Here is a 66,219-nt window from a genome sequence, read left to right on the forward strand (position 1 = left end):
AAAACAAAGCCTCTTCCTTGCCCGAAACAGCGGGACAACCGTCGCTATTTGCCTCATACCGAGAAAACGTGAAAGAAAATTTACCGAAAATCACTTTCATGGTGTTTGTCTCTGCAAAGACGTATATAGATACGTCATGCGTCTTTGGTCACTGTTAATGGTTCATATTGGACAAAATTTCTCATTGAAAAGAAAATATCAAACAGACCACGATTTATAAAGGAAATGAAATAGAGTCACGTTCTCAGCATGTTTCTCCTTTTACAAGCACATAGCTGTTCGAATATACGTGAGGGTGCTGCGTAAGAATGATATAATCACATCATAAATATATCTATCGGTTTTAGTTGTTTTGTCTATTATATATTTGAATTTTATGATTTTCAAAAAGCGATATAATAATATTCCAGAAAATATTTACTAGTTCCGTTATCATTCAATCTCATGAAAATCATCGGTATCTCTAAACAATGCGGTAGCGAGCACTTGGATTTGATTTTCATGAGATTGTGTTATCATTCAAATATCACGTGTTTATTTGTGAACCTATCCGTTGGTGCCCTCACAAGGGACATAACTCCAACGCTATTAGTCGATCTATGCACTGTTGCTAAGGTAAATATTATGTTTATTTTCCTTGTTTGCCTTAATGTGTTTTTGTGTAGTTGTAGTATATGCATTCCACATAAGTAACACTAACCTTGTCTTTGAAATGCATCCGTACATGTTTGTAACTGTTGGGAGAATTAGGCCTAGTATTGAACATTTGGAGGATTGCATGTTGTCGTTTAGCGCAATAGCATTATTAGCATTTGTTAAATAATGACTGATAAAGATAACATATTTAGCAGACTGCCTAACCTATCAAGTGGCATTGTATGAGATATTGAAGTCTTTCACTGCTCCCTTGACAGAATGTTGTTAGTAACTTTCTACCACTGCCCGATATGTGTGAGGGGCTCAACCGATACATTTGTAGTATTGATTATATTGTAACTAAGAAAAATCCAAATAGAATCTATGTGAATAAATGCCGACAGTCTGTCTCTATCCATGTTTCTTGAAAAGATCATTTATTATAAATGATAATATTTGCAATTTTGGTGTCAAATCGTATATTATATGTGATAAAAAAATTAATTTTGGGGTCAGGTCATCATCTTGATCGAGTATATTTTGTCCACTTAGTCCCCTTTCTCATTCAAGGACCAAATAATGATCAGGAAAACAATAAGACAATCAGCTTGGTCAATGAAAATTTAGATAAAATATATATCTCCTAACTGGAGATCAGCAGTTGACATCCTGTTGTGTATATCTTATATGGAAGTCTTTGAGTGTAAATTGCTGTATCAGTTTCGTATCAAACTCTTTATCTGATAAATCATATTCAGATACTTATGATACTTTTGTAATGATTATTCTTACACGAACAGAATTCTCATTATACTTAACGACCAATTAATTTTGCTATCATATCATAATTATCATGTATATGCGTATAACAAAAGTGATTCATCAGGGCTGAAGAAACAGAGAAAATGCTTCCAATCCAATTTCAATATAATTTGAATAAACATAATAAAGGTGGGTTCTTGCATTAAAAATTAAAATAGATTGGTCAATATTATTTTTAAAAACAATTGCCGGTGTTTCTGTTCCTCAGTGAGACAGAAGATGGAGTCACACAAACCTGAGTCCACATCACCTCCTCCTCCTCCTCCAAACCCTTTCAAAGACTGCTGGCTATTGACTAAGGAGCACTTCAATACTGAGAAGCATGTTCCTGACCGGGCTACTTATGGCCTGGTCAGTGGCGAAGAGGTTACAAAGGAGAGAGTGACCGCTGTCTACTTCTCAGCATCCTGGTGCCCCCCATGTCAGAAGTTTACACCCCTCCTCCGGCAAATGTACCAGGACCTCAGGAACAGGAATGCCCCTCTCCAAGTTATCTTCATCAGCTTTGACCGAACAAAAGAGGCGATGGAAGAATACTACCTAAGCTGTCATGGTGACTGGCTAGCAGTGCCTTATGACGACCCTCTCAGAGAGTAAGGGTTTTTGAAATACTGCTCAACCTTTATTTTTGTTTGTGTTATTTGTTTTTGAATGCTGCACTCAGCAATATTCCAGTGATGTAAGGGAGGTCTTTAAATAATAATGTCTGAACCAGACAATCTAGTGATTGACATCATGAGCATCGATCTACTTAATTGGGATACGATGACATGCATCAACCAAGTCACCGAGTCTGACCACCCAATCCTGTTAGTCACTGTTTACGACTAGAATGAATCGTTGAAGATCAAGTCTAACCCGGATCTTCATGGGAACAACCTCTGAAAGCAATACTGATATATTTTATATTGATTAAATATGTATGGTATAAGTTATCAGTCTGGTGTATAGCGGTCTTGATGTTTATCACCTTGGTAAAACCCATATGTGTGGGTATGGTGCCGACAAATCCAAGAAACATCATAAGGGTGAACAGTAGATTCAAACCAGTGATCATAGGTTTCTGGCTTATGTAAGGGACAGAACTGAATTAAGTGAATTAAGGCGCCTAAGACGACTGAGCCACCCATGTCCCTGTCTTGGATGATATTTCAGTTATATCATGGTGTCGCCAAATGTGTCAAGAGAACTGTAAGTGATACAGTGTGATCAAGGAAATCTGGCCTTCAAACCCCTGATCAGCAAATCCTTGCATGACTAAGGGATGTAACTCTGCACATTGAATTCTGGTGCCTTTGATGGTTCATGCAGAGGGTCCAGAAAAACTATTGAGGAGGATCATGAAACCTAAGATTGTGGGTTTGAATCCCTCTTCGCCATCGATTATGTTTCTAGGTTTGTCAGCACCATACCCATGCTCATGGGTTTCATTAAAGTGGTAAACATGTGAAACCTGCATCACTTTGGGCTATCCCCTCACATCAAGCGATGACTACCCGATCCCGTAAAAGGCGACTAACGGGATCGGGTGGTCAGGCTCGCTGACTTGGTCGATACATGTCATCAATCCCAATTGCGTGGATCGATGCTCATGATATTAATCACTGGATTGCCTGGTCCAGACTCGATTATTTACAAACTGCTGTCATATAGCTGGAATATTGCTGAGTGCGGCGTTAAACAACAAACAAACAAACCAACAACATCAAGCTGACACACCGTGATTTTAACTGGAATACTGTTCAAAGCGGCGTCAAACCCAACTCACTCACTCATTTGTCTCAAATCATGACTCAAACAGCATAATCACAGAGAAATCAAAGAAAAAGGCAATTATTCTTATTTCTTCTAATTAGTCTGTATTAGGCTTTATGTCATTTAATTAATTGCAGGCAGCTTTCCAACAAGTTCAACATCAATGCTATCCCCAAGCTGGTTGTGCTGCGCCCGGATGGGGAGGTGATCACCATGAGAGGACGGAAGGACGTTCAGGACAAGGGGATGATCAGTTTCCGGAGCTGGCAGAATGCAGCGAACTTGGCAGACACTGTTTCTTTAACCAGAACATTCTCTGAAACAAGGGGTGTCTCAGTGACAAGGGACCCAGACGAGTAGTCCATACACGTCATGGAGTAGAGTCGAGAATAGGAACTGTGAGAGCGAGTGACAGGCGGAGAGTTAGGAAGGAGGAGATGGTGAACCAGCTGACGGCAAGAAAGGATCTCTGCTGAAAGTAGTCTGGTTTATGGTGGTCAACACCATACTAATAATATTAATAATACTATTCAAAAGAAGTTAAAGAACACCTGATTATGTTCATGACTAGAGTTCATTTGTCATGGCATATGAAGCTGAACATTCACAAGTGTCACAGGCAAAGAAAATAGACTTGAGAATGCATCACAAAATCTACCCAGACTCTAGTACCGGATTTCAATATGTTGCGCTATCAACATCTTTTCTTTTTTTCTTTGCATCATTTCAGTGAAACTGTGTCCAGACACTGCACCAGACACTTCCTGTAACACATGTCAGAGAAGGGTAGGTGAGTTATCTCCCCTGGAAGGTACTCGAGTCCCTGTAACTGGCGACCATCTGAACCTGACCTCTGCTTGAGTATGCAAGTACCTGTCACAGTTCTAGCCAACACATCCATATCAAATGCTATTTGTGTGACAACATATCCAAGAAAGGACGCAAGACATCAGTAATACACAGTCTGTCTTATAAAAAGTGAGCAGTGTACTAAAAGTGGAGATGAAAGGCAGAAATGGATGACGAGAGTGAAGCTTTACCAAAAGCTGGCTCCGTGTACAACAAATCTCCCCCTTGGGGATTGGTAATCACACAACCATAGTAAGTGTGATGATGACTCAACTGATAGACCGTGGTCATCCTGGTCACCTAAATTTGAAGCTGTACATGAAACAATTATCAAGGTCTTCATCCTCGTAGGATAACACTTCATGGATAAGAACTTCTTTGATACTGTAAAGGCAACATTTCGGTATAGATCCTTATACCGTTTTCAAGCAAGATTCGTAGGATACATGGGATAAAAATATTGATATTTTATGTATGACAAATTCCTGTGGTCTGGTAGAGTGGGGGGAAAGGAGGTCAAAAGGTCGTAATGTTCAATCTACGTATTGAAGAGAGGGGGAAAGGAGGTCAAAAGGTCGTAATGTTCAATCAACGTATTGAAGAGGGGGGAAAGGAGGTCAAAAGGTCATAATGTTCAATCAATGTATTGAAGAGAGGGGAAAGTAGGTCAAAAGGTTGTAATGTTCAATCTATGTATTGAGTCACTGAGAATCATGTTCCATGAATATCAACCAAACACATCTTCATGAGGCAAGTGAGTTAACTGACGTAAAATGTCATGCAGATTTTTGTCGATTGCAGGATTTGCAAAGCATTTGCACCGCCAGCTCGTTGTCAACAGATTTTTTCCAAGTCTTTTCATGTTTTAATCAAGGTGCTCATGTGATTTGATGCACTTCGCTATGTAAGACCCGTTTTATCACAATATAGATCTTGATTGTCGATCAGATCGTTTTGACTGGGCGCTGCCATTTGGTTTGAAGCAAATGCAAGTGATACGAGAGGTGGAATCTGATTGGTCCATATGAGATGCTTAGAAGGGACATAACTTGTAATAACCATTGGTGGCGCTACGGTCGAGCACAGGAATTCCAGCCAAGTTCGGCAGGGATGGAAACTGGACTTTTAAAGTCAGTTAACTCCCTTGCCTCGGGAAGATGACCAAACAAGGCCAACACATTTTCTCAAAGAGTGAATGTGCTGGGTGAATTTCAGCAGTATCACGGCAGAGACACCAGAAATGGGTTTCACACATTGTACCCATGTACTCTTGCTATTTTGCAGAAGGAATTATTTCTGCAATGACTTGTGACAATGCAGTATTGACAATAAGGGGTAGTAACTCCAGCCACATCCAGGATTGCCTTGTTACGTCAACTTTTTTTATCCTTTTTCCCTTACAGAACTGAATTATTTTGGAAAAATCACTAAACCAACTTTTTTTAAAAAGGCCTCATCACTGTAAAATTGCTGTCTGGAAGAAGCGATAGTTCATAAGAATGGAGGTCAGTAAGGATTAACAGGCATGTTGGAGGTGGTCCATGTACAGATCTGAGATCATCTCTGAAACTGTACTTGTGCTTCCATTCTCTACAATGCCCAGAAATCACAGACAATGACATCTCTCTTAAATAAACATTTTCAAATCACAATCATGTTGTTTTTAATAATTCCACTTCTATCAGACTAACTAGTTACAGATTGTTATGTTTTTCATTGAGCATAACTGATAGTCAGAGTGCTCTTTTTAAAAAACACCTCAATCCTCCCCTTCTCCCCTAAGGTGACATATTTTCAAGTTGAGTGACCAAGCCGAATTATGTTCAAAGTATGTACTGATTTAAGTTAAAATCATACAGAAATTGTAGGTTCTGGTGACTTTTTTAAGAGACCCTCTGAGTAGCCTAAGATGTGTGACCCAAATCACCAAATTCAATTCCCTAATAGCTTCGGACTTATTAACGTTCCATTTCCAACCGCCTCTGAAAATTTAATTTTTTTCATATATCTATAGATGAAGAAATCTTGTGTTCTGTACTTCATGAAATACTGGTACACCCTATCCATAGTACTACTTGTAGCAAACATTGCTGATTCATGTACACCATCATGTACACGCCTTGAATAGCTTTGTTTATTTTAAAATTTATAATATATAGAATAAAATGCATTCTGTGTCACATTTTTTAACCACTTGAATGAAACTGAATAATTAACTTATTGTGGCCTTAAATCCAAAGGACTAGGCTTTGAGTGAGTGAGTGAGTATGGTTTTACGCTGCTTTTAGCAATATTCCAGCAACATTATGACTGGGGACACCAGAAATGGGCTTCACACATTGTACCCATGTGGAGAATCACACCCGGGTCTTCGGCTTGACAAGTGAACACTTTAACCACTTGGCTACCCTGCCCCCATATGCTTGGAAAACATTTTGACTAGATAAAGATAATGGACCCCTTGCTCCACATGGGTGGACAAGGCAATAGTCTTTACCAAATAAAAAACATTTTCAAAAATTAACAATTAACAATTTATTTCAGCTGATTGAATAAAATTGGCAGAAATGAAAAACAAGACAGTCAAAAAATTAAACTGATTATTGTTGAGACAATACACAGAGTGCACCAAACATTACGTCCACTGTTTAGATAAGAGATCATTGTTATTTCTGTATAGATTTCCAACAATCTGATTAATGACGTGACTCACATCATGAGACACAAAAGGTTTCCTAGCCTCTGTTGGTTCAAACAGGAAACATGGAACATCTGATCTTGGCCTCCTGATGTGGCTTGCATACAAGAAAAGCGTTTTCCCCAAAACAACATGTTGGAAACAATGGTTTGGTAGTTCAAACACAGACCTATATACTCTATATTATATAAGTCTGTCGTTCAAATCAATACAACAATATAATAATCATAAACTATTTCAATAGAGTTATCCTTTACCCTTATGTTTTGAGTGAAATGATATTACCGGTAATAACATTAAACAAATTTGTATGAAAATGACAAATCATAAGATATCTTAACTTTCCTTCATCCGTTTTTTCTGATATCTAAATTTGTTAATATGATCCTAGATTTATGAAATCTGGGATCAAAGGACGCATTATAAAGTTTGACAACATGCGGTAACAGATAAAATGCCAGAAAACCTTTTCCATGTGGAAACGTGATGAATCAGGATCAAAAACAGGATTGTGTTAATGATTAACAATCAATCAACAGGCTGTGCGACAATAAGTAAAATGATTGTCTGATATTAAATTGACACAGAGGTTGCCCTTCACCATCTTGGACAGGGCAAATAGGAACATCACCAAATAGAAGCAAATAGATGGACAGAGCAAATAGAGTGAGCGTTTCTGTTTCATAGGTACATTGAAAAAAACAAAATCTAAATGAAACCTCCTGTTGATGACACTACAAATTGATTACTTGTTCAGTGGAACTGCCCCTGCTTTCTTAATGTGTTTTTTTCCGAACAATCACTGAAATCATTTACTTACATAATAACCTTAAAATGGCTGACAAAGTTACAATGAGACCAAGCTCCATCAGAGGAACACATCTTTATATAATCGAATAGCTAATCACTGATATTTCCTAAGATGAAATATCAACAACATGATAAATATCCACAAAGCAACCAAAAAATTCCATAGCAACACATTAATTCTTTAATTTAATTAAAACATTGATTTCTTAATTTGAGAGAGGTGTATGAACAGAAATTAATTTGATGTAGCCTATCTGAAAAAATATAGATATGTCTGAAAATGCCATTTTCCAGTTCAATTCTTTTACTTTTCCATAATACATGTGCAATCATTCATCTTTAAAAACATCAAAAACAACTTCACAGTTCAACAACCACCTTGGACGCAACCAACAACACAGCTCTACATGTATTCAAAGGAAATATCTTGTGCAAGTACTCCACTCAGTGATTTGCATAGCAGGTAATGTATGGTAATTGATATGGACTGCTGGAATGAAATCAATTATCTTAGTTGCTGATGAACACTGCAGATCTTCACTATGATGACCTTTGAAAATCTTCAACTGTTTCTATGAAGTACATTTCTCATGGAATGGAATGTAATTTACAACAGTTAACAAGAGGGGGATCCAATATTTTGAAAGAGGGAGTGTCCAATATACCCCAGTCAGGAAGTAAACCGAAACAGAGTGGGTTGACAAGTGAGGTTTCAGGAAAATCAAGATGGGTGGAGAGGTTACCGTTCTTTGTACATCAGATATACCTGGTATACCAAAGCAAGTGCTTGATGCCCCCATTTAACATGGAAATAAACCATATTCTACATAATCATGATAACTGGAGTTAATAAAATCATCTTATAACTAAATGTTTGTTTGTTGTTGTTTAACGCTGCACTCAGCATCTTCCAGCTATATGACAGCAGTCTGTAAATAATCGAGTCTGGACCAGACAATCCAGTGACTGACATCATGAGAATCAATCCACAATGACATGCATCAACCAAGTCAGCGAGCCTGACCACCCAATCCCGTTAGTTGAGCGAATAGGGTGTTAAGAAATATTCCAGGAATATGATATCAAGGAACACCAAGAATGGGCTTTGGGCCTATGTAGGAAACTCTGTCTTCAGCATCATTTTTTGGCAAACTAAGCATGGCACCAGTGAAATATGTGTGTTGCCCATATTTGGTGCATGCAGATGTCCATGGAAATCCTGATTCACGACCTATAGATAATCAATTCACAGTACATGAACAGGCATCCAGATAATGAGCACAAAACATCATCACAGTGAATATTAAAACTTGCATGAATTTAATATAGATATTATTAAATCATAATTATATTCATAAAAAGACAGGATAAAGGGAAACAACTGCATTTTAATTCAATTGCTCATGTTATAGTGCAGGCCATTTGAATACCAGCACCAACTACTGATGCTCTTTGGACAGAATGGGACGAGTGTAAGATGTTGGCCTTGCAGTAAGGTGGAGAAGGTTAGGTTGAGACAGTGCAGCAATGGGACTGTATAAGAGTTAAGAACACAAAACATACAACACTAAAAAGAATTAGAGGGGGTTAAAAAGCCTTGAAAAACTTCAAAAACAACATTTGCATAAGCATACCGAAAATCTGTATAGCATAACTTGGAACACAACACAGCATATCCATAATAAACAAACATAAATGTAAACTAAACATTCAAACAAAACCTTCAGAATTATTGCATTTTTTTAAGTAAGGATACAAACACAAATGTTGTTTACCGGTAATAAAGAACTTGAGTATCTCAAACATGTACTCTCACAAAGAACTGGATCATTGTCCATTGATTATATCTAAGTAAATGATTAAAATTAATCTCGAGAAGATCTACCATACCTAATGTTTTGTTAATGAGTTGCAAAATATATTTTGTGTTTCACATAGCTTTCAAGCTTAAAAATAATGTCTAAATAAAAAAATATATTTTTGAATCATACTTTAACCAATGATTTTCGAAAAGTCTTCAAATTATACAGGTATGTAACGACCAGAACTTCAGGTTTCCAATCTTGACAAAGAAATGGGTAGGTTAGAATTAGCAGGAAAAAACAGAACTGTTTTAACAAGGTCAATGCAAATTAACAAATACAGCACCCATACGACCAGGCACTGAATATTGAACAGAATCAACCAAACTCTCAACTGCCAATAGTTCCTGAAACTTGTCTTACAACCTTTCTTTAAAATAACCTCATGCACACTCATAAAACGGTAATATACACATCTGACATATAAATAGACTTGTAGGTACATATTGGATACTATTACACATACAACTAGTCACTATCCATCGTTATGTCCAGCTAGGTCCAGCACTGCCCAGTGTCCAATCAGAGTGGTTTGTACGCCAGCAAACCGTCTCCAGTCAATCCCCTTCAAAGTTTAGGGATCAACCTTCATAAATTCTGACTGACACTGAAGCTGGGTCTAGACCGACACAAGATCTGGACGATGACTTGAAGACCCCATGTTTGCTGAAGCTTTACATGGCAGTCGTGGAAGGAGACAATCAAGGGAGGTTACTTGTTGAAGAAGGGTTCAAGATCTTTCAACATGGACTGAAAATATACAACATCAAAACATTCAAACAAATGAAAACAGTTTGGTTTGAAGGAGCAGACGGAACGACATCTAAACATGCTAAATATTAAACATCAATGCCAGAGAATAACCAGTCTTGATTATCGGATGAAACAGGTTCCATTGGGAATAAAAGGCAAAACTGGTGAAAATTATATAAAAGGATCACTGAAAATCAGTGATGACACCAGGTGTTCACAAAAAGGGTAAGCATGTCCTACCCTACCAGGAGCACCTGCCAATCACACATTTGCACAGTGTTTTCACAAATCAGACTGGTTGGTCTATGAATTGCAACCTTCAGTGGAGAGGGGTGTCCACTTGACAAGGATGTTGACAAGTATTCCAGTGATACATTGTTGGGGTTTACAGGCCATTGTAATCCCTGTTATTTTCAAATTTGGGGACAGACCCCATTACCCCATCCACCCCAAAGACCTGTAACCTTTGAGTGAGGTCAGGACTTTCAGCTAGAAAAGTCACTACCCAGATAAACTTGGTAATCTGCTGATAGAGCTTATTGGCATGTCTCTAAACACGACTCCTGTCATATTTAAATCTGGAATGAACCTTGACTTGTCACTGGACAAGTTGTGATGCTAGTGGTGCAGCTGCCTGATCCTGTGACACCATGTCCATTCCGTTCCTAAAAAATTGTCATTTATGGTGAGGTGCGGTGATATGGGGTTTAAGGTCGCGTCCAAGATTATTGCACTTATATAGCGACATGCATGCACATGTATCTGTGTGTGTGGCTGCTTGTACCAGTCTGGACAGATGCCGATTTATAGTGCTAGCTCACTGAGATACCATGCCACAGTTAACATGAATACCCCACTCAGACACAGTATACTGATTCCAAGCCGACCAGTCCTTGTTTTAGCCCCTTAAAGCTGAGCGCAAGACAGGGTAACAACAAGTACCATCTTTTTGGTATGACAAGGCCGGGGATCGAACCCTGGACCTTCCACTCTCTGGGTGGACGCTCCACCACTAGACCACGGGGGCGGTCCATTTCCCATTTATAGCATGTATAGCAGTCATCATGATGCCAAACACATGGTGACAATTATTTTATCAGGCAGCCTTCAAGCAATGGTCGATGATCTCACTCAGTGTTCACATCATCGCTTTGCCTCTGTAAATTCCATAACCTTGAAATCACACACTATTTATTTGTTTGTTTGTTTGTTTGTTTGTTGTTAGCCTGCTGAATTGTTTTTAGACTTCTTGGCCCTGCCTGCTGGATTAATTTTAGCATAAGGCGATGTAAAGAGGGTGGGTGATTTCAAACAGCTGGTGCTTCATTATACAAGGGCCAATTGAAGAAATATTTTGCACATTTATTCCTGACAGAAAAATACACATTACTATGTAAAAAAATCCTGATGTTTTCAATCATACCAAGGTTAAGACCAAAACGAACACAAAATTTGTAAATTTTCGTAATCTTGCCTGAATTACGATATTGAAGGTGGTTTACGTTTCATGTTAAGAACCTTTCTAAATCGTTAAATTTGTGCTAAATGATTTCAATAATCAGATCACCGATATCTTAATTTTAACTGAGTATAAATTCGATGTTTTTTATTGGTAAGTAACAGCGCGGTGGTAAATTATGAACCATTTCTGTAAATTTATTATCAAAACGTTAAACAGAAAAAAAACTAAATTTTCGAGGTCACCATGTCAGTTGCAGAAATACGAACATTCGAGTTAATCTAACATGTCACGTTATCAAATTTGCAGGAAACAATAAATGACTCATGAATATTCACCAATCCTTATTTCAAGTGTTTTGGTTGAATATTTACGATATACGAAAATACAAATACCGTGTCATGATGCTAGCAGACGTTCGAACATCAAACATGGCGCGCTTCGCCCGACCTCGTCGTAACTTTTTGCTATTTTAATATCAACAAAGTTTACACTGTCTTCATGTTTATAACTTGGCGAAAGTTGACGATCTTCTCAATCGAAGATTCTATCATTTGTCATTTTCCGTTTAATATGACGAGAGAAAAATGAAAATAAAGATCGTAAATTCTGACAGCAATATTTCAGTTTGCGCAAAGGTCACCGGATGTGATGTCACAGACAGGGGTAGTCTGCTGATAATCTTTCGAAACAAAACAATTACAGTCAATTTTGAAATATTTCGCCTGTATTATAAAGAATAAACACAAATCACTACATACTATCAGTAATCGCCACTAACATGAAATTACAAAGTGATTTTCACGATATAATTGACGTATTTTTTAATCCGTTGGACCTTGCATGCTCCCGTGACCCGGAAACACGCCACATGCAAGTTTCTCGGTATCTTTTATTTGAACTTTTGTTGATACATAAGGATCACCATTCCATGTTACGTGGAATATAAAGTGATATGATTCATGTATCTGCGATGTACATGTTGATGACTTTGTTTTCACTATAATAATTATGTGTTTGAAGCAATAAGTCCATATAATTCGTCGATCGGCAACGATCACACCCCACAACAGGTGCGCGATAATAGGCGTCACAAAACGTGTTTCAAAATAGCATTCATGCGATGCCGAATATGGTAGGATATACGCAGGTGGGTGATGTAAATATATATATTAAAAAATACGATATACATATTTTCAGTGTTAGTTTCTAATTAAATGTGGGATATTTAAATATTTTTTCCTTTTATAATTTAATACATTTATCGATTCTAGATCTAGCATGATTTTACAACAATTCATGGATCATCTTAAAATTTATTCCATCAATATAGAGACCGCCATGATTGCGTATTGATGATAGATTTGTTAATGTTTAATTATATACATCTGTTCACAGCTTCTAAAATATTAAGTTATATTTAGAATCTATTTTTTTCCACAATGATTATGTGTATGGATACTAAATATTGGTCAACAGGTCAATGCATCAGCACAGTGTAACTGATCAGACTTTAATTACATATTTTATTCAACAATTGTCTTCTTTCACCTGAACATAAATTATGTGAATAAGTAACTATTTGATGTCATTATTTAAGTTTAGTATTTCATAAAATAATATAGAAATAGATAAGATCCTTATATGAACCTATACATACACAACTCATATGGACATTAATCTTGTGTATGAATTTGTTTGTTTCCAAAAAAATAATTCTTAAATATAATTGTAATATGAATACGATACATTAATTTCTTGTAACAGAACATGATATTTTTGTTTGTTTAATCACAAGAACCAGGGTGGCACCTAGCTGGTGAGTTAGCCATATATTTATAAGAGAATGTTATCTTTTGAAAAAGGAATAGGGCACATATACATACATTGACAATTCTTGCAGTTCTGTTCGGTTGGAGAAATGTACATGGAAATATCCTACCTTATGTATTTTTTCAGGGTTCTCACCAATGAAATAATGTGTAATTAGTGTGGCAGGACTTTCCAGGTTTGTTGCAGTATGCTCTCGTGTGCTTGACAGTGACACTCATGCATGTCCCCTGAAGGAACATGAACCATTGTGAAATGTGATCAACAGGTTTTCGTCTTCAGTCAATATAATGTACAAAAATTCTAAATTAATGCAGATCATCACCAGCTTTGGATCTGACATCCTTAATCATTTTGATGGGTTTCTGAATATACAGTCAGTATAGGTCCTTATGTTCTTTGTGTCTCTCAGCCTTCTGGGTGGAATGAAAAGAAATGTCGCTGTATACATGATTACCTTTGTCAGATGTATTTTGTCCTGTCAGCCACACCCCCTGACTTTATTTCACCTTATGTGGTTAATTTTCGCATATATGTACTGCTGCAAACCAGTTTTTCCCTTGTATATGCAATCACAGTATCAAACTTAATCAGCTGGTGTGTCACTAGTTCCTCAGTTGGTGTGTATAAAAGTGCCCTTGCCATCATGAAACAAGAAATGCCAAAAACAAAAGCATTTGCAATAACAAAAAACCCACATTAGTCCTTTCTTGAATAATCTTAGGATTAGTGCTTCAAATTTTTTGTGTCATAAATTAATTATTAAATTTCCTAAGGATTTTTCTTTGATGGACCAATATCAAACCATCTGACAAGTTAGACTGAATTATTACTTTAAAAGCTCTCATTTCTGAGGTGTCCATATTTTTTTTCTACTTTTAGGACAAAACATGAGCCGTCTACTTGAGCTTGGTTACGTAAACAAATACTTGTTTAAAATGTGAAATGGAATTCCACTGATTACATATCTTTTTTTTTATCCCATTGTTCTATGAAATCCATTTGAAATGTGCTTTTTTGTACGTAAAATGTCTTGAGAGCTTGTACCCAAACAGGTATGTGCTTTTGTGCCCAGAATATTTTTTTATTACAGTTTTGTAGTTTCAAACTTACACATTGCTTTTTATATGAAAAAAGTTAATTTATTATCACTTTTCTGTCAAAACGCTAGATCTACAATTACCTTACGGTTTACCAATTTACTGGCCTCTTCTCTAGTGACAAGAATTTATTACTTTCCTATCACAATCAGTCAATTTGAGTTGTGCCAATGTGGACTGACTACACTCAAGGACCACGTACATTTAGGTTAGTCATATTATTGATGAAATGTTTTACCATAATGTTCAGCTCATTGTTTGCAATAAACATGAAAAAATAAATATGATCAAAAAGATTTAGTTTAGTTTTTGGGTACAAAATCATCAAGTGCTTTGGGTACAATTTTGTTTTGGGTACAAAATCACATAGGCCCTACATTTATCCAGTCGACGTGAATACCTACTTCCATCCGTTCTGAAGATTGCGGAGGGGGAGCAAACGTTCTAAAAACAATCCTTAATATTCTAAATTATCCTTCTTGCAATGACAGACCAATAACAATCTTCTGTTGTTATTATTATGGCATATTAATATGTTAAATCGCTCTCCGCTGTCGTCGTTTTCAGAAAATAATTTTAAAATCATCGAGCGCGGAATCCTTTACGGTTTCGGATTTAGACATACAAATTTGATGTTACGCATCGGCGGCAATCACGTATAAATATGAAACAAATAGGAGTGAAGACTGCTATCCAGATCAATAAATAGTAAACAAATGTCGAAAAAAAGTAAACTATGTATTTTCTTTTGAATTTGAATCTATTTCGGAATTTGTTTTATGATCGCTTACCAACTTTTGCATATTTTGCTTCGATGTGTCATGCGGTACGTGCTTCCGGTTTCAGAAACGACAGGTAAAATTGCAAGTATTTCGATTATTTTCCGTAAACTGCATTATATTGCTATTGCATGATTTACCTAGAATGTATAACAGTTCAGATTTTGCGTATCATCCAATATTTGTCATTATTTGCAGTGTTTGTTGATTTTATTCAACTACACAAATCGCGAGTTAGGCCACGCCCAAACGTATCACCGACGTTTGTCGGCTTGTTGATGTGTCCGAAAGTTTATCAAACGAAATCATTTGAAAACTCTATAAAAATGATATTTTTTTACACAGATTTATACATTCGTGTCAATAATTCTAGAAAATGAAGTTAGATGTAACAAAATTATTATAATAGTCTTACGGGATCATTATGCATGTGGAGTTGTTTGTTTACCGCCGTTGCCATGATCGCACAAGTTTCATCCAATCGATGATGTTACGATTCAGATTGTTTTTGTTTATAATTAATTACTTCGAAAATTGCTAATTTTTAGAAATTAAGGAACTTGAGTGTGTTCCTTTCGTCGGCAAACAATAAATTATGATCGATTGTGAAAAATCATAACATTATAAAGAAAATATCGGACTGCATGCCGATCAGCGTGAAGTGCCAAAAGTCACAATGGCCGTTTGTGGTAGTTGTGTGCCGCGAAGTTTGGCTGAAACTTTTTAAACTCGCGATATTTTCTTTTTGAGGTAAATACACTACTGAAAGCTTTGATATTGAGCAAGCTGAGCATTTATGCATGCCATACGTAATTTAAATGTAACGCAAAGCCTTCTTGGTAAATAGATATGGCGAGTTTTGTTTGTGGGTGTCCTTATGCTATTCGCCTGTCGAACTGGTTCGACAGTAGCAACACTGGTAGTGACAAACTCTGTCGAACTGGTTCGACAGTAGCATTGAGAGCTTAATACCCCACTCAGCAATATTGCAGCTATAAATAATCGAGTCTGGACCAGACAATCCAGTGGCTGACATCATGAGCATCGATCCACACAATTGGGATACAATGACAAGCATCAACCAAGTCAGCAAGCCTGACCGCCCGATCCTGTTAGTCGCCTCTTACAGCAAGCATGGGTTTCTGAAGACCAATTCTACCCCGGACCTTCTCAGGAGAAAACACACATTTAGTTGTTCAGATTATTGCGTCCTGTCAAAATGAGTTCATGACCTATTCATGCCTACTGTTTGCTTTTTGTGTGCATCATGTATTTTCTCGCCATGATGACTATGATAATACCATCAATACTGGGCAAACCATTCTTATCATTTTCTTATGTTACATGGCGATGCATGAACAAAATCATATATATGTAAACATGCATATGCCTAAACACATTGCATTTTGTTTTGTGTTTGTTTGTTGTGTAATGTCATACTCAGCAATATTCAAGCTATATGATGGCAATCTGTTAATAAGAGTCTGGACAAGACAATCCAGTGATTGACCTCATGAGCATCGATCAATTGTTTCAGGATATGATAACCTGAATCCAGTCAGCGAGCCTGGCCCCTTGATCCCATTAGATGCCTCTTACGACAAGTATGAGTTTCTGGACACCTTACCCAGATCTTCACAGGGTACTTTAAACATTACACTTAGGGCCAGTCAAGCAGGGATCTTGCAGTCATCTAAAATTATTATCGTTAAAGCTATCAGCAATCAAAAGTGAAATGCTGAAAGTTCAAGAGCTTTTATATCATTTATAAAAATATGTAACAGTCAATATTTCTTATGAATACATGTACTGCCATTGCCTAAATCACCCACCAATGGTTCTGTGTTGGGGGCAAATCTCTTAACAGGTTTTCCTTCACGATCAATGATGAATTTAGTAAAGTTCCACTTGATAAAACTGAAAAGAAATATATGGGAGTAAGCATTTTCAAGTCATGCTTTGAACCTGTACAAATAGAAGTGACAACAGTCTGACTGAAACTTCCACCAATACTGACGGACACACTTGAACATGAGAACATGAATGCAACCATCACTGGGACCGATGGGACTCAGATTTGCATCATAAAAAGATGAACTTGAATATTTGTCATAATGGTCACTAACTCTCATAAACACCATAAACACAAATGTGCTACAAATTGCAGTACTTTAATCAACACAAATGTGCTACAAATTGCAGTACTTCTATCAACACAAAAGTGCTACAAATTGCAGTACTTCAATCAACACAAATGTGCTACAAATTGCAGTACTTCTATCAACACAAAAGTGCTACAAATTGCTTTACTTAAATCAACACAAATGTGCTACAAATTGCTTTACTTCATTCAACACAAATGTGTCACAAATGGCAGTACTTCTATCAACACAAAAGTGCTACAAATTGCAGTACTTCAATCAACACAAATGTGCTACAAATTGCTTTACTTCATTCAACACAAATGTGTCACCAATGGCAGTACTTCTATCAACACAAATGTGCTACAAATTGCACTACTTCAATCAACACAGGTGCTACAAATTGAAGTACTTCAATCAACATAAATGTGCGTGAAATTACAGTACTTCAATCAACACACGTGCTACAAATTGCAGTACTTCAATCAACATAAATGTGTCACAAATGGCAGTACTTCTATCAACACACATGTGCTACAAATTGCAGTACTTCAATCAACATAGATGTGCGTGAAATTACAGTACTTCAATCAACACAAATGTGCTACAAATTGCAGTACTTCAATCAACATAAATGTGCGTGAAATTACAGTACTTCAATCAACACAAATGTGCTACAAATTGCAGTACTTCAATCAACATAAATGTGTGTGAAATTACAGTACTTCAATCAACACAAATGTGCTACAAATTGCAGTACTTTAATCAACACAAATGTGTCACAAATGGCAGTACTTCTATCAACACACATGTGCTACAAATTGCAGTTCTTCAATTAACACAAATGTGCTACAAATTGCAGTCCTTCAATCAACACAAATGTGCCACAAATTGCACTACTTCAATCAACACACATGTGCTACAAATTTCAGTACTTCAATCAACATAAATGTGCTTGAAATTGCAGTACTTCAATCAACACAAATGCATCACAAATGGTACTATTTCAATCAACACAAATGTGCAGTCCTCTATCTACTGTATAGTTATATGAATCTTATCACTCATACAAACAGGGCTTAAGACATTCACAATGGCAGTACTTACTTTCCAAATAGGCCTTTTTGTTTCTCCTTAAGGAACTTAAATAGTGGATGTGCATTGTTTCCATTGACTTCAATCTTGCTGAACATGTCAAACCCAACTTGAAACTCCTTCTTCACAAACCTTTGGATTTGATCATTCGGCCATGGCTCCTACAACATGACAACATTGCAACTCTCCTTCAGACAGATTTCCCTTTGTCAACATGGTGAAAGTATTTCTATGTGTTATGAATATCTTGTTTTTTTGTTTAATGCTGCATTCAGCAATATTCTAGCTATATGACAGCTGTCTGTAAATAATTGAATCTGGACAAGACAATCAAGTGATTGACATGAGCATTGATCTATGCAATTGGGAGACGATGTCATGCATAAACCAAGTCAGCAAGCCTGACCACCCAATCCCGTTATTCGCAACAATCATGGGTTGCTGAAGACCAATTTGAACCCAGATCTTCACAATTTGTCAAAAATATGATAAATGACATGTAAAAGAGTTGGGTTTGTCTATATCAAGTATGTCTAGCTCAAAGGTTTCTCATTCTCATTCCGAAACCAGAGAATCTCATCCGCGGTTCTTTTATGTCAAATATATCAACATGAGTTGATAAAGGTCTAAAACCTGACTTAGAAAATATCAAATTTTCCTTGACATTTGTCAAAGGTTTAGTTAGTGCATGTCCTACATTAAGACCCAGTGTATCCATCCTTAGCATTGGCACCATCGACACCCCTTGGAAGCAGTCTTAACATGCTGAACACACTCATGTGTAAGTTGTACACAGGAAATCATTGTTTTGGGTAAACATGACAACAATTACAGCAATTAATTGCTAACAACTGGTAAATTTTCACGTTTAAACCACAAACAATTAATGTACACAATTTTTAAAAAATATATTTTTAAGAGATTAATTAAAAAAACACACTCAAGAGTGAATTGCTTGTTTTCCATTCACATAACACTTGTATGTTAACGCATGGTCATAAATCACATTAACAAATACAGTTTCCCGTACAACTGTTTCCACCCCACATTGTGAAGGCAGTACCTTTGTTGCTGTTTCATCATACAGGCGACATGAGCATCATAAAGTCATAATGAACTTTTTTAAAGATTAACATTATATGCCAGGGGGATAAAAATGTTGCTGTTTCTCCCTATTCAGAATGTTTCAAGTATCATTCCGTGATGAATGACTCACACTCCCTCATACTGACCTGCCCCCCGAACTGGTTGCACGGGAAACCAAGGATTCTCAAGCCCTGCGACTCAGCATAATCGGCGTACAATTTTTGTAGCTGAGTGTAGTGCTTCTGGGTGAATCCTCATTTACACGCCACATTCACTATGATGACGAGGTTGCCCCTGGAAAACAGGCAAACATTTGTCACCATGAGGATAAAACACAAAATACATTCTTAAGATATTTATATCACAACCATGACAAGAAATTGTTCATAATTGCTCGCAATATGCTCATACAATACCCTGTGCTTAAATCACATGTAATTAAAATCTAATTCCATATATCCAAGTGCTGTCATTTGGAATATTTCTCAATTCAAACCTTCCATTAGAGGTAAGTTAGACACGGCAACTATCATTAACAGATAAATTAAAAGTCCTGCTCTTGAAGTCATTTGGAATATAAAAATGCTAACATTAATCATGTTAATTATCTGAATTAGTGCTAATCTGCTGATATAGTAATAATTTTCACCGTGATTTTGATTCCTCAATTAGTCAAGATAACGTATGTTCCTCCTTGTAACCATCATCACCATGGCTACCCGAATGCTTCATAGCAATTTACTGACTAAATGTGATTCTCGTCTAGTAATATAAATAAATCGCCAATAAAATCACATTGCAACAATCAAAGTTGTTCAGGTTTACACTAGTTGCTGCAACTGCTATTGTTTGTTTGTTTTGTTTGTTGTTTAACGTGGCACTCACAATATTCCAGCTATATGACCGCGATCTGTAAAATAATCGAGTCTGGACCAGACAATCCAATGATTGACCTCATGAGCATCGATCAATGGTTTCGGGCTATGATAACCTGAATCAACCAAGTCAGCGAGCATGACCACCCAATCCCGTTAGTCGCCTTTTACAACAAGCATAGTCACCTTTTACAGCAAGTATGGGTTGCTGAAGACCTATTCTACCCCAGAATTATCACGGGCAGCAACTGCTATTTTTTGAGTGAAGAACATCCTGGCAATTTCCACGTAGATGTGTGTTTACATTTTGCGATGTATTCCAATATGATATCATACCAGGGGCTTTAGAATAACATATAAGACGTGTATTAAATGTATTGACCTGCAAGTGGGTGCCACTTAGAGACAATTGTATACAATATAAATGATATTGATAGTAGTTTTAGCCTAGAGCACTGGAGGCAGTATGAGAAGGAGAGAAGAGGTAGATGACGAGAAAAGAATAAAAAAGGAAGAAGAAGAGAAGAGGAAGACGGGAAAAAGGGGAAGAAGAGGGGGAAGAAAAGAAGAAGAAGGGGTAGCAAAGGGGAAGATGAAGAAGAGAAGGAAAAGAAAAGAAGATGAGGAAGAGAAGATTAAGGAAGGAAGAGAGGAAAAAGACAAGTGGGGAGAAGTTGAAGAGGAGATGATGAGGAAAAAGAGAAGTAGAAGTTAAGAGGAAGAAAAGGGGAAGAAGAGGGGAGACGATGGGAAAAAGAGTAGATGGAGAAGAGAAGGTGTGAAGAAGGGAAGAATAGTAGATGAAAAGAGAAGATGGAGAAGAAGAGAAGAAGTAGAAGAGATGATGGAGAAGAAGGGGAGAAGAGAAGTAGAAGAGATGATGGAGAAAAAGGGAAGAAGAGAAGATGTAGAAGAGATGATGGAGAAGAAGGGAAGAAGAGAAGAAGTAGAAGAGATGATTGAGAAGAAGGGAAGAGAAGAAGTAGAAGAGATGATGAGAAGAAGTAGAAGAGATGATGAGAAGAAGTCACAGAGAAGATGGAGAAGAAGTAGAAGAGAAGAAGTAGAAGAGATGATGGAGAAGAAGTAGAAGAGAAGATGGAGAAGAAGAGAAGAATTAGAAGAGATGATGGAGAAGAAGGGAAGAAGAAGTAGAAGAGAAGATGGGGAAGAAGAGAAGAGGTAGAAGAGATGATTGAGAAAAGTAGATTGAAAAGAAGGGAAAAAGAGAAGATGGAGAAGAGAAGATGGAGAAGAAGAAGAAGAGAAAATGGAGAAGTAGCAGAGAAGATGGAGAAGAAGTAGAAGAAAAGATGGAGAAGAGAAGATGAAGAAGAAGGGGAGAAGAGAAGAAGGGGAGAAGAGTAGATGGAGAAGAGAAGATTGAGAAAAAGAGAGAGGAAAAAGAAAAGTGGAAGAGAAGAAGAAGAAGAAATCTATTTGAACAAGGATCTCAGGCCATAAATAAATACAAAATGTATTGGATACAAACACATAAGGACTATGTCAGTTCACAGCAACCAGTATTCTTCTTTCAAAGGCATATCATGAGTATTGTGGTTCATATCTCTCACTTGCATAAACCCCATAAGTATCATATATTTCTGAAGAACAGCAATCGTAATTGGGGCTAATCTTGGAACATACCCACAACCAACAGATCCTATTTTCATGTAATAATGTGAAACAGAAGTTAAACCATGCTCTGCATATACATGTAACATATATTGTCACAATTCAGCATGATGGAGTGTTTAGACATTTATTCCTGCACACAAACATTTAATAATGACCATCTGTTTCAAACATGTGGCAGGTTGCAATGCAACCATAGCAACAGCTCATGTGTTTCACTTTCTGTAGTTGATGTGACATTCCTAACACCCATACGCTCACACAGAAAACGGGAAACAAGATATGTAAGTCCACTTGACCAAAAGCACATTAATCACACCATGTGCACACTTAACTTGAAGCTGTGTGGGACAGGGACTTGAAATTTTGCATCCTGAGCACATAAAAACTGTAAATTGAGGAAAAATGAAATACTGTGACTTGAACTAAAACATGAACGACTCTATGAATATAACATAACTATTTCTTAATTATCAATACATCATGGGTGCAATGTGTGAAGCCCATTTCTGGTGTCCCCCATCATGATATTGCTGGAATAGTGCTTAATGCAGCGTAAAACAATACTACTACCTCAAAACATCATGTTCTTTCATGATTAGCACAAGATCGTATTTTTCATCTTTTTCTGTTAGATACAAAGAAATATGTTTTATGTTCAAACAGCATGTTCATCTTTTTAATCATATACATGACATTAGAGGTATAACGATATGGTGGGGTCGCAATACAATATGTATCCTGATACTGTCTGTGCAATATGATTCGTACTCTGATACAGTACTTTTTTTTTCTCAAGTTGATATTCATTTAGCAGGTGGTTGACAACCCTGAATCATTTGTTATTAAATTTCAAAAATCAAATATGGGATATTCTAGGGCAGACACATATTGGTAAAGGGCGCTGTGAATGTTATGCTATTTATGTCCAACCATGAAATACCAGAGAATCTGCATGAGCTGGTTGTTGAACAGTTTCCGTTATTATTCATACCAAAATAACTTGTACTGACATGTATCATACGTATATCGCGATACAGGGATCGCAAATCGATATATTCAATCGTGGGCGTCATGTCATGACACAACACTAAATCACTTTGTTACTTACGAGGGCTAATATATCAGGGTTCATAAAAATCTTATGTGCCCTATATTACATCACGTGACAACAGAGTATGACATGTATGACGAATCATATTGTGACATGATGTCGGAATGACGTCACACTAGAAACGATGTCAAAGCTGAAGACTGTTAACGTCATTTGACAAATCCGCTGCTGTTGTGACTTGCTGTCCTTATAGGTAAACACTAAAATTTGTCTTTGTATGTAGACATCTTCTTCGGTAATAAACTGAACATTATATTCGTGTTTATGTCAAACTATGTATAACACTCGTGCCTAAATTCCAGTTTAACCGGACACTCAGACAAACCAAGTTTTACCAGACACTCAGACAAACCAAGTTTTACCAGACAAATATAGTATAACATGAATTCTTATATAATATCCTCTATGTATCGTTACACCACTACATGACATGACCTGTTACCTGGATTGTGTCAAATACATGTTACCTGGATTGTGTCGTATACATGTTAGTTGGATTGTGTCATATACATGTTACCTGGATTGTGTCATGTACCTGTTACCTGGATTGTGTCATATACCTGTTACCTGGATTGTGTCATATACCGGTTACCTGGATTGTGTCATCAACCTGTTACCTGGATTGTGTCATATACCTGTTACCTGGATTGTGTCATATACCTGTTACCTGGATTGTGTCATCTACCTGTTACCTGGATTGTGTCATATACCGGTTACCTGGATTGTGTCATATACCTGTTACCTGGATTGTGTCATATACCTGTTACCTGGATTGTGTCATATACATGTTACCTGGATTGTGTCATATACCTGTTACCTGGATTGTGTCATATACATGTTACCTGGATTGTGTCATTTACTTGTTACCTGGATTGTGTCATATACCTGTTACCTGGATTGTGTCATATACCTGTATTTGTCCAGGGAAACATCATTGCCATCAATGTCCTTGGCAGTAAACTCATAGATGGAGGTGGCCTTCTTCCAGGCGTTGGGGTCCTCTGCTGCCTGTCAACATTCAGTGATAACACAAAATGACATGCTATGCCACTGCCATACATAAACATCTCATATCAACCCTCCCACCCCTCTGTTTATAGAAGCTAGCTGCAAGAGACAGATAGTACTTAAAACAAAGCTGTTAGCATATGACAAGCAATGACACCTCATGCTAGGTTGGAGGACAGGTTTCCTATCAGTGTTTTTTCATTACATCACTCCTCTGTTTGTTGAGGAACACTCAGCCTCTTTCTACTAGTGCTGCTGGTACTCCAGGTGCCCCATGGATAATGATGGAACATGGCATCCCGAGGGGAATGGAGCAGGGGCTGACTTAGGTCATGATTCTGCGATATTCTTGCATAGTTGTCATGGATATCGCATCAACATTCAATCAGCGCGATTGAAAATCGGGTACAACTTTCAATAGTTTTATCTACACTGACACTCTCATTTTCACCTACAAAAATCGAAAATGTTGTATTGCTTGAATAAAATCATCTACCGTACCTAGAAATGTCAACAAAAAAACTTACACAGTAGTTTATTCAATCGTCAAAAGTTGTCAATCGAAACAGATTTGCATACTCGCAACACTGCATGCTATCTCTTACTGTGCAAAACCGATTCCTATATCACTGCATGGAACTTTGCATCAGCTGACAATGGTAGAGCTCGCAACATTTTTTTATCCATGATTATCAAAACGAGTGTTTGTTTTTTTACAATAAATACACTTTGGTAGCCCACGAAAATCCTATTTCAAGATCTACAACACCAAGTCATTGAAAGTATTTTTTAAAAACTTAAATCCTTGCAGAAATCAAAGACGTACATGTATGTGCGTCCGTGCAGAAATCAAGAGACAAAAAGGCAATTACAGGTAAAGTTTTAAAACACAACCAAATTTCGATTTTGGAATGACAACAAAACAAAAACTAAATGAATATACCTACAACTCTTTCTCCATAATAAACTACAAATTTCAGATCACAAACGATCGTATTTTAGATGAGATTCGTCAAACCTTTAGATAATAGTTTTCATGAACATACCCTCGTTGTCAATAAAACTTGAAAACTGTGACTTAATATTTCAAATGTAATTCATAAACATCGTGAATGTCAACAGTCTTTTCAACTTCCAGTGACATTACTGGCTGCTGCACATGGCAAACACTCAGCCTTCTGCGGGAAATAAATAACATAATTGTTGCTAATTACACAAAAGGGTGAACCTGGAGCAATAGTCGTTGTATACTGAACTGTCACTTCTAATTAACTGAAATGTCCATATTGATCAGATTTAATTTGATATGATATGGCCAGAGACCCGGGCTCTGATACAATACACACCACAGACAGAAATAAGACAGCAAAATTGACAAAAGAACTGGAATGTAAGAAATGTATTTCTTGCCAACAAACTGTCGCTATTTCATTTCATCATTTTGAATACATTAAGTTACGATATAAACACACATTGTCGAAATTTGATAACTGCAGATTGTTGTCTCCTGCATGCCAATGAAATGAACAGCTGACGGGGGTAAACATGCCTCCTAAACGGTCTATAATTGTCCTTGACAATGAAAAGAAATACATAAATATCAGTCGAATATCTCCTAAAGTAGACAATCAACAGAAAAATAAATAGTGAAGAAATGTTTTCTTAATACTAATGCTAATATTTTTAAATATGCGCAGTGGAATATTAATTGCGACATTATGCAGTACCGAAAATCAAATACAGTTTCCACTGTGTGAAGACGAAATATCTATGAAAATTAGCAAAATCTCATCACACGCCAAAAAATCACAATGCTTTTGGACCAGGAGAGATTTTCTCTCAAGGTAAAAAATTCCAGGATAATCCCTGTAGAGGAATATGGTACCCTGTGGGGAAAGGAGGAATATGGAACCCCAGGGAGAATGGAGAAATATGGTACCCCCGTGGGGAACCCTATGGAGAATGGAAGAATATGGAACCCCGTGGAGAATGGAGGAATATGGTACCCTGTGGGGAACCCTATCGAGAATGGAAGAATATGGAACCCTTGTAGGAATAGAGGAATATGGAACCTCAGGGAGAATGGAGGAATATGGTAGCTCACGGAGAATGGAGGAATATGGAACCCTATGGAGAATGGAGGAATTTGGAACCCCGTGGAGAATGGAGGAATATGGATCCCTATGAAGAATGGAGGAATTTGGAACCCTGTGGAGAATGCAGGAATATGGAACCCTTGCAGGAATGGAGGAATATGGTATCTCACGGAGAATGGAGGAATATGGCACCTCACGGAGAATGGAGGAATATGGAACCCCAGGGAGAATGGAGGAATAAGGACCCCAGGGAGAATTGAGGAATAAGGAACCCCAGGGAGAATGGAGGTATATGGTACCTCATGGAGAATGGAGGAATTTGGAACCCCGTGGAGAATGGAGGAATATGGATCCCTATGGAGAATGGAGGAATATGGAACCCTATGGAGAATGGAGGAATTTGGATCCCTATGGAGAATGGAGGAATATGGATCCATATGAAGAATGGAGGAATTTGAAACCCCATGGAGAATGGAGGTATATGGAACCCTTGTAGAAATGGAGGAATATGGAATCCTATGAAGAATGGAGGAATATGGAACCCTATGAAGAATGGAAGAATTTGGAACCCTGTGGTGAATGGAGGTATATGGAACCCTTGTAGGAAATGGAGGAATATGGTACCTCACGGAGAATGGAGGAATATGGAACCCCAGGGAGAATGGAGGAATAAGGAACCCTATGGAGAATGGAGGAATATTGAGCCCTATGGAGAATGGAGGAATATGGAACCCTGTGAAGAATGGAGGAATTTGGATCCCTATGGAGAATGGAGGAATATGGATCCATATGAAGAATGGAGGAATTTGAAACCCCATGGAGAATGGAGGTATATGGAACCCTTGTAGGAATGGAGGAATATGGAACCCTATGAAGAATGGAGGAATTTGGAACCCCGTGGAGAATGGAGGAATATGGAACCCTATGAAGAATGGAAGAATTTGGAACCCTGTGGAGAATGGAGGTATATTGAACCCTTGTAGGAATGGAGGAATATGGTACCTCACGGAGAATGGAGGAATATGGAACCCCAGGGAGAATGGAGGAATAAGGAAGCATATGGAGAATGGAGGAATATGGAGCCCTATGGAGAATGGAGGAATATGGAACCCTGTGAAGAATGGAGGAATTTGGAACCCTATGGAGAATGGAGGAATATGGATCCCTATGGAGAATGGAGGAATATGGAACCCCGTGGAGAATTGAGGAATATGGTACCCTGTGGGGAAAGTAGGAACATGGAACCCCTGGGGGAATGGATGAATATGGAAGCCTGTCGGGAATGGAGGGATATGAACCCCATGGAGAATGGAGGAATATGGAACCCCATGGAGAATGGAGGAATATGGTACCTCATGGAGAAAGGTGGAATATGGTACCTCATGGGGATCAGACCCTAGTGACATTATGGTCACACATGTTCCAATGGGGTGATATGATCACTGTATCATATGTATTGTGACACACATATTTCTGTCATATCACATGGCAACTTCTTGACTCTAAATATTTCAGAGCAAGTTCAAAAGGAATAGCTAGCTGTAGACACATGTTCATAGCGGCTTCTTTTAGTTTGGAACTTGGAAGACTAATCTCAAGTCAATTTGCAATATGTGACTGACAAAATTGCTGGGGGTGTCATTATACGAATCATAAGCAATGTATTTTAGCAAGTGTATTGTCTTGTATCGATACAGAAAAAACATATCCTGTATCGTATCTGTGTCACCCCTAATGTTCCAGTCGGAGATACATGTAGGACTCACACATTATTTAGTTTGAGTTGCTCAAAATCAACAGCTGTTCTGAATCATTGTCCAAGGTTTGTTTTGGGTCTCACTGAGGGCATCTGTTACGTCATACATGTCTCACAGACAGGTCATTACATACATTTTATGCCAGACAACATCTGTTTCACACCTGGATACTGTTCACAGGGGCTCCACAAATCTAGTGCAGGTCACCTGTGTGAAGCAATCCCAAACACTGGATCCATTTATCTTGTGTTGATATCAATCATAGAATTGTCTGGTCTGGTTTATTATTGATAGGCTGACATCATTTAGCTGGAATATTGCTGAGTGTTGCGTTAAACAACAAACAAATTAAAAAATTGGTATTCAGTAATGGGTTTGTCTCATTGTCTCACACAAATACCCCCATGTCATACTGCAACACTTAGATAAGGCTGCACTCGTTTTAATGATAAAGAATACTAACAACAGCCTCTCTCTCTCTCACACACACACACAAGGTGTAAAGGTAAAACCATGGAGTGTGAATGAGTTAACATTTAACGTTACATCAGCATTATTTCAGCCATATAGCGACCTTACATACCATGGAGAATCAGCACTGAACCAATCATTGTATTTGTAAAGTATCTGATTCACAAATGATGGCTTTGAAGGTGTCCTATTCATTATTGATATTTCACACATGAACTAAATGAAACGTTATAGTATAATTAATTACTGATAATTAATCCGAGATAATTAATTATCAATCCTAGAATAATCTTAACAGGCTATTGCTTGGCTCCTGGCTTGGTTGATCACCCAACCTGAAGTACATACCAATCACAGCACACAGTAATGAGGACAGTATGGTGCCAACAAACACCTGAGCACCATCAGAGAATCCGGGATTCAAACCCACTAAAGGACTGTTATAAGGGGACACAACACTGCACTGAGAGACATCAAATTCTTGTTGATCACAATTTTCACAGTGCAATATGCTTCAAACATGTCTGGTAATGAGACATGGTCTCTGGCCACAGAAAAATTGAATAACCATCAACTTTAATAACTATAATTATTGTACCCAGATAACACAAATATGTTTTATAATCAGTCAAAGTGGGTTTATATCCACAGGAAAATCAAATTCCAAATCTTAGCTCAAACAGAATGCACAAGCATGCAAGAGCACTGATCATGCTGATGCATCATCTATATTTAGAAGAATAGAGACTATCCTCTGACTGACATACAATATGGCCTATTGTCAGTGACAGTCAGTTACCACATTTAAGGACCGGCCTGAACCTGATTAAATAAACACCCACCATACATTTATGTGTTTAGAAACAAACTAGCACATTGTGTGTGCTGACTCATAATTGATAATAATCATGAGTGACAGGGTCAGTTAAGGATGGGCTGCAGTGAAGTTGTAAATTACAAAATGACGTAGATCTAAGTCTTTATAGGGACTGGTCATTTATTAATGGTGGGTGGATAGGGAGTAAGGACAGCCTCATATTTTGCTGACCCCCTACCCCTCTTTTGTGTAACTGTTTCAATTGAACGAGATATTTTCACAAGTCACGTAAAGCTGTCATTATTTTGCCGAGTCAATGTGTAACTATCATAAAATTCAAAAGGCGGTCAACAGTTTGTGTATGGACTAGACACTTACGGTAAAGGGAGACAATTTGAGGGGAGGTAACTCATGTATGATAATAGTTCCGTCAACGTGTTATGTTCACTGCAGAGAAATATCAAATGTTATGTTCACTGCAAGAAAATATCACTTTTCTCAACTTCTGAAAACTCAGTCTTTTACACTGAAGTATATAGAATCTAATAAATAACTTTTTTCTGACCACCATCACACACGTAATTAAACTCAATTCCCTCACACTCCGAGCCTTATGTCACTAATGACAATAATTTCATATCACCTATACTTCTTATCTGACATTAAACTTTGTGACCGGTCATTTATCAAAGTCAATCTATTCTGGTCAAACACCTGTTTGAACATGATGCTTGCACGCACTCTTTGGCCATGTTTGATCTGGGTCAGCACTGTGAACTCTTAGGCTTATATAACAGTCTCTTACAGTAACTGTTTGATTGGCATTTTCATAGAAGTTGGGGAGTAAATTAGAAACCATACATCTTTATTGATAACAACTTCTAGGTTACTGCATGTACAGCGATTGTTTTCATGTTGATTCTACATCGAACGTCGCTACAGGCAATGAACTCAAGGCTAGCGCTCAGTATCAAAATCAGACTGATAGTGAAAACGAAGGTATCTCATTCATAAACCTGCAGAATCGAAAGAAAAAAAACATACACGTATAATGTGATTCTACTTCATTTAGAATAGAATAGTTACTAAGAAGTTTGTAAAGTATAATTGTGGTATACATTACCATTTCAGCTCCTTATCGACAATGGACCTTGAAGCATGTAAACAAATATTGGAATAGCTGACGTGCTCCTTACAGGGATGACGCCGGTCGTGGGAGTGACGCATGCGCTGTTTGGAGTTTAGCTGAAGCGACACCTAGTAGTTTCGTATATCAATTTACATTTACTACTGTATATTAGCAGCACAATAGTGTAAACTTTCAGTATCAATACTTGTATTACACAGATTGCAAAATAGAGCCGTTATCTATATTCTTTTTAATTCGTAGAATATGATGACAAATCAATATCGTATATATATTCACTACAAAGAAATACGAGGGGTGGCTGAAAAGTTCTGAGCCTAACTGTACTACACTCTCAAGCTTCAGTTTGCATGCATAAACGTCTGGTGCCGCTTTTCCATGGTTTACAGGCTGAATTTGAACCAAATACAAAATCAGACAGCATATTTCTGCAGGGAGCAAGGTCACTAGGTATTCTCTGTTTAAGTGTGACCTGAGTTCTGTGTTGATTAAAATGGACAAAATGGGCAACCGAGCTGTCATCAAATATCTCCATCTGAAAGGGCTAACTCCAACAGCCATACATGCGGACATGGTGTCAACTTTAGGGAGCGATGCTCCTTCTTTTGCCACTGTTAAGAGGTGGGCAGCAGAGTTCAGGAGGGGAAGAGAGAGCCTCCAAGACGATCCAAGATCAGGAAGACCTTCAACTGTCACCACAAAGGAAAACGTAGATAAAATATGTGGTATGATTTTGAATGATCCAGGGATCAGTGCACGCCGCATAGCCAACAAAGTAGGTATCTCTCAAGAGAGAGTTTCAAACATTCTCAGCAATAAACTGGGCTTGACAGAGAGTTCCCCAGCTTCCGATTCTTGATCAGAAACGCTCCAGGTTCATCATCCCTCGTAAGAATTAACTGTATGAGTCTTGGTTTCACGACCAGAACAACCGTCTGTACAAATAGGCAACAGTCAGAGCAGTACAAACATATGATGTCTCCTCCCACGAAGTAGATGACAAAGACTGTTTCATCAGCTGGCAAGGTGACATGGCTTCGGTTTTCTGGGGTTCCACTTCCAGAGGAATCCTACTGGTGGACTACTTTGTGAAAGCCGATGGGTCAGACTAGTAATAGCAAATATCATGTTAGTCTGCAGAGCTAACTACGAGGGAATATCAAGGCTAAACGTTGGTGGAATAAAACTAAAGGCTTGTTGCTTCACCAGGACAATGCATATGTGCACAAGTCTCTCTCCATGGCTGCCATGCACCTGTGGCTAAACACATTGATCTTCGTCCACATTCACCAGATTTGGCACCCTTAGATTTCCGAACATGAAGAAAGGACTGTCTGGCAAGCATTATGCAAATCATGACGTCATTTCTGTTGTGAAGGACTTCTTCACCACCAGCAGGAAGCCTTCTCCACCAGTGGGATTCAGGCACTCCAGCATTGATGGTAGAAGTGTGGAGACCTCATAGAGGATTATGTTGAAAAATGGTTATCGACCAACTCCCTTCAACACAGTCCATCATAAGTAACCTCGGAACTTTTCACCCACCACTTGTAGAAAAGTCAACCATTGACTTTGGAGTTATCAACAAACTTTGGACCCCTTTCCCTTGGATCTGTTAACTTATGAAAGAAAATTGGCTTTCCTCACCAAGAACGTGGCTGTTGTCATCCCCTCAAAATGATAATCATGTTTTCCCAATAATATGAATTACTGCTACCTGGAGTTATGTGCTTTTCAATCTCTGAACACCTGGAACTGATTGTCACTACAAAATGATGACAAATGTATTGATAACTACAGGTTTGTTACTAATGGCAAACAATGTTGCTTAATGCCTCACTTGGCAATATTCCAGTGATATTTGACGTACAGCGATATGCCCAATTTTGCTTCCACATCACTGTGAGGAACACCTAGGTTGGTGTAGACAGTATCTGAGTACTCTGTCCAGGGTCTACAGGCGTCCTGGAGAATGTTTTAGCGACGATTGCATTTCTCCACATTGTCAGTTTTGGGGTGGAAGTGTAATGGTATGGGATGAACAACTCATGGGAGAGCAAAACTCATTACTGTTTATGGCAATTTTAATGGCGTATGAATGCTACAGGAACGAAAATTTGTGCAAATGCAGGGATTAACGTCACGTTGCGCATGTTATTGAGGCAGGATAACATTGCTGTATTGCCATGCATTTATCCATGTCTGGGATGAGAAGGAACAACCTCTATGACAGGATCAGAATCAATTGGTAACGCTAGTTCTGTTGGACCAATCTTGACATTTGAAACGACATCCCCCAGGCTGTTTTTTTATCAACTTGTGTGTCTTCAATGCACTGTCACTGCCTGGCCTGTATCAACATAAATGGTGGTCACACCCAATGATGACATATTTACTTGAGTTGTTACACCACCCCTCTTTTAGGGTGTGTCACTCTATCTCCTGTTGTGAGGGATGGGCTTTGTCAAGGAGTTTGTTATGCTAAAACATTGATCAGATGAAGGACCAAATATTATGTTGTTATTTTAAGTAGCATAACATTTACACCACTATACAAGCCAGGGGGTTATCATGTTCACGGTTATTATAAACTTGTATTAATTAGAATTATTGAATATTATTGTTTCAGGGTCTGAGAACAGTGTTCATGTTTACCTGTAATTACCAGTTTTTAACGAGTAAAATTAGGCTTGGACCGGTGATTCTTGTGACTGCCAGAGCCTGTGGATCAGCAAATAAGGTGTCTTGTAAATCTTTGTTGTTGGACTAAACATTGTCAATAGTCTTAAAAGTCAGAAAACGTCTCCAGGCGTCAGACGTTGAACTCGCGAGTACACATGAATGTGATGGTATTTAATAAATCGTCGGGTGGATTTTGTGACAGGAAAGTGTGGTAGGGAACACTGTAAGGATGATGTGGATAATAGTAAGGAACGAGGGAGGCATGAGCATGGCTAGTGACGACACAACGGTGAGTTCGCTTTTGAATCAGTACTGAAAAAATGTAGACAGTGAAAGTGGCTTGTGTGAATGTTCCAGGACAGTTTCCAGCAGCCAAAGTATTCGACACAAAACCATTTCATCCTTTTTACTCGACGTTTTTGTGTGAAGAATATAAGGACCCGCTGTAGAATTTATAATAGCCACTAAACGGGTAGATCTACCTAACCCTAATGATCGTAAAGGGGATCCAAGGGCTAAGGATAGAGAGTTAGGGATAGACTACCCTAACACTGGCGACATATGGATGTGTTCAGCGCCAACATAATATCCCTAATAAACTGCATTCTTGTGCATAATAATGAAAATTAATGAACCGAATAAATAACATATGTATATTAGTTCCCATTTATAACCATTTTAGCCACTTGAATCATGAGAAAAAACGAAATAAAAAAATATATAAAAAAATAAAAGTGCTTTTGTAAACTAGCGCTTGCTATAAAATACGCCGTCGCAGGCTATATTTAGTAAACAAATATTCAAAACTCTCCACAGCTGTAGAATTTATAATAGCCACTAAACGGGTAGATCTACCTAACCCTAATGATCGTAAAGGGGATCCAAGGGCTAAGGATAGAGAGTTAGGGATAGACTACCCTAACACTGGCGACATATGGATGTGTTCAGCGCCAACATAATATCCCTAATAAACTGCATTCTTGTGCATAATAATGAAAATTAATGAACCGAATAAATAACATATGTATATTAGTTCCCATTTATAACCATTTTAGCCACTTGAATCACGAGAAAAAACGAAATAAAAAAATATATAAAAAAATAAAAGTGCTTTTGTAAACTAGCGCTTGCTATAAAATATGCCGTCGCAGGCTATATTTAGTAAACAAATATTCAAAACTCTCCACAGCGCTGGGCGTATTCAAAGACATTGCGTGTAGAGATGATAGATCACTGGGAGGGGCTTATGCACACTCAATGACCCCTGATGTCACAGGGCATTGTTTCGCCGGTGTGACTTGCAACAAAATACTACAAATTACGTCATAGGGTATTGTCACCTGTTTGAAATGTTTGTGGTACTGTATTCTAAAGGTAGGCCTTTATTGTTGGCAGTCCACTGGGACTGGCAGTTTGAAAAGCCAGCGTGAACAGTGGAGAAACATTATTTAATTTATTATGTTGACAGTCTTTCAATCATGTCCAACTACAGAACCTCACATCAACAACAGCATTTCCATGTCATTTATTATGAACTTGTTGTAGAACCTCAAATCAATGATATATTATTGCTCATATTTATAAAATTCATTACATATGAATGAGTCTTCCTGATCATGCTGATAGGGAAATAATACACATACCAACATGTCCTGACAGGCTATATATTGACCGGTTATAAATGTCATAACAGCATTATGTACCATACATGATTCATTGTCTGATGACACATGCATCCTGCCTTGGCTACATCTATGGTTTCTGTTCAGTAGTCATGAATGCATGTGTGACAGCTGAAAACTGTCCGGAAATTATACACAGATAATGTATGTTTTACATATGGCTCTATAGGATGCAGTTTCAGTATAGTTTGGGGGCACGGGTGGCCCAGTCGACTAAGGCGCCACGATTCGCTGTGCACGCCAGAAACCTATGATTGTGGGTTCGAATCCCGGTTCGCCCTGATTATGTTTCTAGGTTTGTAAGCACCATACCCTTGCTCGTGGGTTTCACCGAAGTGGTAAACGTCTGAGACCTGCATCTCTTTGGGCTTTCCTCCCACATTAAACTGACACACCGCGATATAACTGGAATACTGTTATTGCGGCGTTAAACACAACTCACTCACTCACTCACAGTATAGTTTGAGAAAATCATGTAACAAAGACTTTGAACTGTAAAAGGTGGACTTCAATGGCCTCCTGTTCAGTTCAAGCCTAGATGTAATGAATGCCATGTGAAACATACACAGTTAGGGTCATATGTATACAAACGACCAGTTGCATGTGATGAGCCAATTGACACATATTTGAAACCGAAAAAGCGTGTAGGAAGTAGCAGACTACAATCAGCACTCATGGTGTCGCACCCCTCCTGGATATACAGCTTATATTCACAGCACTCTATTGTATGTGGTAAGATGTGATCATGCCTGGTGACTTTGTGTGTTGTTGTACCCGATGGTAGAGGACATTGGCACGTTGCTCATAATATCAACCACTGCATGGGCGTGGGATGTAGCTGGAATATTGCCGACTCTGGTTTAAAACCACAAACAGTGCATATGATGTCTCATTTTATTTGAGGCATAAGCATGATAAGTGGTTGAACAGGTTGTAGAGGATCATTAAATATTTTCTATACACCCTACACATTTAAGTCTTAATTTAAGTCTCAGTCCTAAGTACAAAAAAATATCCCTAAAATATTCATGATCCTAAACTTTGTTTTGTTCAGTATATAATCAGGGCCCCGTTCCACAAAGCGATCTTAGTGCTACGTTGATCGTAGACCTATGATGAAGTATGGGAGTTATGACCAACTTAGCACTAAGATCGCTTTGTGGAACGGATTCCAAGCCACTGGTCTGTAAGTCTGAGACTAGTTACCATATAGATGTACAAGCTGTTTTATCCCCATATCTAGTTATTTTGCAAAATGAGATGTGGATATGATGGATATGACCAGTGGTGTCAACCATTAGGTATTGAACTAATGTTACATGGAATATTAGCATGTAAAACACATTGTGTTTTATGTTACAGTATCTGTTGATGCAGCCACCTATGCTTTGAATATCCCTTCCCGAGTGGTGTATGCATTAATGAGATGTATGATACCGTATTCGACGTAATAAGCGCCCAGGGAGCTCCGAAAATTAGAACTAGGGGGCTCTTATTAGAATATAATTTTGGTGAGATAAAAAACAGAGTTGAAAGATTGTAAATTTTGTGGTTTATGCTGACAGCCTGAAATGATATAAAAGAAGAATCTGTGCGTATTATACATGATAGATATATTTGAGAATTTAATTGCCCATAATTAAGAGTGCGTATAAATAAGTCTTGTTTACATTGATCAATTGGAAGGGGTGCTAATTGGGATTGTTCACTAGCCAATATATTAGTAATATCGCCGTGGGCGCTTATTACGTCGAATACGGTATGTGAATACTATACCTGTATAAACCATATAATTGATTGAGCATATTGTAGCATGTGTGAAGCCCAAGTAAGCTCTATTTCTTTGGCCGCAAATCTGCTTACTTCTGATTTTGTAAAAGTAGTGGAAAATTGAAACAAGTATATTTTGTATTTCCTTCCTTTGACCATGTTAGCCATATCATGCATACAGACAGATCTTTCAAGGGCCATGAGTAGCAACTTTGCCCTTTCAGTATACAGTGTACAGACTGGGTATATGGGGTCTGAAATGTTGAAGAATATATTGCTTGTTTGGTGTTTCCATCGTGTCTTGAGTAAAACGTAAGTACATTTGTTAATTGTGTTTCTCGTGCCTGTTTTTGGATCAGCAGAGTTCTAAAAAATTTGATAGTGATCTAGCTTGATGTGGCACTTTCTACAGTTGTTGGATAACCACGCCCAATTGCCACACTCACACTTGGAATATTGAATATCACAAATGAGTAATGAGAGAAGTACAAATTACGAGGAAATATGGATTATCTGTCGCCAAGGCTCCGGGGTTACAAATTTATTGCTGAGGGATACTGGCAGTAGTTGAAAGTGACTTGACACATTGTAGTCCCTTTGGGGTAATGAACATCATACACAATAAAACCCACAAATTTGAATGCAAAACTGGCTTCACTGAGGTCATGTATGTGTATCTGATAGTGAGTCACTTATTATACATACAGAAATACAAACACAAAGTTCGTGGGCGAGAACCCCATTTCACCTCACCTTGGCATTGAAAGGATTAAACTGAGTAAGATATCTATGATAAATGCGATGTCAAACCCCATGACACCTCACCTAACCATATTCTACCAGCACACACTCCCATTCGTTTTACTTGTGTTTATGATGAAATACTGTATCTGAAAAATAAAAACATTATTTCTCACTCAAGTGACATATCACTACTACCAGACCAAATTCTGGTGCTAGACTTTCATGGTCTTGTGGTTGAGGAACTGCCCGGAAATGATAAAAATTGTTAAGTGATTCATCATCAAAGGCTTTTAGGGAGAAATTTTCACTAAGGTGACTGTGAAAGACAATAGCAGTGTGTTGACTAAAATCTGCAACACATGGGTGGGTAATAAAACCTACCGGTATTTGTCTTCAGAAGCATAATCATTTAACAAAGGAAATACTAGAGCAGTAACCGCTTGTCAAGCAGGATATGTGTAGGTGGTTTACCCTTTGAAATAAAAACAAGCATCTATCTCCCTGCACCAAGCACAGCCATCCTGTCTCCCATCTCTATCAACTACTGCTGAGTCAGGGTTTCTTTTCATGCATTAACAACCATAATATCAGACAACATTGTATGCAGGAAAAGTTGAACTGAAGATCCGGGTAAGAATAGGTCTTAAGCAACCCATGATGACAGTAAGAGGTGACTGACAGGATTGGGTGGTCAGGCTCACTGACTTTGTTCATGCATGTCATCGCATCACAATTGCTCAGTGTGGCATTAATAACAAACAACAAAAAAGTCAAACTAACATAATGTGTTTTATTTTAACAATAAAATAAATTTTAGGGTATAAAATAGTCCTAGCTTCGAGGTTTTGCCCCAAAAGTAAATATCAAAGTTTGATAACTTAATTTCTGCTAAAGATTAAAAAAAACCTGATACCTGGGCAGTACACATTCTCCCATAACAATAAGAAACTTTTACCAGTTTGTAAATTATTACCATATGTTTAGAATGTGCACAATGCACACTTTTTTTCACAATACAGCTGGATTGGGGAGTGCAGTATGCATGAACACAATGCATTACAAACAATACCAACACAAAGATATTGCCGCCAGCATGTAGTACCGTATTCGACGTAATTAGCGCCCAGGGCGCTCTCAAAATTAGAAATAGGGGGCTCTTATTAGAATATTATTTTGGAAAAAAAAACGAGTTGAAAGATAAATTTCGTGGTTCATGCGGACAGCCTGAAATGTTTATATAGGAGAGATATATTTTTCCAGAATTTAATTGAACATTAGTAAGGGTGCATATAACACACGAGTGCGTATTATTCGCGAATAAATAAATCTTGTCTACATTGATCAAAGGGGTGCTAATTGGGATTGTTCTCTAGCCAATATATTAGCAAATATCGGCGTGGGCGCTTATTAGAGCGGGGCGCTTATTACGTCGAATGCGGTACCTGAAATAGCATGTTTCAATCTGTACGGAAGTAGTCGGACTCGCCAAGAGCCAACAACCCCCTGAGATTCGATACCATCTCTTCGATCTCTGAAGTAGCCAGTCAGATCTGTTGAGACACTCTGATCATAAGTGAGTGAGTGAGTGAGTGTATGGTTATAAGCCGTTTTTAGCAATATTCCAGCAATATCACAGCAAAGGACACCAGAAATGGGCTTCACACATTGTACCCATGTCGTCGGGAATCGAACCCGAGTCTTCGACATGAAGAGCAAACGCTATAACCACAAGGCTACCCGACCGCCCCTCTCTGTAAAGTGTTCAGAATATTTCTGGCTTTACGTTTTCATACAATTCTATTAGTTTTATCTCAATATTGTTTTCCACTTTTCGCGCCAACAGAAGTTTATTATCTCCTGTTCCTTCAGCTGAAGTGATATGATGTGGTGTTTGACTGTGCATTACATAAGATAATATTTCCCAAGACTTGACATCATACACCAGTGTGCATTGTATACACAAAGAAATGCAGTAATGTCCTGGTTACCATTATGTTCACAGTCGAAAAGCCTCCCATTTTCACAGGAACAAGTGTAGACAATAAGAACAGAAGTATCTCTAATGAGAAATCAACAGCTGACCCCGGTACTCTTTAGATGAACATACAGCTGACCCAGGTACCCTTTAGTTGAACCTACAGCTGACCCAGGTACCCTTTAGTTGAATCTACAGCTGTCCCAGGTACCCTTTAGTGCAATCTACAGCTGACCCCGGTACCTTTTAGTTGAACCTACAGCTGACCTGGTACACTTTAGTTCAATCTACAGCTGACCCCGGTACCCTTGAGTTGAACCTACAGCTGACCCAGGTACCCTTTAGTTGAACCTACAGCTGACCCAGGTACCCGTTAGTTGAACCTACAGCTGACCCAGGTACCCTTTAGTTGAACCTACAGCTGACCCAGGTACCCGTTAGTTGAATCTACAGCTGACCCAGGTACCCTTTAGTTGAACCTACACTGACCCTGGTACCCTTTAGTTGAACCTACAGCTGACCCAGGTACCCTTTAGTTGAATCTACAGCTGACCCAGGTACCCTTTAGTTGAATCTACAGCTGACCCAGGTACCCTTTAGTTGAACCTACAGCTGACCCAGGTACCCTTTAGTTGAATCTACAGCTGACCCAGGTACCCTTTAGTTGAACCTACAGCTGACCCAGGTACCCTTTAGTTGAATCTACAGCTGACCCAGGTACCCTTTAGTTGAACCTACAGCTGACCCAGGTACACTTTAGTTGAATCTACAGCTGACCCAGGTACCCTTTAGTTGAACCTACAGCTGACCCAGGTACACTTTAGTTGAACCTACAGCTGACCCAGGTACCCTTTAGTTGAACCTACAGCTGACCCAGGTACCCGTTAGTTGAATCTACAGCTGACCCAGGTACCCTTTAGTTGAACCTACAGCTGACCCAGGTACCCGTTAGTTGAACCTACAGCTGACCCAGGTACCCTTTAGTTGAATCTACAGCTGACCCAGGTACACTTTAGTTGAATCTACAGCTGACCCAGGTACCCTTTAGTTGAACCTACAGCTGACCCAGGTACACTTTAGTTGAATCTACAGCTGACCCAGGTACCCTTTAGTTGAACCTACAGCTGACCCAGGTACCCTTTAGTTGAACCTACACCTGACCCAGGTACCCTTTAGTTGAACCTACAGCTGACCCAGGTACCCTTTAGTTCAATCTACAGCTGACCCAGGTACCCTTTAGTTGAATCTACAGCTGACCCAGGTACACGTTACTTGAACCTACAGCTGACCCAGGTACCCTTTAGTTGAATCTACAGCTGACCCAGGTACCCTTTAGTTGAATCTACAGCTGACCCCGGTACCCTTGAGTTGAACCTACAGCTGACCCGGTACCCTTTAGTTCAATCTACAGCTGACCCAGGTACCCTTTAGTTGAATCTACAGCTGACCCAGGTACCCGTTAGTTGAATCTACAGCTGACCCAGGTACACGTTACTTGAACATACAGCTGACCCAGGTACCCTTTAGTTGAACCTACAGCTGACCCAGGTACCCGTTAGTTGAATCTACAGCTGACCCAGGTACCCTTTAGTGCAATCTACAGCTGACCCAGGTACCCTTTAGTGCAATCTACAGCTGACCCAGGTACCCTTTAGTTGAACCTACAGCTGACCCAGGTACACTTTAGTTGAATCTACAGCTGACCCAGGTACCCGTTAGTTGAATCTACAGCTGACCCAGGTACCCTTTAGTTGAACCTACAGCTGACCCAGGTACCCTTTAGTTGAATCTACAGCTGACCCAGGTACCCTTTAGTTGAATCTACAGCTGACCCAGGTACCCTTTAGTTGAACCTACACTGACCCTGGTACCCTTTAGTTGAACCTACAGCTGACCCAGGTACACTTTAGTTGAATCTACAGCTGACCCAGGTACCCTTTAGTTGAATCTACAGCTGACCCAGGTACCCTTTAGTTGAACCTACACTGACCCTGGTACCCTTTAGTTGAATCTACAGCTGACCCCGGTACCCTTTAATCAGCTGAATATTCTCCTGAAATAATAAAGGAGACATCACACTCAATTTAGCTTGATCCACATGCTGCAAATAATCAAATATTAAAGCCTCAATTTTAGACATATTCAAAAATCAAAGTCAAAATATCAGTTCTTGTCTCTTTCTATGTTCTCAATTTTGTACTTTAAATATGATTCAATGAATTAAGCAAGAGTCAGATTATGATAATTATGCAGCTGTTAATGCTAATTCTGAGCTTTCCCTTGCACTAGTGCATAAAACCTTAAACATTCCAGAACCCACCACCTTGGAGGGCCGTCATGAATTAGTGCTTAGTGTTGTTGTGGGAGATGACGCCTTCTAACTTAAGCCCCACTTGATCAAGCCTTATGCCTTGTGGGATTTATCTTACTTGAAAAGAATCTTTAATTAAGGCTATCAAGGGCAAGTAGAGTATCTGAAAATGCATTTGGTTTTCTGGTCAGCAGAATCTGGACATTTCATAAATCTGTACCAGTATCACCAGGAGTTGCCAGTTCAGTTGTCTTGGCAAGGATTGCTTCACATTACTTTCTTACTCAGATCTATTCTACACTCGGAATGATGCAGCTATTGATCAAGGTGTTGTCCGAGGTCTGCTGCAGCAAGGCGGGGACAGAAATGCAAGCAATGCAAGGGAAGTATGAGATGAGCTGGCTGATTATGTTATGACAGAAGATCAAGTTGACTGGCAGTGGGATATGGCTATATAAACATGTGATGGATGAAGTAACTCATGTGAAATGTAAATGGGATGTAAGCCAAGTGATCTTCGAAGGGCATGTCAATAATCATATGATGTCAGTGAAGCGAGAATCCAGATTTTCCAGCCACTTCATAGGCTTCTGACTCCTACTACGAATGTAAAGAAACCATTGGATTACCATCGCATTGCACACTTTGTCTTTAATTAATCTCATCAAAATCAGACCTTAGTTCTCGCTACCGCTAAACAAAGATCTGAAGACATCCCATTAGGGGTCACGTCAGAACGACCTTTCATCCGACCAATCAGAGCGTCGCTTACCAGATTATGAAAGTGACAGTCAGAATGTGATTTCTAATCATGCAACCTCGAAAACTTTAACATGGGGTATTCCGAACGATAGTTACGGGTTTGACGACTAAATCCTTACAATCTAGACCATCCATTAGCCATTCCAGAACGGGTTTTTTTGTTCAGGTTTCAAATTTGTAATCGAGAATTTGTCAAAATATGTTTCGAAGCGTAGTCGCCAATTTGAAATTAGTGCCGTAAAGCACAAGAAAGCTGCCTTCTGATTGGTCATTCCATTGGTTGGTCAAAGTTTGCGAAAGGTCGCTCTGACATGACCCGTACTGGGTTGTCCTCAGATTTTTGTTTAGCGGTAGCGAGAACTAAGATATGATTTTAATGAGATTGGTCTTTAATTTTTCTGTATTTCATTTGCTGCTCTCAAATATGTCCCTGAATAGATGTCAAGGTAGATCAGGATAATTGTGCACTACTTCTTCTTGGTGGTCCTTCAATAGTTGCTGAAATTCTGAGTCACTCGAAACACTTAGCGTAAGACCTTTCTGTGAAATTGTCTGGCTTATTGTTTTCTTCAAACGCTCCATTTCAGACAGAATGGAATTACGACTGCTTTTCATCAGTTCATATTTCTGGATGACTTCCATCTTTGACATGTTCTTGTGGGTAGTATGAGTAAATGAAGTTAGGTTAGGAGTTTTCGGGGAGAGGCTCTCTCTTCTGGCATTAGCTCGGAGTGTGGCTCTGTATCGGCAACAAGGACCACATCTCTCTCTCCGTGAAATCAGAAACTGACACCTCAATGAACGGATTGTAGAACTATACGCGATTCCATCTATGTTGGCACCAAAGTCTCCTTCTCTGTATGCAGATATAGTTGAAGTAGATCCTTTACACATGCCTGCACTGAATGGAATCAAGTGAGCAAACCTGTCCTCGTAATTCCCCAAACAAACATGGTATGTAGACAGTTTTGACAAAAGTTGCTTAACATCTCTTACAGTTGAGAAGTATTTTGGCAAACCAATCCACAATTCATGATCATGACCAATATCATGTCGATGAGCATAAACTGTTGCTTCATAAGATGGCTTAATGACCACTGAAAGTTGAACCGCTGCAACATCACCATCATAACACTGCACCAAGTTCACTTCCTCTCGCTTGTTTCTCAAAATGGTAAATTCGCCAAGCTCATCAGCATGCTTGAATAGTTCCCTTTTCAATGATAAGTACAGTTGATACTTTCGGTACTGCAGTATGGCATCAACAAAATTATCCAAGTCATTATCAGGATGATACTTGTGTACTCTGTCAAGAATGACAAAGAATTCATTGGCCGAGCAACCATCCGAATCCATCGCTTCTCCCATGTAGGGTATGTCAATGGCTTCATCACAGATGTCAATGAAGAAGGATTTCCATGCTTTATCCCACAGCACATCTCTTGAACTGAAAAAAGAAATAGACATTAGTATTCTCCCATGTAGGGTATGTCAATGGCTTCATCACAGATGTCAATGAAGAAGGATTTCCATGCTTTATCCCACAGCACATCTCTTGAACTGAAAAAAGAAATAGACATTAGTATTTTTTTTAAAAACAGAGTGAAGGTTGCCCCAAAAAATTAATAGTTGGTTATTATAAAGGCTCTTTCATACAGAATTGACCCGTGAAGATCAGGAGTAGAATAGGTCTTCAGCAACCCATGCTTGCCATAAAAGGCAACTATGCTTGTCGTAAGAGGCGACTAACGGGATCGGATGTCAGACTCGCTGACTTGGTTGATGCATGTCATTGATCCCAATTGCACGGAATGATGCTCATGATATTAGTCACCGGATTGTCTGGTCCAGACTCGATTATTTACAGAACGCTGTCATATAGCTGAGTTAAACAACAAACTAACCAAACAAAATCATACAAAAGTCCACCTGCTAAAACTCACGATGGAATTGTACTGAATAGTATCACATAAAACATTCTTTAGATAAGGAAAGTTACAATTTTCATTCTTGTCAATAATTCATGTGCTTTGATATTTATCAATTATTTATTTTAGGTACTCAGTGTCTGCTCTGGCTTAAATTTACTTGGGGTCACTTGGACCCCTTCATTTTAAAATTAGGGGTCCCAAACAATGGAGGGGTCCAATTTGTAGCATTATAATATATCATAAACAACAGAACACAGTGGTTGTGAAAAATCAGAAACCTTTTCGCAACTGCAAAATATCAACAAACAGGCAAAGTGAGAGAAAGGTTCACATCAGGGCACATCCTGCTCTCATGACCAAGAGGTTTACATTAACATGATTAAGGGACAAACAATTTCCTAAAATGGAAATTTGATATTAATGAATATCAAAATTAATTAATACAAAATTATCCATGTTAATGTCTAATTTAGTAAATGAAAAGGCAGTACATGGTTTATCAGCCGTTGGTAAGAGGTCATTGGGACAGACATTTGTGAAGGTTTTTATCTGGATCTACCAATGATTTGAAGTTTGTCGATTCAGTCCAGTTCAATGGCTGTTCTGATGCTACTCTACTGAGTAGTGAGTTCATGTCGTAACTGTGACAATTACAATGAGTCATGACATAATTGGCATATCAAACATTTGTTTGTAAGAGTGTGTTCAGGATCCAGCATTTCCTTGATAAATCTAGTCAACATATTTCAGGGGCTTTAAATGTTTTAACATGTCAGTTACACTGATAACTGTTCTGACAAAATGTGTTTTGCATTTCTTAATGTAACTCACCAAAGATTGAGTTATAAACAGCTGGATAAGTCTGTTGTAGAATAACTAAATATTCAAAGATAAAAACAACGCTAACATTCAAGTGTTCACATTATACTTTATCATATACAGTATCGTGGTATCGGTAAATCTCATGATTCACACACCCTGTCGACTGTTTACTTATGCAAATCTTAGCACAATAGATTTCATCGCATGATCGAACACAGGACTCGTTGCGCTATGTCATGGTTACTTGAAAGTATAAACATGTTAACTTTTTTATGATAGTTTCTGGGACGTTTTTAAAGTGAAATTATCCCCACCTCCATTCCAAATTGATTAGAAAAGAACCCATTTGTTCAGACGAAGTCCCTTGACCCAACCTCGGTTTTATGCATACAGATTGTGCAAAATACAAAACAGGAAGTGATGTAAACCATATAATTCACACAGCCTTGGTGCAGTAAGAATCGCTAATGACAGGTACTGTGTTTACCGAACTAGGCAAAGAAAAGGAGCTTCGGTCAATCCTAATTTTATTTAAGAGTTAAGCAAAGAACAACACAAATTTTAGCATATGCCATATTTAATAACTTTGTAAGCATGCGCCATTACGATCTGTTATAAATTAACTACTGCGATAATATAGCGTACCACCCAACACGGTCACTTGATCACACGGATCACTGTTACCACGTTCTGAAGTATACCCTTGATGTGCCTGGCTATTTTTAGTTGGACACGAGGTCGTGGTGCTTTCGGCCAATCAACAAGCTAAACGAATTACGAACGTATCCGAGCGGCTTAATATGCTGCACCTGATTGGCTGAAGCAAACCTACGGACCAAAGCGAACATTAAAAAATGCAAAACCGAAAAGATATCGGTCAAGAGTACTACTGACCGGTTTGGGCATTTGTCGTAAGAAGGGAGAGGATAATGTAACTGGTTTGATTTAGCAAACGGAAGTGTTAATCAACATGTTTCGTCGTCTTGTTTGGCAATAAATACCTTTACGCAAAGATGTACGCCTTTGATTTAAAATAACAGTGGCCATTTGATATGAAATTCCGAAATTAATAATGATCCAGTCACTGCGTCCAGTAGACTCACACGTTATGCAGGTGCATTCGAACTCATATTTGTGCGTCCAAGACGCAAAAACATGCTCTTCAGCCAACACTGGGTACTTTGATATATAAAAATCTGTATTGATACATAACCAACATACCATTACTCCCGACATATCATTAATCGTGATACTCAGTGATATCCCTACTTTGGTGTGCAACATTAGTTGAAAGAACTGTATGACTTACCTGTAATCGTCAAGCACGGTTGATTGAACTGATGAATAGCTGTGGTCAAGTAGAAAGGATGAGCTAACAACACCTTGTTGTCTCGGACCTCTCTTGGAGTAGCCTTTCCGACGACTACCAATACAAGTCTTCTTTTTTCTTGGCATCTACAAAACAAATGATAATTTCAAACTCAACTATATCTTAGATACAAAGAAAACAAATGAAACTATATACATGATATATGGAATATTTTTGAATATTGTAATAAAATACAAATTAAATAAAGACTATATCTAAATAAAAATATAATTGCTGTCCAAATATTTAAAGTTTTCTTCAGCTGATTTGGTTAAAGAGACTCATTAAAGTGAAAAAAGTAACCATATTCGACATAATAAGCGCCCTGTTCTAATAAGCGCCCACAGTGATATTTGCTAATATAATGGCTAGTGAACATTCCCAATTGGCACCCATTCCGATTGATCAATGTACACTAAGACTTTGTTTTCGCGTATAATAATAATGGGAAATTAAATTCTGGAAAAATATATCTGTCGTACATAAACATTTCAGCCTGTCAGCATACACCACGAAATTTATCTTTCAACTGTTTTTTTTTTCACCAAAATAATTTTCCATAAATATCCACCTATTTCTGATTTTGAGAGCGCCCTGGGTGCTTATTACGTTGAATACGGTAATAGTTTTAAAGGGGCACTGATCTAACGCAATTCCCCGGGACTGGTTGTTGCCTTTGTTATTGTGTTTTCCCAGTGAGTACCCGGATGTATAGCAGAAATCTAGACTAGTTCGCGACCTCTGCTGCGCCATTCGTAAGCGCATTAGTCACTTTTATGGGTAGTAATAAGGGCGTATGGTCACATTGATCAACAAAATGAAATACAGTTTTCGAGATAATAAGGAAATGTTGGTATCTTTGTGGGTAGCATCGGTAATCGTGACGAAGTTTTGATAATTCGCTGGCTTGGTAATTTTGCGATTTTCGTTTACACTATTTTCACTTGCAACACAAAGTAAATATTTCACCCGAGCATTGCTTTTTTTATAGTGTGTATATTTTTTTACTGTCAATTGTGTAACAAATTTATTAAACGTCTAAATATTCAGTTATTTTACAAAGTGACTGAAAAACATTTCCATCTGTAATATTATGATAACGAATTCCAAACATTTTGATGTTTAATGTCATCACCAAGAGACTGAAAATGTTACGTTGAAAAGTACATTTCTATGTTGTTTGGCTTCTAATCCTACATAATAATCTGTTGTGATGTTTGTAGGCCCTTTTGATCGTCTTTATCAATCTGGACAGATTTTTTAGTCAAAATGATTGAAATATTTACACATTTTATAAATTGCCTGAGGGAATCACATTTTACAAATTGACGGTAATATATACACGCTTACAAAGGAAAAGACCTGTGAAAACTACGCCTATCGCGCATTGAAGAATTTCCCAACCAAGACGAATCGGTTCAAATGAAGGAAAACAAAATGCAAATATCATAATTACAACCTACCAAATTTATGTGTATAAATTTTAGGCAGCTTCCTTGTTCGAAGAATGTATCCGTGAATATCCACACAAAGGAACAATATCCCACTCGTCTGCAGCTGTACAAAGAAACTTATTCGATGTCACGTGTCTCAGTAACAATCAAATATTTTAAAATATATGTACTTGGATTGTTTCAGGTGTTTTAAGTAGGTGTCAAGTCTCAATGGTCGGCTGAGAAAGCCCACGTGACAACTATTTTCATAACGTCCACGGTTCCTAGTGATAGATAACAATGATCAATCAATCAACGTATTATCAGTTAACCCTTTGAACAAAGTATGTTGTTTTTACATCGGCACTTCACGCCATGATATGAGTGTATTCCCTTTGTTTTAGTAAACCTAGACATGTAAACACTCACTCTTGACATATCCACTGTGCAAGATAACAGGGATTAATCAATCAACGTATTTTCGGTTAATCCTTTGATGACTAGGATCGATCCGTTGATTTACCAAAAAAAGTAAATCAACTGATCATTCATCTCTTGCTGGGCTGCCACGTGCATATTACATAACACACATTTCACCTCACTTCAAACCTGGATTTAGACTGAATAATTACCCCAGACACAATAAATGCCAAATGGGCACCTACGTCAGGTAATCTAAGTGGTGCTACCACTAATTGTACCTGTAATAAATTCATTAACTGAGCATCAAGTGAATGACGACAAATACACAAGTGTAGGGTTATACGAGAAAAAGTGGATGACAACAAGGGAGTAGTAATCGTATTATCGACGCAAGCCGAAATCCGAAAATGCTTTAACTGCATTGATACTTTTTTTAGTATTAAACTATAACCATCTGGGGTATTTCCAAATGACGACATCCTATGAGCTCCGCTGTTCTTTTTTGTCTGTTTGTTTAGGCTGAAGAAATTAATTAACATGCGCCCTTTGTCGAAATCTTTATAGATCACAGTTAACCAATCAGTGTTTATGCAAAAATGCGTAAAACAAATATTGCCTCCAGCCTCCAAGTTTATTTAGCTGTCCTTGCAGACGGTAGCCCAGTCTCTGGTCACGCTCAGTTGCGTTGCGTATCATCCGGGTACTCACGGGGGAAAAAACAATAACAAAGGCAACAACCAGTCCGGGGAATTGCGTTAGATCAGTGCCCCTTTAAATGTTAGACTTACAATGAAATGGCTGAACAAATCGTCAAAAAGTTAATGTGGATCTTAAAAAAATATTCTGATATTATACAAAATAGAGAAATGGAATGTAGAATGTTTTAAAAAATACATTCGGACCAAAATCACAGACAAAAGGCATGTCATATCGTCTACTTCAGGGTACACTAAACTGTGAATATACATGATCTATGACAAAAATATGGGTTAGTGCCGAAAGTCATAAAAAAATATATTACCGATCGTAGCAAAATATGTGTGGTACCATGCAAAAGAGGAAATCGTGACGAGTTTAAACATAAATATTTCAGTACCGCTTATAGGAAAACATTAGTCTGAAAGCATGCGAAAATAAAGTGTTGTGGTGTAATTATTTCGGGAAAAGTCAGATTTAGTACCATTTCTGTAGTCAAAATCAGAAATAACGCGACTGCCACAGATTTATTAATACCACCAAACCATTTTCTGGTTTATCTGCTTTGCGCACAACTTGGTAAACAAGGACTTTTATTGGTATTTAGTGGCCGTTAATGAAAATCAAAATCTGCACTTTTCCCGATTATTACATGTTCGCCATTTTGCTCACACGAACAACAAGAAGGCGCGACCATTTCATCGAATGAAATAACAACGATATGCTTGAGTGCATCAACAAATCACAGTCATAATGTTGACAATGTAACGAAAAGCGTGAGCATAAAAATATATTTTGAAATCCTACCTTTGTATTGGAAATAAGGCGACTGCGATGACAGCAGTGAACACACGTTTTCGCTCGCTTCCGGACAGGCTGCGCGGTACAAGCCGTGGCGCTGATGATTTCGCGCATTCGCGGGAAGGCCGTAGTGTCAAAAGGTCTCTGCCCTTGAATGACAAATTATCACAGGAACTCGTTATTGGTCAGTAAATAACAATATATACCCCCTATATATTAGGGGTATATATTTTTATATACTGACCAATAACGAGTACACATATAGGGGGTATATTTTTCAGTTATCGGTCAGTAAATAACAATATATACTCCCTATATATAGGGGGTATATATTGTTATTTACTGACCTATCGGTTATCGGTCAGTAAATAACAATATATACCCCCTATTTAGGGGGTATATATTGTTATTTACTGACCTATAACGAGTACACATATAGGGGGTATATATTTTTATTTACTGACCAATAACGAGTTCCTGTGCAAATTATTCATTGCGATAATGCATTTAGAAATTATGTACGAGTATACAGTCTGAGAATATAAGTCTTTCCACAAGTTCATTTTGCCATGCGAATCCATATTATTGTTATGTAACACAACTAATTTTTACAGCGCAGTTTTTCATTCTATTTTCACCGAAATTGACAAGTTTATATATACATTATCTATGGAAGAATTACATAATTTCTATATTTTGACCTTTGAAAATGTTCACAAATAAAATATTTATGTAACTTTTAACTAATCAATTAGACTGAAGCTTGATCTCTGAATTATTTTGCATTCATGTTTATTTTCATGAAAAGTAGTAAATCATTTAGTATGAAAGGAGCATTGAAGAACTTTCGGATTGATATTGAATCTAGACTTGCCAAACTTAAAGATGTGTGAATCGGGCCGCGAGACAGACTGCTAATAAATGAAAAGACAAAATTACTTACTGAACATGCAAGGTAAGTATTTGACAATAAAATTGCTTAGCCTCATTCTCAAAATGATACTCATTATTAGAGTTTGAATTGATTTGAGTTCTTGTCTTCTTCTCAGGTTTTCTACTCTCGTTATTCCCAAACCAACTTGCTGTCTAAACAGTAAATCAGGATCACTTCAAAGGTTAATATTTTTCCTGTTTTTGTTGTTGTTTTTTTTATCAATTAAGCTCAAGGTTTTGTACATAAGACTTTCGTCTCTTCAATATGTTTCCTGCACTCTCAAGATGGCAAGAGGTCTGCAAACACAGAAAATGCAGTCTGTATTGTAGATCACAGTCTGTATTGTACATCAAAGAAAATCAAACTCAATCAATTTTGATCTATTTGTTAAACCGGCATTGTAAAAAATATAAGTTTGGCTTAAATACTCTGGCCCATATTTCAGGTCAGAGTTTTGTTTTGTCCAGGCAAAATTATAATTTTCTACTTGACATGCATCATTTGAATATCCACTAATATTATACGTAGATATACAAATGAATAAGTATTTACAAATTAGTCACTCGGAAAACACTAACTTCTTGACTGCAATCACTGTCAATGGAGTCTGTGGTGCACTCAGTGTCAGTGTCAGCATTAGTGATGGGTGCTGCTCTGCAGGAAACATCTTCCCGAGGCAAGGGAGTTTACTGACTGTAATTACAAAAGTCCAGTTTCCACCCTTGCCGAACTAGGCTGGAATTTCTGGGCTCGATCGTAGCAGTAGTAAGCACCTGTAGTTAGTACGAGTTATGTCCCTTCTATGTCCCTCCTATTAACCAATCAGATTCCACCTCTCATATCACTTGCATTTGTTTCAAACAAAATGGCGGCACCCAGTCAAGACGATCTGACCGATAATCAAGATCTGTATTGTAATAAACGGGTCTTACTTCGCGAAGTGCTTCAAATCACACGAGCACCTTGATTAAAAACATGAAATGGTTATGAAAATATCTGATGAGGGTATACATGCATTGCAAATTCTGCAATCGACCGAAATCTTCACGGCAGTTTACGAAACGGATGTTGATTTCGTTACGCGATTTTGATTGAACTATGCATAGACTTGTTAGTCCAGCAAAAGTAAAACTCCTTAATTCCAGTCTCGTTCGTCAAGGGTGGAACTGGTCTTTCACTTAAGCTCCTGGCCAGGCAATTGGAGAGTTCCAGGATTAGATCTTGTCGTTCAAGCCTTGCGGGTGGATAGTTTTCCAATAAAAAATCCATTTAACATGTTAAAGTATAGTGGATCGGCGTCAAGCCGTGCTCTGGTCTGACTCAGTGTCCGTCTTTAGCTGTAGTTATGATTGGATAGTGTAGGTCTCTGGTTGAGTGTCCCATAAAATTTAAGTGTTTGGTGACAGGTTTTTCCCTTTGGTGGTTGATATCGGCAAAGTGTTCTTGAGTCTTATGCAGAAGTGTCGTTTCGTTTCGTTTCTCCTACGTATTGTTTCACACATTTGGAGCAGTTTAGTAAATAGATTATGTTTCTACTTTTACAGGTGAAATGCATTTGGCATTTGTATATTTTGCCTGTTATATGGCTACTGTATGTGTTAACGGACTTTATATTCATGCAGATTTTACGTGATTGTGAAATTTGTAATCTAGGATGGGAACAGTTCGGTCACTGATTTGTGGTTTGAGTGGTGGGTATGTAATTGTTCCTTTCACGAGGATGTCTCTAAGTGTGTGGTTCTTTGTATATGCTGTGATGTGTGGGACTCGGAACGTGTCTGTGCAGGTATCTGACCGCTTCAGTAGGTGCCAAGAGTTTTTTTCTTAGGGCATCCTCTTCTAAGATAATACTTGACTAGATTGTTACTGTGGAGTTTTTCTTCTAGTTCTCCCATGGATATGTTCTCCCATGGATATCCCATGGATATGCTATCTATTTGTTAAACCGGCATTGTAAAAAATATAAGTTTGGCTTAAATACTCTGGCCCATATTTCAGGTCAGAGTTTTGTTTTGTCCAGGCAAAATTATAATTTTCTACTTGACATGCATCATTTGAATATCCACTAATATTATACGTAGATATACAAATGAATAAGTATTTACAAATTAGTCACTCGGAAAACACTAACTTCTTGACTGCAATCACTGTCAATGGAGTCTGTGGTGCACTCAGTGTCAGTGTCAGCATTAGTGATGGGTGCTGCTCTGCAGGAAACATCTTCCCGAGGCAAGGGAGTTTACTGACTGTAATTACAAAAGTCCAGTTTCCACCCTTGCCGAACTAGGCTGGAATTTCTGGGCTCGATCGTAGCAGTAGTAAGCACCTGTAGTTAGTACGAGTTATGTCCCTTCTATGTCCCTCCTATTAACCAATCAGATTCCACCTCTCATATCACTTGCATTTGTTTCAAACAAAATGGCGGCACCCAGTCAAGACGATCTGACCGATAATCAAGATCTGTATTGTAATAAAAAAGTCTTACTTCGCGAAGTGCTTCAAATCACACGAGCACCTTGATTAAAAACATGAAATGGTTATGAAAATATCTGATGAGGGTATACATGCATTGCAAATTCTGCAATCGACCGAAATCTTCACGGCAGTTTACGAAACGGATGTTGATTTCGTTACGCGATTTTGATTGAACTATGCATAGACTTGTTAGTCCAGCAAAAGTAAAACTCCTTAATTCCAGTCTCGTTCGTCAAGGGTGGAACTGGTCTTTCACTTAAGCTCCTGGCCAGGCAATTGGAGAGTTCCAGGATTAGATCTTGTCGTTCAAGCCTTGCGGGTGGATAGTTTTCCAATAAAAAATCCATTTAACATGTTAAAGTATAGTGGATCGGCGTCAAGCCGTGCTCTGGTCTGACTCAGTGTCCGTCTTTAGCTGTAGTTATGATTGGATAGTGTAGGTCTCTGGTTGAGTGTCCCATAAAATTTAAGTGTTTGGTGACAGGTTTTTCCCTTTGGTGGTTGATATCGGCAAAGTGTTCTTGAGTCTTATGCAGAAGTGTCGTTTCGTTTCGTTTCTCCTACGTATTGTTTCACACATTTGGAGCAGTTTAGTAAATAGATTATGTTTCTACTTTTACAGGTGAAATGCATTTGGCATTTGTATATTTTGCCTGTTATATGGCTACTGTATGTGTTAACGGACTTTATATTCATGCAGATTTTACGTGATTGTGAAATTTGTAATCTAGGATGGGAACAGTTCGGTCACTGATTTGTGGTTTGAGTGGTGGGTATGTAATTGTTCCTTTCACGAGGATGTCTCTAAGTGTGTGGTTCTTTGTATATGCTGTGATGTGTGGGACTCGGAACGTGTCTGTGCAGGTATCTGACCGCTTCAGTAGGTGCCAAGAGTTTTTTTCTTAGGGCATCCTCTTCTAAGATAATACTTGACTAGATTGTTACTGTGGAGTTTTTCTTCTAGTTCTCCCATGGATATGTTAGCGTAGGATGGGGCTAGTTTAGTTCCATTGACTGTGCCTCCTATTTGTACAAAGTGTTCATTGTTAGAAATGAAGTTGTGTTTTACGTAGGACGTCGTAGTAAAGATAGTAAACTAGTGGGGCTGATAGACCAGTTTGGTTTGAATCGTCTAATAGCCTGGGCTACCGAACGATGGCCTTCTCTTCTTGGTTTATTGGTGTAAAGGAATGTGACGTCCATTGTGACAAGGATGATGTAGCTTTTTGATGGGAGGTTGAAGTAGCCTAGGGTCTTGATAAAGTGGGTGATGTCCCTGATGTGGCTGTGATAACTTTTAACGAACTCTTTTATGTGTTCATCAATGAAGCTGCTAATCAGTTCAGTGGTGGTGCCATTTCCGCTTATGATGGGGCGGCTTGGCACTTTCCCAGGTGTTAGGCTTTTATGGATTTTGGGCAGGAGGTAGAACCGACCTGGTTTGGGTTCTTGCGTAACAGTCCATTGAATATTTTATATGTGATTTCTTCTTTGGTGATTTTGGTTTTGGTTTGTTGTTTAACGCCGCACTCAGCAATATTCCAGCTATATGACGGCGGTCTGTAAATAATCGAGTCTGGACCAGACAATTCAGTGATTGACAACATGAGCATCGATCCACGCAAGTGGGACCGATGACATGCATCAAACCAAGTCACCGAGCCTGACCACCCGATCCCGTCTCCTTTTGTGAAGATCTTGGTGAGAAGTTGTGTGATTTTATCTTCTTTGGTGAAGATCTTGGTGAGAAGTTGTGTGATTTTGTTATCAAAATCCATGGTTGGATCATAGTTTGTTTGTTTCTTAAATTAGCGTCACTGAGTTGACGTGTAGCCTCTGTTATGTAATCAGTGGTGTTGACAATAACAACTGCTGATCCTTTTTCAGCTTTCTTGATCACAATTTCAGAGTTATTTTGAGATTATTGATGGCTGTTCTTTGTGCACGAGAAAGGTTATTGCCATCTTCTCGGGGCAAGAGAGTTAACTGACTATAAAAGTCCAGTTTCCACTCTTGCTTAACCAGGCTGGTATTATAGAGTTACATTTGGGCTGGACTAACGAGCCTGTGCATAGTCCAATCAAAATCGCGCAACGAAATCAAAATCCTGTTCATAAACAATGATGCAGATTTTGGTCGATTACAGGATTTGCAAAGCATCGCCTAATCGTTGTCAACGCATATATTTCAAATCTTTTCATGTTTTTAATCAAGGTGCTCACGTGATTTGATGCACTTCGTGAAGTGAGACCCGTTTTATCACCATATAGATCTTGATTATCAATCAGATTGTCTTGACTGGGCGCCGCAATTTTGTTTGAAGCCAATGCAACTGATACGAGATGTGGAATCTGATTGGTCCATAAGAGAGGCACAGAAGGGACATAACTCATAATAGCCACTGGTGGCGCTATGATCGAGCCGAGGAACTCCAGCCTAGTTCGTTAACTCACTTGCCTCCTGATGTATACTATATCATTATTATATAAATAAAGGAACTACACAACCCTCCAAACTTCATCAAAACACCAGCCTTTGTATGGTTACCTTCACTATTTATTCAAATAAATCAAAGCTCAGAAACAGAAAACCATATGCACCATAAATATATCATAATTTGTAGCCTTGGTGCAAAATTTCAAGGCATATAATAATACCGGTAGCATAACTTTCACCAGATGAAATCGATGACGTTTTGCTGAGGTGCTGGTTTTAGCCTGCATACAGGCAATACTGCCTTGTGAAAATGGCATTAATTTTTTTCAATGAAATAACTGAAATGAAACTCACATGGTCACTTCCAAACACAAATAATTATGAAATGTTAAAACAAGTTTTCATTAGAAATTAGCCTCTACTTCAATTTACTCACCAACTATGATTGGGAGGTGCAACTAAACTTACAGTGAAAACATCATATGCTTTGAACTTATAAGTACCTTTACTCAAATTAACTCAATGTCAAGCTGAAACTGTATTTAAGAGGCTTTAAAATCAGATCACAACTATTCACAATGGCCTTTCAATTTGTTGCATGCGAGAAGAATGTCAGAAAAATCAACATGCTGTATCATATGACAACTATGTGTGACCAGTGGAGCCATCGTGTTTGTGGTACCAGACTTTCTGTCGCCCGTTAAAGAGAAATTTGCCTGACTGAAGAAGACTTCCCTTTCTCCTTTTTAAGATGCGTAGATTCCATCACAGAAGAGATGATTGGTAAAATGAACTTTGATGTCAGTTTCCAATCAGAAGATGCAGAAGAAAGGAGGATAAAAGACCAGCAGACCCTGCATAGTTATCTACAGACTTACCCCGTATCATATATACGACAACATAACATAATAAAGCATGTTTATAAAGCATCTATACTACTGACTAAAGTTTTATTACTGCTTTTACAAATAGAGGTGCCATTTTGGCCGTTTTCGCCAAATGAGGTGCCATTTCACCAGTGAAATCTGTGACGTTTTAGCCTGCACCCTGAAATGATAACTTAGGGAGACAACCACATCACTGACTATTACCAGATTGTTAGCAGAAGGTCTCTGCTGCACATGCCATCTCTACGTGGGGTCCAGGACTAAGAAGATCTCCCATAATGAATGGTAAACATCAACTCCAGCTCCACTCCGACAGTGATCTCACGTAGCTCACGGTCATACGTAAATCCGTAGACTGGCAGGTTTTGCAGCAACTTGTTCCACTGAAACACAAAATAGTCCGAGATTAAGAGGGAAAAGGAATTATTTCCGGTTGTAAATTACTGTCAAAAAGTATTCATTGTTATTTCATTACTCGTGGAGAAAACCTACAACCTGCATGTAAATACAACGCACATGTCGTCTGCTAGGTCAGTGTGACCGAACTCGACTGTCATTTCTCTCCCGTGGCAGGACATCTGCTGCGCCGCTAGTAATTGTCCCGTTTGGAAAAGGTGACATTTCGGTCATTCTTTAGGCATTCCTGGGATAAATAAAAGCTTATGAACCGTTCAGTTTCTTCTCTGGAAAGATAAAGTCTCTTCAGTCGTGGCTCTGACATGGTCACAATCAAAGGGACGTCACTCTGCATGGCATTGTCGATATTTGATTTGACAAACAAGCAAAATAAAACTCGTATGAAAACTAGTTACATTATCCTGTGTGTAAACAAATGTTGGAACGAACTCCTTGCCAGAGTGACACCTTCATTACACTCTTGGTAATATACCTGTATCAGAACCCGTTAGAGAGCTCCGCGAACGGGTTATCGCTGTGAGGAGCCTTGACGTACTCTTTATAGAGATGACTGAGTGATGCATGCGCTGTTTGGAGTTTAGCTGAAGCGACACCGAGTAGTTTCGTATTGTAGATTTACATTTACTACGGTGCAGTCACATAATAGTGTAAACTTATATATACATTCATGTATTGCAAAGATTGTGAAAATATATTCGTTCTCTCTATTCTTTTTATATTCTCAGAGTATGATGACAAATCAATATCGTATATATATTCACAACAAAGAATACGAGGGGTGGCTAAAAAGTTCTGAGCCTAATTGTCGTACGCTCTCAAGTCTGGTGCCGCTTTTCCATGGTTTAAGGCTAAATTTGAAATACAAAACCAGGAAGTATATTTTTGCAGGAATCAAAGTGACTAGGTATTCTCTGCTGATGAAAATGGACAAATTGGGCAACCGAGCTGTCATCAAATATCTCCATCTGAAAGGGCTAACTCCAACAGCCATACATGCGGACATGGTGTCAACTTTAGGGAGCGATGCTCCTTCCTTTGCCACTGTTAAGAGGTGGGCAGCGGAGTTCAGGAGGGGAAGAGAGAGCCTCCAAGACGATCCTAGATCAGGCAGACCTTCAACTGCCACCAGAAAAGAAAATGTAGATAAAATATGTGGTATGATTTTGAATGATCCGGGAATCAGTGCACGTCGCATAGCCAACAAAGTAGGTATCTCTAAAGGGAGTGTTTCAAACATTCTTAGCAATAAACTGGGTGTGACAGAGAGTTCCAAGGCTTCCGACTCCTGATCAGAAACACTCCAGGTTCATCATCTCTCGTAAGAATTGACGTCGTTTCAAAGGAGACTCAGCTGAAGTTGAGCAATTTGTAACTGTATGAGTCTTGGTTCAACGACCAGAACAACCATCTGAACAAATAGGCAACAGTCAGAGCAGTACAAACATATGATGTCTCCTCCCACGAAGTAGATGACAAAGACTGTTTCATCAGCTGGCAAGGTGACATGGCTTCGGTTTTCTGGGGTTCCACTTCCAGAGGAATCCTACTGGTGGACTACTTTGCGAAAGCCGATGGGTCAGACTTGTAATGGCAATTATCATGCTCATCTGCAGAGCCTAGGAAGGAATATCAAGGCTAAACGATGGGGAAAACAAAACTAGAGGCTTGTTGCTTCACAAGGACAATGCATATGTGCACAAGTCTCTCTCCATGGCTGCCATGCACCTGTGGCTAAACAATTGAACATCATCCACATTCACCAGATTTGGCACTCTCAGATTTCCACCTCTTCCCGAACATGAAGAAAGGACTATCTGGCAAGCATTATGCAAATGATGACGTCACTTCTGTTGTGAAGGACTTCTTCACCACCAGGAGGAAGCCTTCTCCACCAGTGGGATTCAGGCACTCCAGCATTGATGGTAGAAGTGTGTGGACCTCATAGAGGATTATGTTGAAAAATAGTTATCAACCAACTCCCATCAACGCAGTCCATCATAGGTAACCTCGGAACTTTTCGTCCACCACTTGTAGAAAAGTCAACCATTGACTTTGGAGTTATCAACATTTTACAAACTTTGGACCCCTTTCCCAAATATATTCAATGGATCTTTTTACTTATGAAAGAAAATTGGCTTTCCTCACAAAGAACGTGGCTGTTGCCATCCCCTCAAAATGATAATCATGAGTAATCAATAGTATGAATTACTACTATTTTGAACCTGTAGAACCGCAAATCAATAAAATGTTATTGCTCCTATTTTTAGAATTCATTGTATATGAATAAGTCTTCCTGATCATGCTGATAGGACAAGTTGGTATGTGTATTATTTTTACATTGTAGTCCCTTTGGTTGGTTGGTTTGTTGTTTAAAGCCACACTGAGCAATATTCAAGCTATGTGACGGCGGTCTGTAAATAATCGAGTCTGTCCCTTTGGGGTGATAAACATTATACTCAATAAAACACACAAATCTGAAGGCAAAACTGGCTTCACTGTCATGTGTGTGTATCTGATAATAAGTGGCTTATTATCATGATTACACATACAGATCCATGAAGATCCTGGGTAGAATTGGTCTTCATCAATCCATGCTTGCTGTAACAGGCGACTATGCTTGTCATAAGAGGCGACTCATGTGATCGGGTGGTGAGACTCCCTGACTTGGTTGATGCATGTCATAGGATCCCAATTGCATAGATCGATGCTCGAGAGTTGATATTTTACAGACTGCCATCACCAACTTTGTTGGGCGGGGGATAATAAATACATAAATAAATAAATACATATATGACCACATTCATGGGCAAGTGGATAGAGCATCTGTCTGGAGAGTGGAAGGTCTTGATTTGGTCACCGGCCGCTTCATATCAAAAGACTGTTAAAAGATGGTACTTGTTGTTACCCTGTCAGGTGCTCAGCATTAAGGGGCAAAAATACATACTGGTCAGCTCGGAGTCTGTATACTGTGTCTGAGTGGGGTATTCTGTTTAACTGTGGTTTGGTATCTCAGTGGGATAGCACTATAAAACAGACTTGAGTTTATGATTAGTGTATACCTACACAATTGCACATTTCTTGCAGGTTCGCTGCCCAGAGTTGTGTCGAATCCTGGTTCACCTTATGTTTCTAGGTTTGTCAGCACCATACCCACACACTTGGGTTTCACCAAAGTGGTAAACATTTGAGACCAGCATCACTTTCACTCGTCCCTTTCACCTATATCATGCCAACATGTTCACACACAGTGCCTCATTTTGAAGCAGACATACCACCAGCAGACTGTGCAGACAAGATTCTCTCTCAAAGACCCTGTGTTCAGTCAACTCCCAACAGTGTAGACAAGATTCTCGTCCTGATAAATTTGCTCACTTTCTAATTGTATGCTTGTAAACATATAACATTTCATAAATCCACTATTCTAATGCATCTTCACTTTGCAGTCTTGTCGCAATGCTATTATCCTTAGGACATACATTATCTGTAGCTGAATGGGTCACTGACCCAACATACAACAAATGCTGTAGTCTGAGAAGACTATTGTATATTTCATGTTTAACAGCAACATTAAGAAACTATAAAAATCTTTAATGTTGGAGAATCCTATATCAAATAAAAGCAGTTACATCTCAAAGCTGTGTACATAATAACATCACACATGAATAAACCTTGATAAAAGCAACAGATAGACTACTGCTGTCAACAGCTGAGGAAGACTCATGGGCAAGATCACTACATCCTTGATTATCCCGTTTTGAACCGGGTTTGAATCCTGATGCCAAATAAAGACATCCAATCAAATCAAAACGTTTCTTCATGTGTTAAACAAGCATTGATATCACCTGTTCTTGTCTCAGCTTTTGCCTGCTATTGCAAACATAACCCAAAATACTTGTAGCATAAGGATTTCCCCTTCCTCATCTAAATAAGCAGGAAGACATCTTTTCCAGCTACAACATCATTTATAACTGTACCGTGATTCATTCAAATACATCAAGGGCTTGCTCGGATGAGGCTGCATCTTTTAATGTTTATCTTCAATGAATGCACACTCAGAAAAGACATTTTGATTGGTTGTTGATTTCAAGCTCATGCACAAGGGGATTTCCGTGTTTAGTGATAAGAATGATGTTCATGTCACTTCCCAAACAAAGCTAAGGCGGTGAATTGGTCCAGGGTAGATCTCATAATAAACTGGAGATATGTGTGGGCGGTCAGTAGGTAAAAAAATATACAAAGTAGAAATATAAACTTTTTGGAGTTTGTTTTTCTCCATGGTTGCTTGGTCTCTGAGTTCACATATGTTCAATTGTAGTTGGGAGATATGTGTGTCCATGAGTTTTATGGCGCACGATTTTACAGATTAACTTCTGGTTTTGGCCAGCTCTTGATTGTAGTTGGTTTGACAGTGTTGGATAAATGGTCTAAAAGACTTCGGGATCAGACATTTCTCTTAACATGAAATAATGAACTCCAGCTGCATGTTACTACGAGCAATTTGTCTCATTAGATTTCTGCAGGTTTAAGAGGACCCAACTAGTTTGTAAGGTAGTTCCACCGCTTTTGCAGTGTTCTCAGCTAATTTGGACTGTATTGTTCCAAATTCAACTCTCTTCCTTTTAATGGACGGTTCTACTTGAACCAACGTAGTGATGGAGCAGCTTTCGTGGTTGCTAAAGGAGGAAGATGGTGTGATATCAGCCATTACTCTTCGGTGATAGAGAGTGTATAATGAATAAGGATAGGGTTTGGGCCAAAACCCAAAAGTAATCTTGAGTATTAGTGACCAGTTTCGAGCTTACGGGCTCACATCAGATTGATGAGAGTCCCTTAGCATGAAACTAATCACCAATACTCAAGATTACTCTTGGGTTTAACAAAAATGGTAATGGGCAACATGATGATTATTGTTATTCATGAACATGTTACACAGACTACATTCAATGCTTCATAATCATTGTACATTACAAGAAATAATAATTAAAAGCCAAATTGTTACAAGGGTACAAGACCAGCAGACACTGCATGGGTATCTACAGACTTAGGAACATATACAACAACATAACACAATAAAGCATGTTTATGAAGCATCTATACTACCGAGTTAAGTGTTATTATTGTTTTTAAAATTGGAGGTGCCATTTGCGCCCCGAGAAATAGTAGCCATGCATTTTCGCCAACTAAAGTGACGTTTCGCCCGAGAAATCAGCCTGCACCCTGAAATGATAACTTAAATTAGGGAGACAACCACATCACTGACTTATACCAGATTGTTAGCAGAAGGTCTCTGTTGCACATGCCATCTCTAGGTGGGGTCCAGGACTAAGAAGATCTCCCATAATGAATGGTAAACATCAACTCCAGCTCCACTCCGACTGAGTGATCTTACGTAGCTCACGGTCATACGTAAATCCGTAGACTGGCAGGTTTTGCAGCAACTTGTTCCACTGAAACACAAAATAGTCCGAGATTAAGAGGGAAAAGGAATTATTTCCGGTTGTAAATTACTGTCAAAAAGTATTCATTGTTATTTCATTTCTCGTGGAGAAAACCTACAACCTGCATGTAAATAAAACGCACATGTCGTCTGCTAGGTCAGTGTGACCGAACTCGACTGTCATTTCTCTCCCGTGGCAGGACATCTGCTGCGCCGCTAGTAATTGTCCCGTTTGGAATAGGTGACATGTCGGTCATTCTTTAAGCATTCCTGGGATAAATAAAAGCTTATGAACCGTTCAGTTTCTTCTCTGGAAAGATAATTTCTCTTCAGTCGTGGCTCTGACATGGTCACAATCAAAGGGACGTCACTCTGGTCATCACAGATCTTTTATTTAACAAACAAGCAAAATAAAACTCGTATGAAAACTAGTTACATTATCCTGTGTGTAAACAAATGTTGGAACGAACTCCTTGCCAGAGTGACACCTTCATTACACTTTCAGTAATATACATGATGATGTATCAGAGTTAGAGAGCTCCGCGAACGGGTTATCGCTGTGAGGAGCTTGACGTACTCTTTATAGAGATGACTGAGTGATGCATGCGCTGTTTGGAGTTTAGCTGAAGCGACACCAAGTAGTTTCGTATTGTAGGTTTATATTTACTACTGTGCAGTCACACTATGGCGTAAACTTTTATATACATACATGTATTGCAGCGATTGCAAAAATATATACGTTGTCTCTTTTCTTTTTTATTCTCAGAGTATGATGACAAATCAATATCGTATATGTATTCACTTCAAAGAATATACGAGGGGTGGCTAAAAAGTTCCGAGCCTAATTGTCGTACACTCTCAAGCTCCACTTTGTATGCCTAAACGTCTGGTGCCGCTTTTCCAGGCTAAATTTGAACCAAATAAAAAACCAGGCAACATATTTTTGCAGGGATCAAAGTGACTAGGTATTCCCTGATTAAAATGGACAAATTGGGCAACCGAGCTGTCATCAAATATCTTCATCTGAAAGGGCTAACTCCAACAGCCATACATGCGGACATGGTGTCAACTTTAGGGAGCGATGCTCCTTCTTTTGCCACTGTTACGAGGTGGGCAGCAGAGTTCAGGAGGGGAAGAGAGAGCCTCCAAGACGATCCAAGATCAGGAAGACCTTCAACTGCCACCAGAAAAGAAAATATAGATAAAGTATGTGGAATGATTTTGAATGACCCTGGAATCAGTGCACGTCGCATAGCCAACAAAGTAGGTATCTCCATAGGGAGTGTTTCAAATATTCTCAGCAATAAACTGGGTGTGACAGAGAGTTCCAAGGCTTCCGACTCCTGATCAGAAACACTCCAGGTTCATCATCTCTCGTAAGAATTGACGTCGTTTCAAAGGAGACTCAGCTGAAGTTGAGCAATTTGTAACTGTATGAGTCTTGGTTCAACGACCAGAACAACCATCTGAACAAATAGGCAACAGTCAGAGCAGTACAAACATATGATGTCTCCTCCCACGAAGTAGATGACAAAGACTGTTTCATCAGCTGGCAAGGTGACATGGCTTCGGTTTTCTGGGGTTCCACTTCCAGAGGAATCCTACTGGTGGACTACTTTGCGAAAGCCGATGGGTCAGACTTGTAATGGCAGTTATCATGTTTGTCTGCAGAGCCGAGGAAGGAATATCAAGGCTAAACGTTGGTGGAACAAAACTAGAGGCTTGTTGCTTCACCAGGACAATGCATATGTGCACAAGTCTCTCTCCATGGCTGCCATGCACCTGTGGCTAAACACATTGAACATCGTCCACATTCACCAGATTTGGCACCATCAGATTTCCACCTCTTCCCGAACATGAAGAAAGGACTGTCTGGCAAGCATTATGCAAATGATGATGTCACTTCGGTTGTGAAGGACTTCTTTGCCACCAGGAGGAAGCTTTCTCCACCAGTGGGATTCAGGCACTCAAGCATTGATGGTAGAAGTGTGTGGACCTCATAGAGGATTATGTTGAAAAATAGTTCACCACTTGTAGAAAAGTCAACCATTGACTTTGGAGTTATCAACATTGTACAAACTTTGGACCCCTTTCCCAAAAATAGTCAATGGATCTGTTAACTTATGAAAGAAAATTGGCTTTCCTCACCAAGAACATGGCTGTTGCCATCCCCTCAAAATGATATCATGTTTTCCCAATAGTATCAATTACTACTATTTTGAACCTGTAGAACCGCAAATCAATGAAATGTTATTGCTAATATTTTTAGAATTCATTGTATATGAATGAGTCTTCCCAATCATGCTGATAGGACAAGTTGGTATGTGTATTATTTCTACATTGTAGTCCCTTTAGGGTGATAAACATTATACTCAATAAACCCATAAATCTGAAGGCAAAACTGGCTTCACTGTCATGTGTGTGTATCTGATAATAAGTGGCTTATTATCATGATTCTGCATACAGAAATACATGCTGTAAGAAGCAACTAAGCTTGTCTTAAGAGGTGACTCAGACTTGCTGACTTGGTTGATGCATGTCATTGTAACCCAATTGCATAGATCAATGCTCATGATGTGAATCACTGGATTGACTGGTCCAGACTCAATTATTTACAGACCACCATCATATAGCTTAAATATTGATGAGTGTGACATTAAACAACAAACAAACAATTAAGAAATAAATACATAAATAAATTAATACATATGTGACCACATTCGTGGTCTAAGGATAGAGCATCTGTCTTGATTTGGTCACAGGCCTCTTCATATCAAAAGACTATTAAAAGATGGTACTTGTTACGTTGTCAGGTGCTCAGCATTTAGGGGCTAAAACAAATACTGGTCAGTCTGTATACTGTGTCTGAGTGGGATATTCTGTTTAACTGTGGCTTGGTATCTCAGTGGGCTAGCACTATAAAATCGGCATTAGTCTGGCGGACTAATGCCAGACTCTGGACAAGTACAAGCAGCCACACACACATGTGCATGCACGTCACTAATATAAGTGCAATAATCTTGGAACACAACATTAAACCCCATTTCACCTCACCTTAACACTGAATAAGATATCTATGATAAACGCGATGTCAAACCCCATGACACCTCACCTAATCATATTCTACCTGCACACACTCCCATTCGTTTTACTAGATATATTTAATTATGAACATTCAAGTGAAATATCACTACTTTCACAACACATTTTGTTGTGCATCACCACAACTTTCTCAAGCATAATGTATCTTGGCATTTTTGTATCATCAATGTTGTGTGGACAGCGACTGAGTTGAATATCACCAACATGGCATGTCAGGGGAACCCATACCGAGTCTAGATCTAGACATGGTAATAATTGCACACGGATGGCCCAGTTGCCTAAGGCGCCGCGATTTGCTGTGCAGAGTTGCATCCCTTGGGCTATGATTGTGGGTTCGAATCCCTCTTCGCCCCGATTATGTTTCTAGGTTTGTCAGCACCATGCCCGTGCTCGTGGATTTCACCGAAGTGGTAAACGTCTGAGACCTGCATCACTTCGGGCTTTCTCCCACATTAAGCTGACTTGCCATGATATAACTGGAATACTGTTAACATGGTTAAAAGCGGTGTTAAACCCAACTCACTCACTCACTCAT

General features: G+C 38.6%; 2 protein-coding genes and 1 pseudogene across 2 annotated transcripts; 1 reads left to right on the top strand and 2 right to left on the bottom strand.

Moving 5' to 3' along the window:
• Window positions 1-1,677: 1,677 nt before the first annotated feature.
• Window positions 1,678-3,663, top strand: LOC139480336 (nucleoredoxin-like protein 2). The gene is made up of 2 exons (XM_071263397.1): window positions 1,678-2,051; window positions 3,351-3,663. Exons 1-2 carry the CDS (start codon window positions 1,678-1,680, stop codon window positions 3,571-3,573), a joined length of 597 nt encoding a protein of 198 aa, XP_071119498.1. The 3' UTR covers window positions 3,574-3,663.
• A 2,925-nt stretch (window positions 3,664-6,588) lies between these two features.
• On the bottom strand, window positions 6,589-30,659 carry LOC139478964 (glutathione peroxidase-like; annotated as a pseudogene).
• A 12,259-nt stretch (window positions 30,660-42,918) lies between these two features.
• LOC139479402 (uncharacterized) lies at window positions 42,919-52,852 on the bottom strand. The gene is made up of 4 exons (XM_071262254.1): window positions 52,798-52,852; window positions 50,003-50,145; window positions 46,584-46,729; window positions 42,919-43,968 (listed from the first exon to the last, which is right to left on the bottom strand). The coding sequence occupies exons 1-4, from the start codon at window positions 52,850-52,852 to the stop codon at window positions 42,963-42,965; spliced, it is 1,350 nt and encodes a 449-aa protein (XP_071118355.1). The 3' UTR covers window positions 42,919-42,962.
• Window positions 52,853-66,219: the final 13,367 nt, after the last annotated feature.

The sequence above is a fragment of the Haliotis cracherodii genome, unplaced genomic scaffold (genome assembly GCF_022045235.1).
Source record: "Haliotis cracherodii isolate W230 unplaced genomic scaffold, xgHalCrac1.p SCAF_4, whole genome shotgun sequence".
Classification (NCBI taxonomy): Eukaryota; Metazoa; Mollusca; class Gastropoda; order Lepetellida; family Haliotidae; genus Haliotis; species Haliotis cracherodii.

Coding starts and splice junctions, on each gene's coding strand:
- LOC139480336 (XM_071263397.1), top strand. CDS start 1,678: ATGGAGTCACACAAACCTGAGTCCACATCACCTCCTCCTCCTCCTCCA. Junction 2,052..3,350: donor TATGACGACCCTCTCAGAGA/GTAAGGGTTTTT, acceptor AATTAATTGCAG/GCAGCTTTCCAACAAGTTCA.
- LOC139479402 (XM_071262254.1), bottom strand. CDS start 52,852: ATGGGATATCCATGGGAGAACATATCCATGGGAGAACTAGAAGAAAAA. Junction 46,730..50,002: donor GCCTTATTTCCAATACAAAG/GTAGGATTTCAA, acceptor TTTGTTTTGTAG/ATGCCAAGAAAAAAGAAGAC. Junction 43,969..46,583: donor ACCGTGCTTGACGATTACAG/GTAAGTCATACA, acceptor TTCTTTTTTCAG/TTCAAGAGATGTGCTGTGGG.